The following is a 60,948-nucleotide window of genomic DNA, read 5'->3' on the forward strand; positions in this document are numbered from 1 at the left end:
ACGAGACATAACAAAACGAGAGGTGAAACAAAACAGGGGAGGGGACACGCAGGAGACAGATGTCCCCACAACATTACCTGGTGAAACAAACAGGGGAGGGGACAGACAGGAGACAGATGTCCCCACAACATTACCTGGTGAAACAAACAGGAGAGGGGACAGACAGGAGACAGATGTCCCCACAACATCACCTAGTGAAACAAACAGGGGAGGGGACAGACAGGAGACAGATGTCCCCACAACATTACCTGGTGAAACACACAGGGGAGGACACACAGGAGACAGATGCCCCCACAACATCACCTAGTGAAACAAACAGGAGAGGGGACATGCAGGAGACAGATGTCCCCACAACATCACCTAGTGAAACAAACAGGGGAGGGGACACACAGGAGACAGATGTCCCCACAACATTACCTGGTGAAACAAACAGGGGAGGGGACACACAGGAGACAGATGTCCCCACAACATTACCTGGTGAAACAAACAGGGGAGGACACACAGGAGACAGATGTCCCCACAACATTACCTGGTGAAACAAACAGGGGAGGGGACACGCAGGAGACAGACGCCCCCACACATTACCTGGTGAAACAAACAGGGGGGGACAGACAGGAGACAGACGCCCCCACAACATTACCTGGTGAAACAAACAGGGGAGGGGACAGACAGGAGACAGATGCCCCCACAACATTACCTGGTGAAACAAACAGGGGAGGGGACAGACAGGAGACAGATGCCCCCACAACATTACCTGGTGAAACAAACAGGGGAGGACACACAGGAGACAGATGTCCCCACAACATTACCTGGTGAAACAAACAGGGGAGGACACACAGGAGACAGATGCCCCCACAACATTACCTGGTGAAACAAACAGGGGAGGACACACAGGAGACAGATGCCCCCACAACATTACCTGGTGAAACAAACAGGGGAGGACAGACAGGAGACAGATGCCCCCACAACATTACCTGGTGAAACAAACAGGGGAGGGGACAGACAGGAGACAGACGCCCCCACACATTACCTGGTGAAAGAAACAGGGGAGGGGACAGACAGGAGACAGATGTCCCCACAACATTACCTGGTGAAACAAACAGGGGAGGACACACAGGAGACAGATGTCCCCACAACATTACCTGGTGAAACAAACAGGGGAGGACACACAGGAGACAGACGTCCCCACACATTACCTGGTGAAACAAACAGGGGAGGGGACACGCAGGAGACAGATGTCCCCACAACATTACCTGGTGAAACAAAACAGGGGATGGGACAGACAGGAGACAGACGCCCCCACACATTACCTGGTGAAACAAACAGGGGAGGGGACATGCAGGAGACAGACGCCCCCACACATTACCTGGTGAAACAAACAGGGGAGGGGACAGACAGGAGACAGATGTCCCCACAACATTACCTGGTGTAACAAACAGGAGAGGGGACAGACAGGAGACAGATGTCCCCACAACATTACCTAGTGAAACAAACAGGGGAGGGGACATGGAGGAGACAGATGCCCCCACAACATTACCTGGTGAAACAACCAGGGGAGGGGACAGACAGGAGACAGACGTCCCCACACATTACCTGGTAGTGGTATTTGCACGTTTACAGACAAGACTATAAGTATGATAAGGCCTTCTGGAATGCACTCGCAATACAATAACCATCTCTGTTCTACCTATAAGGAAGAGCTTTGAGAGTACTTTCATAATTATTATGGATCAACATCAGGCCAGTGGTGGAAAAAGTACTAATTTTTTTTACTTATACTGTAAGTAAAAGTATCAATATTGCAATGCAGGAATACTCTGTTACAAGTAAAAGTCCAGAATTCTAAATGTACTTGAGTAAAAGTACAAAAGTATTGGCATCAAAATGTAGGTAAAGTAACAAAAGTAAAGGCACTCATTGTGCAGAATATCCCATTTCAAGTTTTCAAATGTATAAAAAACATTGAAAATAGCCGATCTACAAGCTCACAATGCATCGCATCACGACGCATTGTGAGCTTGTAAATTGTCTATTTTCAAATATCCAAAATGTATGGCTGAAGTGGTTAACGTATGTTTTGTAATAGTAACTAAAGTTTTCAAAGAATTGTAGGGGAGTAAAAGTACAATATAAAGTCTCTGAGATGTAGTGGAGTAGAAGTAAAAGTATTTGGAAATTTGGAAATACTCACAAAGTACAAATACCTCAAAAGTAAAAATGGTAATTTCCACCACTGCATCAGGCAGTAGTTGAGTATACAGTATACAGTGTGTTGCGTCGCTTTGGTTTGACAGGAAATGGAATTACAGCTGAATTATCTTTCGTATTATTACAATCATCGTTATTCTGTCAAAACTTAGGATGTTATCACAGTCCAGAAACAATTGTGCACATTTAAATGAAGAAAGGATAAACCCAAAGGCATCTGTTGCCAGCGGTTCTGATCATTATTGTCAAACTATAGTGTTGTTGGGGAGGGAGAAGAGTTAAAGGAGCGCGGGCAGGGGGCCAGAGGCCTTCGTAGTGTTGTTGGGGAGGGAGAAGAGTTAAAGGAGCCCGGGCAGGGGGCCAGAGGCCTTGTTGGGGAGGGAGAAGAGTTAAAGGAGCCCGGGCAGGGGGCCAGAGGCCAGAGGCTAGTGTTGTTGGGGAGGGAGAAGAGTTAAAGGAGCCCGGGCAGGGGGCCAGAGGCCTTCGTAGTGTTGTTGGGGAGGGAGAAGAGTTAAAGGAGCCCGGGCAGGGGGCCAGAGGCCTTGTTGGGGAGGGAGAAGAGTTAAAGGAGCCCGGGCAGGGGGCCAGAGGCCAGAGGCTAGTGTTGTTGGGGAGGGAGAAGAGTTAAAGGAGCCCGGGCAGGGGGCCAGAGGCCTTCGTAGTGTTGTTGGGGAGGGAGAAGAGTTAAAGGAGCCCGGGCAGGGGGCCAGAGGCCTTGTTGGGGAGGGAGAAGAGTTAAAGGAGCCCGGGCAGGGGGCCAGAGGCCAGAGGCTAGTGTTGTTGGGGAGGGAGAAGAGTTAAAGGAGCCCGGGCAGGGGGCCAGAGGCCTTCGGCTAGTGTTGTTGGGGAGGGAGAAGAGTTAAAGGAGCCCGGGCAGGGGGCCAGAGGCCTTGTTGGGGAGGGAGAAGAGTTAAAGGAGCCCGGGCAGGGGGCCAGAGGCCAGAGGCTAGTGTTGTTGGGGAGGGAGAAGAGTTAAAGGAGCCCGGGCAGGGGGCCAGAGGCCTTCGGCTAGAGAAGAGTTAAAGGAGCCCGGGCAGGGGGCCAGAGGGAGAAGAGTTAAAGGAGCCCGGGCAGGGGGCCAGAGGGAGAAGAGTTAAAGGAGCCCGGGCAGGGGGCCAGAGGGAGAAGAGTTAAAGGAGCCCGGGCAGGGGGCCAGAGGGAGAAGAGTTAAAGGAGCCCGGGCAGGGGGCCAGAGGGAGAAGAGTTAAAGGAGCCCGGGCAGGGGGCCAGAGGGAGAAGAGTTAAAGGAGCCCGGGCAGGGGGCCAGAGGGAGAAGAGTTAAAGGAGCCCGGGCAGGTGGCCAGAGGGAGAAGAGTTAAAGGAGCCCGGGCAGGGGGCCAGAGGGAGAAGAGTTAAAGGAGCCCGGGCAGGGGGCCAGAGGCCTTCGGCTAGAGAAGAGTTAAAGGAGCCCGGGCAGGGGGCCAGAGGCCTTCGGCTAGAGAAGAGTTAAAGGAGCCCGGGCAGGGGGCCAGAGGCCTTCGGCTAGAGAAGAGTTAAAGGAGCCCGGGCAGGGGGCCAGAGGCCTTCGGCTAGAGAAGAGTTAAAGGAGCCCGGGCAGGGGGCCAGAGGCCTTCGGCTAGAGAAGAGTTAAAGGAGCCCGGGCAGGGGGCCAGAGGGAGAAGAGTTAAAGGAGCCCGGGCAGGGGTCCAGAGGCCTTCGGCTATTTTTAGTGCGCTGACTGTGTGAAAGTGCACAGAATACAGAATTCATGACGCGTTGCCAAAATGTGAACCTGCGTGAGATTAGCGTGTGTGTGTGTGTGTGTGTGTGTGTGTGTGTGTGTGTGTGTGTGTGTGTGTGTGTGTGTGTGTGTGTGTGTGTGTGTGTGTGTGTGTGTGTGTGTGTGTGTGTGTGTGTGTGTGTGTGTGTGTGTGCGTGTGTGTGTGCGTGCGTGTGTGTGTGTGTGTGTGTGTGCCTGCGTGCGTGCATTCATGTTGTGTGCACTGTAGCCTACTGTGTGTGCAGGTGTGTGCGTTGGTGTCTTGACTGACTGTGTATGTATGTATGTATGTATGTATGTGTGTGTGTTTGTGTGTGTGTGTGTGTGTGTGTGTGTGTGTGTGTGTGTGTGTGTGTGTGTGTGTGTGTGTGTGTGTGTGTGTGTGTGTGTGTGTGTGTGTGTGTGTGTGTGTGTGTACACATTGTGGTGGAGCGTGTTGATTGGTGGTCAGTGCTGAAAGATGGACATGTCAGGAGGATTTACTACAGAATCAATGGAAAGCCTCTGCCCTCTGCTAGAGCGGTGGTTCCCAAACTAATTTAACCCTGAGAGTGTACAAATGGAGTTACAGACCCATAAGGGTCCATTTGGTTCCAAACTATCATTTAGCTGGGGACCCCCTGGAACTCCCTCAAGGACCCCTGGGGGTCCCCAGACCCCACTTTGGGAACCACTGTGTGAGAGTCCATGCAAGCGCTAAGTGTCTCTTCTTGCACTCACTCTAGTTTCCTGTGTTTAGATATCAGCCTTGAGAGTGGCTCTCGACAGAGCAGGCAGTAATTACTGAATATGGAAAAAGGGCCCGCTGTGCTGCTTTACCTCAGCTCAGACTGCATGGGCTAGACGAGAGAGTAGACCTTCACAGAGTGCCTGTGCAAACTTCTATTCCTATACTTTACCATTCCGTACATATATACGAATACGTGCAATAGTGCCTCAGTGACTCTACAGGAGGATAAAAGCCCACAGTAACAAAGAGCTTTCATTATGCATTTGTGCAATCTTCTATCTATCAAGTCCAATCAGTGCTGTAGTGTAAACAATATTGCAATCATTACACTACCGCACAGAACAAAGCATCTTTATCTGGGATCTTATCAACAGACACTTTCCTTCCGCTTTTGTCTTTTACATAACAAGGAATGGAAAATGTTACTTTTCAATGTTCAACCATCCTCATAATATTAACAGAATGGGTAGGTACCCTCACAAAAACATGCAGTAATCCTGGTCTCTAAACTGCCTCCCCCTGGCCAGCTGGGGCGCCTGATGGAGGGGAAAGGAACTGGTTGGAATAACGTGTTCCTTCCACGCTCTACGTCCAACCAGGGAAACTCCCCCCTGTCAGGTGTAAAGGAGCAACTTGGACACTCATGCATGAAGGAAGCATGAGTTCAAGTCCGTTGCTCTCCCCAGGTTGGCGGAGGGTGTGTAGAACCCAGGATCACATTAGATAATTGACACAGGGGTGAAAAATGGGTTACAAAATCGTGGGATAAAAATTATAAAAAAATAATAATAATATTAACAGAATGCAACTAAATATGCATCCATCTAGCCAGGACATATATTTACAGGGCACACTATCTCACTATGTCTGCAACATATTATTTCACAAATTAAAGTTGGAACAGCATGAAAAAAAGGGGCTGCAGTATAGTTGAAATGTTAATTAGTCGTTATCTGCAAGTTAGGTTTTTTCTTATCATTACTTACCGTATTAAATGTCACCCATTTCTGCTTTTTACGGTAATTGATACTCAAACTGAACACTTGAATTTTGCCATATAGTTGCCACTGGCATCGTTTCAAATTCTTATAACAGATGATGAGTGGCCGTTCATGACTTGCAGTATGCAGTAAGTCCCCTTTTCAATCGGCTACACGTGTTATATATTTATAAATGCATATATTTGTGACTAAGTAATCACACATGAAAAGCAACCAAAGTTTTTTGGTAACCTTAATGTGTGTGTGTGTGTGTGTGTGTGTGTGTGTGTGTGACTGTGTGTGTGTGTGTGTGTGTGTGTGTGTGTGTGTGTGTGTGTGTGTGTGTGTGTGTGTGTGTGTGTGTGTGTGTGTGTGTGTGCGCGCGCGTGTATGTCTGCTGTCTCACATTTCTTTAACGGCTTGATCCAGGCTGTTGCTAGGAGCTGTGACCTCCAAAAGCAACATGCATGTACGCAGAGGGTGAACCCTCAAATGTGTGAGTGTGAGTGTGTGGGTGGGTGGGGGGGATGGGGGTCAGTATTTTATTTCAACACCCGCCAGCACACGCGCACGCACACGCACACGCACACGCACGCGCACGCACGCACACGCACACACACACACACACACACACACACACACACACACACACACACACACACACACACACACACACACACACACACACACATACTCCTTCTGGGACTAACCTGCGGCAAATTTAGTTTACCAATGTAATGTAACATCGCCCAATGATGACCTCATTCTTGTAATTTCTGAGGTTGAATATTTTCCATCCTTTCTTGCTGAGAAATGCATACTGTACATGTCAGACATTCAAGCATGCAGGCCTGAAGCCTATTGGCTCTTCTAGGTTTCTAGAAAGCAACACTCGACGACGACACAAAGTTCAGAGAACACCCCGACGTCACTCATGATAGACGTTTCCGTCTCCTCTTTGGCATTCTTTGGATTCTTTGGATTATCTGCAGAATAAAAGTACTGTACTGTTACTGTACCAATTTCCAATACTTCTACTCCACCACATCTCAGATCGAAATATCCACAACATTTATTTGAAAGCTTTAGTTGGTTACTTTGTAGCTTTTGATTACTATTACAAAACATAGATTAACCACTTCAGCCCTATATACATTTCACATTGTGAGGTTGCAGCTATTTTCAAAAGGTTTGTGTACAATTTATACATTTGAAAACTTGTGAAATGGGACATTCTGCATAATAAAGTAGCCTACTCTCTCCTTTTGGTACTTTAAGTACATTTACTCATTGACTCAAGTAAATTAATTTTGAATTCCGGACTTTTACTTGTCACAAGAGTATTTCTATTATTGCAGTATTGATACCACAGAAGCAACACAATAATGTGAGTACTTTGTGCCACCACCCCCCCACCCATTGATACACACACACAGCTCCCCAGTCATCCCACCTGCAGACTGTGAGTGACTAAGTCAACTCGGGGTCAGCTTTGAGAGGACAGGCCGTTCTGCTGCTCCGCTGCCAAGCATACTTTACTGGAACTCGGCTCCCAGGAACTGATCGAGCTGGAGGGGGAGGGGGGGGGGGGGGGGGGGCAGGCTAGACGACTTCTGAGCCAGACATCCCGGCAGAGTGTGTTCAATATCACATCAAAAGGGGTCAGCAGAAAGTTGTTCTTATGTGTTCGTGGGCCCAATTACAGTCACTCATCAGTTAGAGTGTCCGTCCGCCCTGGGACTGGGAGGTCGGGGTTCGATCCCTGACCGGGTCAGACATACCAAGACTCTGAAAAATGGGACCCAGTGCCTCCCTGCTTGGCACTCAGCATCAAGGGTTGGATTGGGGGTAAGTTCCTGCGACATACTCTAGCCTCACGCTACAGAAACAGGAGATAGGCTCCTCCCCTATGGGCCTCATGGCTCAGGGGTAGAATGGACAGTAGAGCAGCCGGATGGGAACCGCGAGGTTCCCAGTTCGATTCCGACTTTGGGCTCCCCCAGAGTTAGTGTCAAAGTGTCCTTGAGCAAGACGCTCAAAACCCCTAATTGTTCCCGATGTGCAGGTTGGTGCCTTGCATGGTTTCTTCTGCCATCAGTGTATGCATGTGTGTGTGAATGGGTGAATGTAATGAACAATCTATTGTTCGCTATATAAATGCACCATTTATTTACCATTAGATCATTATTTTTCTAGCTTGCCAAATTTGGGTTGTGTGTAAATGAGAGGAAGCTAAAGTTAAAACTCAAAATCCTGTGTTCATTATTTGAACACATGACATGTGTATATATATATATATATATATATATATATATATATATATATATATATATATATATATATTGTCAATTGCTACAGTTAGTGGTTAAACATCAAACAAATGCTGAGGAAGAGAGACAAAAGAGAGAGAGAGGATAGTGAGCAGACAAACTGGTAGACAGACTAAATATCTGTGGCTTGTCTGCCGTGTGAGGGGAAACACTAACTCTCCTGTGTGTGTGTGTGTGTGTGTGTGTGTGTGTGTGTGTGTGTGTGTGTGTGTGTGTGTGTGTGTGTGTGTGTGTGTGTGTGTGTGTGTGTGTGTGTGTGTGTGTGTGTGTGTGTGTGTGTGTGTGTGTGTGCATACACTGCAAAATACTGAGTGTTCATTTGACTCTGACAGTGTAAAATGGTTCCTAATGGGTCAGTTTTTACACTTTCAGTGTGAAATGATCACTCAGGACGTTCACTTGCATGCTTGGATGCACGCGTGCATGACTGCATGTGTGTGTGTGTGTGTGTGTGTGTGTGTGTGTGTGTGTGTGTGTCTCTCTCTGCTGGCAGCAAACACAGGGAACAAAGGCGTTTCATCTGCAGGCCGCTCCAGTGAGCCACAGCTGTTGTTGGTATTTAAACTTAATGCAGGTGTCAGTGCCACCGTCTTTGTGTAGCTGTCGCTGGACGTATATCTCCCGTGTCCCCCCGTGGTGAATGGTGTGTGTGTGTGTGTGTGTGTGTGTGTGTGTGTGTGTGTGTGTGTGTGTGTGTGTGTGTGTGTGTGTGTGTGTGTGTGTGGGGGTGATTCTATAGGATTAAAGCCTTTCCTTTGACACACAGCCCTTGCTGTGTTCCCTCATCAGAGTGTAAAGTGGAGGCTCACAGGGTTTTCTGTTCCACTGATCAGATTGAGGGATTTCCTTTTTTCTTAACCTAATGAATGGAATCAAACGTACTGTAAATGCCACTGGGTGCGGTCAACAAAACAGTACAATTCACTGCTTATCCCTAAGCCACTGGAGTGTGCATACCGTCTCTGAGTTAAGAGCAGTGGTTCGCAAAATTCTCAAAAAAAAGGTCCTCTAAATGGATAATTAGGCCACAAAATATCCTATGTTGTACCAGTGCCCATAATTCCGACCTCCCGTTAGTCTGTGGCCGGTTAAGACTGAGGCTAGGGTTAGCGACCTGTGTGGCCGGTTAAGACTGAGGTTAGGGTTAGCGACCTGTGTGGCCGGTTAAGACTGAGGTTAGCATTAGCGACCTGCGTGGCCGGTTAATAGTAAGACTGCATGAGGTTAGCATTGGCGACCTGCGTGGCCGGTTAAGAGTATGACTGAGGTTAGCGTTAGCGACCTGCGTGGCCGGTTAAGTGGGAAACCTATAGATCTGAATAGTCATTCATACATGACCTCAACTTCTAGTCCAGTGAAATATAACAGTTAGATTAAACTGTTCCTCAAGGACCCCTGGGGGTCCCCGGACTACACATTGAGAACCACTGAGGTCTGGTGATGGTTGTAGCAGCTGTCTGTCCAGGAAGCGGCAGTTGGGGGAGAAGATGTGCAGGTGTGTGAGACCCCTGCTGGGCATATACTTTCAGCTGGGGCTGCATGGGGCAGGCAGCACACTGCCTGTCAGGACTCAGGAGGCCCTGGGAGCATGGTGTTGAGTGGATTTACCTCCACCACGGACGACGATCAGGTCCTTAATAAAGAGCAGGGTGTTGAGTGGATCCACCTCCACCACCACCTCAGGTCCTTACAGAGAGCAGGGGGTTCCCAAACATTTCCATGCCAAATAACCATAGCCTCTGACTGCGGACTTCCTATCATGAAATGACAAAAAAAAAAGCCAGTCCTCAAGCTAACAAAATATTGCAATGCGAAGCATAGAGAGAGAGAGAGAGAGAGAGAGAGAGAGAGAGAGAGAGAGAGAGAGAGAGAGAGAATGAATATGAAGGACCGCAATAGAAACAAGCCATGATAGGATTTACTGGGTTTTAAATGCTCTTAGCAGACCGTGTATGGAACTGTATACTTTCCTGTCCTTTTTTATGCAAACTGTTAATAAAGTATTCAATCAATTTGTACATTTCTATTGATTTATTTATTTCGTTGTCTTTCCAATGGTCCCCCCTGTCTTTCCTCCCTGAGATAGCATGAGTCTCCTGGTGAAACACCAGATTCTTTCCTCCCTGAGATAGCATGAGTCTCCTGGTGAAACACCAGATTCTTTCCTCCCTGAGATAGCATGAGTCTCCTGGTGAAACACCAGATTCGGTTGGAAAAAGCTGCTGATGACTATCAGAGCAAGTATCCGGTTGTCTACTCCCAGTCCCAGAACAACCATGGCCGCAGTCACTCATGACAGTGACTGCAGTACGCATGGGGAATAATTGGGAGAAGATGGGGTGGAGAAACAGCAAGGGCTCGTCTGATCTCACCAATCTCCACAGACTCTTTCATCCATCTTCCTGACAAGTTGCCATGATAGCGGATCAGCGAAACTATCTCTTGGGAACATCTGGGGATGAGTCAGGCGGACTCAATGCCTGTTTGTGTATAGGTGTGTTTGTGTAGCTATGAATGTGGGTGTGATAGGGCATATCTGTGTGTGTGAGAATACGAGTGTGTGGCTGTGTGTATGTTGGTACGTCTTCTACCCTCAGCACGTGTCCTACGCTAAGCAGTGTACAGTGACACGACACCCCTATGGAAAATACACACGCTCCTAATGGGGGTATACCAAAGTACAATCTGATCCACATTTACCTGTGTGAGAAACTATGAGATAGCAGGTCTCCAGCTGGGAGTTTGTTTGCGTACGTGATGAAGACTATTGTATGCATGTACAGTATGTTTGACCTAAACACATAAACACTATCATTTGTTGACCGGGGTCCACCAGGGGTCCATCCTTGGCCCCCCTTCTATTTTGTTCCACATATTCACATTTGATATCTTCCCTGAAAATAGCCAATCTAACAAATTCACAAGAGTGTGTGTGTGTGTGTGTGTGTGTGTGTGTGTGTGTGTGTGTGTGTGTGTGTGTGTGTGACTGTGTGTGTGTGACTGTGTGTGTGTGTGTGTGTGTGTGTGTGTGTGTGTGTGTGTGTGTGTGTGTGTGTGTGTGTGTGTGTGTGTGTGTGTGTGTGTGTGTGTGTGTGTGTGTGTGTGTGTGTGTGTGTGTCTCATTTGACATCCTGTAGTTCATTTGTAGCTTTTAACAGACCCTCCAACAACTCAATGAGTGACATGCTTTACTCACCATATTAACCAACAAGACATAAATTTATCCGAGGTATCTGGGTTTGAGGGTTTCATGCATTTTGTAGAAGAACTGCAAAGGAGAACATCATTGGGGTATAATAAATTCAAAGGAGAACTTCATTGGTGTATAATAAAGTCTGGTGATGAACAAACTAAACTATACATGAGGAATTACAACAGCAGTCAGAGAATCAAAGGCTGCAAGGAATGGGAAATACAAATTTAAGCTTCATCTGACATCTAGTGGTCAGAATGTAAACTACAGTTTTGATTGAAATAGATGGCAGAACCTCCAAATCTGTGTCAAGCAAGCTGTTCTTACATGAAAATCAATGAAAGAAAACCATATCCCTGTCATCTGAGTGGGTAGGATTGATTTAGATGTACCAGTCAGCAAACATTGACAATGCTATTGATGCTTTTTGGCATACCTAGGCAAGACAAGGCAATATTATTTGTATAGCACATTTCTACAAGGCAATTCAATGTGCTTTTCACAGAACATCAAGCAAAGGGAAGACAGTTGTACAATGACATTAGGATGCATAAAACAAAATAAGTACAAATAGCAAATACACTTACTGTGCAGAAGAGAAAGAAAACAAAAACTAACTTAATCAGACGCAGCAGCAAACAGAAAGGTCTTTAGTTGTGTTTATGATAATTAAGAGGTATCGCAGGAGACCTGTCTAGTTTTCTGGGAGTTTGTTCCAGAAATGTGCAGGCACATAATAACGAAATGCTGCTTCCCCACGTTTATTTTTGGTTTTAGGGACAGAAAGCGACCTTTACCTGGATGGTTCATGATATCGCACACAAGATCAGAAATGTTCTTTTGGTCCTAAACCAAAAGAAAATGTTGGTCTATATGCTTTATAGACCAACAGTAGTATTTTGAAATTAATTCATTTCACACACAGAGAGCCAGTGTAAGGATTTAAGCAGTGTTCTGAATCAACTGCAGTCATCTGATAGATTTTTATTTTTATTTTATTTTTACCTCAAGTCTAGTCTACTGAAAAAGACGAATGCACGTTTGTTTTAAGTCCTTTAATCTGTGCTATATGTTTTAGGTGATAGTAGGATGACTTTGTGATTGTGTTCATGTGGCTGTTTAAATTCAGGTCTGAGTCCATGACTGAGTGACCTGAGTCTCGGTCCTGGGGTCTGAGTCAAAATGGTTTTTGACTTGACTTGGCTAGAGGTTTTGGAGCTGGGCGCTGACTTTTCATCTGTTTTTCTTAGCCCCAAAAACTATTACTTCAGTTTTGTCTTTGTTTAATCGAAGACAATTATGGCACATCCAATTGTTGATTTGTTCAATGCATTTACTCAGTGTTTTTGGACCATAGTCCTCTGGTGATACGTTATGTAGATTAGTGTATTGTCTGCATAACTATGGTAGCATATTTACTTGCTTTCCATAATCTGAGCTAGTGGGAGCATGTAAATATTGAACAGTAGAGGTCCTAGAATGGATCCTTGCGGCACTACACATGTGATTTTTCTTTTGTCCACACAGATGTGTAATTAGCGGTAGATACAGTAGTCTATATAGTACTATAATACTATAATAGTCTCTGTTCTCTAAATAAGATTCAAACTAGTTTAGTACTGAACCCAGCTTTTCAGCTTGTCTAGTAATATATTGTGGTCAACCATGTCAACTGCAGCCTCTAGTAATACTAAGACTGAAAATATGCCTATATATAGACATTATTTAGTATTTAAGTGGATGTCATTGGATTTAACAAGCATGCAGTCTCAGTGTGGTAGAAAACCTTACTGGAAGATATTAAGGTCATTGTTTAGTTGTTCAGCTTTTTCCAATTGTTTTACTTAGCCACGTCCCTATTAAACAATCATCAAACCTCCCGTTTCTAAGTTATTCTTTTTGAAGAGTGGTTGATGACGTTTTCAGGGTCTGGGAAGCAACCTACATCAAACAGCCTAATTCTTACAGTCATTTGAATTAGCTGCATCCGATTTTAACCACTTAAAGCCCTATTACCGGTACCAAAAAATTCGACCACATCACACCAGTCCTCATCTCTCTCCATTGGCTCCCAATAAAACAAAGGATCGACTACAAAATTCTTCTCTTCACCTTCAAATCCCTCAACCATCTTGCCCCCCCATATATGTCCGAACTCCTTCATCACCACAACCCACCCAGAGCACTGAGGTCAGCAGATCAGCCACTACTGTCACTTCCATCCGCTATAACTAAGAAAACAAGAGGTGATCGTGCCTTTGCCGTCGCAGCCCCAGTGCTGTGGAACGGCCTTCCTCCCCACATTAGAGCTGCCAACTCTATAGAGAGTTTTAAATCCCTCCTAAAGACCCACCTATTCTCTCTGGCTTTTAATATTATATAACACTGTTCTCAATGTTGCTTTCTCATTTGATTTGTTTGCTTTATTCCCTTTTTGCTTGATTTTAATGTTCACGTATTATTACCTTTACCTTATGTATCTTATGTTTTTCCTTACCATGTTTTTATTCTTGGTTCATTACTGTTTTATACTGTGAAGCACTTTGGTCAATCTCGGTTGTGAAAATGTGCTATATAAATAAAGGTTGATTGATTGATTGATATTTTATACTGAAAATGTTTAACCCACTATTACAATTTGCATTTGGCAGACCTTAAGCAAGAACCATCATAATACATCAAAATAGTCATCATGAATCATACGTAAGCTAAGAACCTAACAGTGGAATATCTATATAATGAAACTATATTATAGAGTGCTATGTCTACATAAAATGCTATTGAATTTACTTACGTTTAGCCCTTGCATACGCCTGTAAGGTCGCTGAGGCTAGGGCAAGTGCTGCGGGCTAAAATCTATTCTGAAGAGGTGGGTTTTCAGACGACGGTGGACGATTGGGAGTGAGTCTGCAGTTCTAATTGCAATGGGACTTTGTGTAAAAAGGTCCACTCACTGCACTTTTAAAATCACTACACCATGACACCTCATAGGCTTGTTTTACACCACCTGTCTCTATATATATGCATGCATCGCTTTTCCATGCACCCTTTGAAAAGCATATACAGTACACTACATCTGCATGGTTGAGGCATTTCTTCTTGACCCTATAGTCAGTATAGTGCAGTGGTTCTCAAACCTTTTAATTTCAAGGACCCCCATAACTCTGAGATACAGTATATACTGTATATAGAAACCTACAGTAGATGAGAAAAAGAAGTTGCGCATCAGCAAAGGTTTTCAGTGTAGTGCTAGACCCAAACTCCAGTATACACCAAAAAGTGGGAATTCAAAAAAAATCCAAAAAGGTACATCCAAAATGTTTAATAAATGGCGAACAAAGTACTCACATTTCCATTTTTTTTATTGGCACACACCATAAGGAACGCTTACGTGTTTCAGCTATGAGCCTGATGAAGGCTCATTCCTACTTTTTGATATACAAACGTGTAAGGGTCCATTTGGAACCCCCTCAAGGAAGGAACCCAGAGGGTCCCTGCTTGTATACCCCACTTTGAGAACCACTGGTATGGACTATATTCACACGGCTTCCATCTTGCCAGCAAGGTGCTACCTAGGTGCAGCTTCCCCCATAGACAGCCCATTCATCAAAACAGAAAAGTCCTATCTAATTATATTAAACAACGTCAGACTCATCAACATTGCAGCTGTAGGGAAAGCTGGAATTATCCTCGTTCAATCTGTAAAGTTTGTGTTTCATAAAAATCTACCGTAGACATGTTATGAGCTACTTCCTGTCAAGACATTCCTTGCAGATGATTTCTTTCTAAGTGCTGGAGTTTGGAAGACTAGATAGATAGATACTTTATTTGTCCTTTCGCAAATTTGTTTTGTGCACAGCAGTCATCAGGATACAGAAAACATAAACATAAAGAAACAATGCCAACAGAAGGCCACCAGTCATAGTTCCAAGAGGCATCACATCACACTTTATGCACGGAACTGAGATGGGGCCTGCTTTCATGACGACGTGAGACCCAGAAGTGAATTCCCCGTTCATTTTCTCCATAGGCTTTTCAAAAAGTATTTATTTAAAGACGTTTACGCCGCGGACAAAGCCAACTCGAGTTGTGACAAATCATGACAACAAAAGCAACATTTTGGGCGAACAAATAATTACAAAGAAGAAAAACAACAAAAAAAGTGTTTTCTTCTTCTTTCTAATTATTTGTTCGGTTCCGAATTTGTACAAAGCCTCGAGTTGGCTTTGTACGAGGCTTAAAGGGTCTTTAAATAAATACTTTTTGAAATGTCTATGAGGAAAATGAACTGGGAATCATTTCCTGGGCCCTGGTAGGGGGGCGGGACTGCAACACTCTATACTTATGGGAACAAACGATCTTGAGGCCCCTAGCCTGCAGAGAAGGTACCATGTACCGTCTACAGTGGAAGCACTCTTTATAGGTGCTGCCACACTATCGAAAGAGCCGCGCACGTTCTCGGCTGCGCGCAGCTTAAATTCTGAGTTTTTAGACAGCTGGTGGATGGAAAAGAAGCTCCACCTCCGCAGACTTTTTGCGCGACGGCCAGATTCCCGGAAACGCTCTCCTCCGCGCAAAAAGTCAGCGGAGGTGGAGCTTCTTTTCCATCCCCCAGCTGTCTAACAACTCGGAATTTAAGCTGCGCAGAGCTTAAGAAGTGCGTGGCTGTCGACCGTTTTGCGCTTAGGTGTGGAAGCACTCTTTATCAGTAAAGCAACCTCCTGCTGCATCCTGCATTATGTGCAAATTCAAAACAGGTGGTATGTATGGGCTGTTGAGTGATAGTCAACGAGCACTTCCAAACTCCAGCACTTAGAAAATAATCATCTGCAAGGAATTTCTTGACAGGAAGTAGCTCATAACATGTCTATGGTGGATTTTTATGAAAACACAAACTTTACAGATTGAAAGTGGATAATTCCAGCTTTCCCTACAGCTGTAATGTTGATGAGTTTGACGTTGTTTAATATAATTAGATAGGACTTTTCTGTTTGGATGAATGGGCTGTCTATGGGAAGCTGCAACTATAGGTAGCACCTTGCTGGCAAGATGGCAGCCGTGTGAATATAGTCCATAGTGCATTCTTTAATACTGTTAATGCAACTATAGGCCAGTGGCAGATATTCACCAGTCCAGTCGCCATGGTTACCGTCCTAGAAACGGATGGCAATACAACTCACCTCTGACCTCAGTCTTATCAATTTCTGTATTACTTTTGTGTGCGTGCATGCGTGCGTGCGTGTGCACAGCTTGTGTATGCTTTCATGATTGTTGTGTGTGTAAAAGACAAAAGACAATAGGCCCAGGCCTATTTCGCTCTTGTGCTGCATTTGGCTTTACTAGCCACACATACAATGCTATGTTTACCGATCTACAAGTTCAGAACGCCTCACAGTGTGTTGTGAGCTTGTATAGTATCTGCTATTTTCACTTCAGTGCACTTTTATTTATCCAAGCAAGACCAATGAAGAACAGAGTCCTATTTACAAGTGTGGCAAGAGCTTTTGAGGGAAAGCGGAAATCAAAAAATAAACCAATCAGGTTAAAAGCAAATAAAACAGAAAGGCCCAGTAAAAGAAAGGGCATAATCAATATAGAAACACAATAAAATGCAAAGTAACGTAACCACACATTACTGCAGAGATAAGACAGATAAACAGGCTAAGTAAAGGTCTAAGGACTGCAGCATTTATCATTAAAACATTTAAACCTGATTCAGTCATTTTAGATATATAGGTAATGGTATATACAAAATATTATTAATATTATTATTATTATTATTGTTGTTTATTTTTTAAATAAATAGTTTTTTTCAGTACAGTTTTAACAGAACGTTAACGCATGGCAGGAATCTCCCTGCAGCCACAGTTAATCTCCAATCAGATTTGATTGAGAAAAAAAAAAGAAAAAAAAGGAAAATCCCACGTTCAATCTCACATCATCACTGACATAATTCCGTCCCATTCTGACCCACTTCTTAATCCCAAAGCTCTTTTTATAGTGGTCAGTGTGCCAACTGTGCCATGCACTCATTGCCACAAATCCCTCTCTAGTCTGACCCAGCCCCTGCGCACACGTGTGTGTGTGTGTGTGTGTGTGTGTGTGTGTGTGTGTGTGTGTGTGTGTGTGTGTGTGTGTGTGTTGTGTTTGTGCGCGTGCGTGCGTGCATGCACATGCCGTGTATGTGCGCACATGTGCGTTTGTGCGTGGATGAGCTTGAACCTACAGGCACACAGTAAAATGCTCAGTATTAATGTGACTCTGAGGATGTGAAATGTGACCTCTGGGTTCATCAACGCTGAGGATTTAACTGTGCAAAGTCGGCATTATGGTCAAGCTGCTCTGCTCTGAATCTGTTCCACTCAGCCAAAGTGCACTCATTCTGTATACCTGCATGCAGTGGTGGCAACTGGCAAGTAACTAAGTACATTTACTTGTACTTAAGTACAATTTTGAGGTATTTGTACTTTACTTGAGTATTTCCAATACTTTTACTCCTACTCCACTACATCTCAGAGACAGTTACTTTGTAGATTTTGATTATTATTACAAATCATACATTAACCACTTCAGCCCTGCATGCGTACATTTTGGCCATGCGAAAATAGACGATCGACGAGCTGGCAGATCTGCCATTTTCTAAAGATTTGTATACATTTGAAAACTTGAAACGGGACATTCTGCATACAATGAATACTTTCCACTTTTGGTACTTTAATTACATTTTGATGATGCCAATACTTTTGTACTTTTACTCAAGTATATTTTGAATTCCGGACTTTTACTTGTAACGGAGTATAGTTCTACATTGCAGTATTGATACTTTTACTTATAAGTGAAACATTTCTCCACCACTGCCTGTATGCATAGTTGTTTTAACCCATTTTGGGCGGGAACCCCTTTTGGTGTTTCAAGCATTCTGTTACGCTTTAGCTATTGAAAAATAGCAGATCTACAAGCTCATAGCGCGCCACCGAGTGGCGCGCTATGAACTTGTAGGTCTGCTATTTTTGAAAAATCGTAAAAATGCGGCACAAATCTTTGCTTAGCTATATATATTCTTTCAGAGCGAATGTTTTTTTTATTTCGACGTCAGGCCTAAATGTTTTAAGTCAAGGTCAGCCTGGTTGGAAGCGAGCAGAATTGTGCAGTGCAGCTTATTGCTGCTGCAACTCTCTCTCTCTCTCTCACACTGTGGTTCTGCCTGACTGATACTGGATATCTCAACCAGGACATTCATGGGATTGTGGATATGCTTTGCTGGGATTTGTTTTCCATGGAGAGAAAGGCTCTGACCATCATCATCATCCCCTCGAGGCTATAGCGCAGTGCACCCCTGACTGACCAGCTGCTGCTCCATGCCAGGGAGCATTCTGAGGCAGTATATATACTTGTTTAATGCAGCAAAAAAAAAGGAATAACTCTGCTATAGGTGACCGTACTAAGCTTATATTTGGAAATGGAGACATTATCGTCTTTGACTGTTTACCGAAGAATTGTTTGAAGGGGAATTCCATATCAAAATACACTTTTTTGGGGGGAATAGCGATCTACAATCTACGTCGGACTCAAAGTTATTTTGTATTTATTTTATTTTTTTGCATCCTCATTCCTCCTGTGAAACTGAATATCCACAGTGCTGCGGAGGAGGAGGAGGAACTGAAATGACACTGCCAGGCTTGCAGCAGCATGCAAGCCACACACACACACACTCTGCAAAAAAGTTGAATAGTATTTTTGGGAAATAATAAGGTTATATTATTAGCCTATACCTTACCCAAAAGGTTGTTTAACAAAAAGATAAAGAATTTAATAAAGCTAAAGTGCGCGCTCTCGCCGAAGCGCAGCATCAGCACCACCAACCAGCAAGTGATGCGCGTTCCCGCCCCGGCAGAGGCTGCCCGAGATCCCGGGAAGAGTACTTGGAACTGCGCGAGTTAAAGTTGGTGAAGGCGAGGGGGTGTGAACTGGAGGATGCTATACCGCACCCGGTGGAGGGAGAACAATCAACGATCCATCTAATTAACATATAGCGGAGAAAACGTCTCCTAAAGTGAAGGATGAATTGCAAAGTATTGAGCATAAGCCTTTTATTTTTGGGGTTTCAACATTGCTCATCACGTAAGTCCTGTGAAACAGCAATTATTCATCTCTTTATCGTTTGATATTGTCATATTGACTGTTGTTGCCTAAGCAGATGTATAGAAATTAAGGCCTGGTCAGCATATGGGCTATATTGTTTTGGATATATATATGTGTGTTTTAATTTTTACCATAAAGTTATTTTGTTAAATGAATTAACAAGGAGGTGAAAATAACCCTGGAGGGCAAAATGCAGGTGCTTGAAGGGCAGCAGGCAGCACATGCTAAACACATTGGTTTTAGAATTACGGTTTAAGTGCCCGTGTTGTCGCGTACACATAATTCCGCTAAAAAAAGCATTGTTTTCTGACACGAAAGTGTATCCGATAACTATAAAGAACAAATGTAGACGGGTTGAGGCTGAGCTCAACGCGCGCACGCAGGGCTGATCATGATCGCATCGCACTGTTCTGGGCTGTCTGCATTGCGGTGCTTTCTAGCGCCAGCAAGCAAGTTTCTGCAGCATAATATGACTCGCATCCGCTGTGCTGTGGCTCAAAGTCTTGTTGCTTTGACATAAAACATGACCATCTGCCGCAGCACGGGGATTGTTGGGAATGTTGGAACGCGCTGTGGATATTTTCAAAGTAGGAACAGAGAGAGGGAGAAGGGCTAACCTGTCCTGCATGCTGTCGCGCGTGTGGGACCACCCCACTGCAGTACTTTTGGCAGACCGAGTGTGCTGTACAGTGCAGCACGCACCTGTCCACAAATAGATTCGTGGTATAGCCTACACATGACGGAGCAGAAAAATACCCGAGTCATCATGATCAATGTAAACGCTGTAGAGAGGTGTGGCAGTGTTTGCATCAAAAAAATGTCAAATGGATTTTTCTTTTAGAACGGCGTTTGCATAGCCCATGTATGCTATTAATATGCTTAATCATATCACTAAGCCCTGTGCCAGACGTCAAAGCCAGGTGGAAGACCTTCCTTATAATTGATTATAGGCAGCCAATACTGTGCCATGCATGACTCATTAGCTTTACAAATTACATCAGCTGGACAAGCATGCGTGACATCACTAAGGCCTATAGTGTTTAAGGTGCATTGATTAGAGCTGATTAGTGATTACTTACAGCCGACAGGGCACCTAATAACAAAGGTGATTTCTCAAGGGCAATAAAGAAGATGAATATTCCCAGTCCTTTTTTTTCCACCCTTACCAAAAACTGAACTTTTACACACCTCTTTCTCTGCTCACATGGAGCTGGGGTTCATCACAGCAGAGCTAAACAGTAATGTGGTTATAGTGACATCATAGCTACCAGACTGTGTATTTGGTTAGTGTGATAACCAAATACCCAGTCTGGTAGCTCAAAGCCTTATCACTGATTTGACACACTGTTTGAGACTAGGTGGTGGTGACAAATTTACTTTAGGCAATGATTTGTAACTTACTTTAGGCCATATGTCACACCCTACATTATGTTTTGTAAATGCTATCTAATTTAGCACTTGAAATGCCCATGAAATGCTCCCTATTATATAATATGGTTCATTATAATGGTGGCGTGTAGCCTACTGTAGGATATGCAGGTCTCTAAGTATCAGTGCCAGTAGCCAGTGCCCCATTAAAGGGCCCAAGGCCAGCCCATTTGTAAATGTGCTGTGTAAACGGGGCACAGTGGAGCTGTGCCAAATTAAAATGGAGCTTTCAGGACAGGTCCCAGAGTGAATGTATGGTGTGCAGTTTTCTCTCTCTCTCTGTGTGTGTGTGTGTGTGTGTGTGTGTGTGTGTGTGTGTGTGTGTGTGTGTGTGTGTGTGTGTGTGTGTGTGTGTGTGTGTGTGTGTGTGCGCGCGTGCGTGCGTGCGTGCGTGCGTGCGTGCGTGCGTGCGTGCGTGCGTGCGTGCGCGCGCGTGCGCAGCGTGCACAAACATGCATATATGGTATGTTCTTAATAATGAATACTGTACAGGCGGAAGTTGCATATGATTTCAACTGTTCTTTCTCTCTCGCCCTCTGTTTATGCAGTCCTCTCACTTCTCTCCTTTATCTGCTCACTTCCTGCCATAACTTGCGTGTGCGTGAGTGTGTGTGTGTGTGTGTGTGTGTGTGTGTGTGTGTGTGTGTGTGTGTGTGTGTGTGTGTGTGTGTGTGTGTGTGTGCACGTGTGCGACTGTGCAGTGTGCACGCATGCGTGCTTGTTTGTCATTGTCACTGTGTGAGACTCTGAGGCAAATAGGCAGGTCTATGTGAGGGGAATTGATATGATGTGAAGGAGGGACGAGATGCTGCACGTGGAAACCTCACTATTCTATTCTGAAATCTGTACTTTGTTGTACGACAGACCATACATTACACATTAGACAGAAGACTGAGCACTGAACCAGGGCTCATCAATGTGTCCGTACACGGACAATTTTGTCCGTGCATGGCAAAGACTAGCTCTGATCCATATCTCTAATGGCGTTGCCGTTGCTATGTTACTGATAACCACTCAACTCTGAGCCCCCCAGGTACTTTTTGGCCAAAAAGGGATTTGTTTTCCACCGGGAAAAAATACTTTGTTACTCCACTGCGCCCTCTACCGATATTGCCAAGAGAAAACCTTTATAGAGAATATTTTTCCTCCAGTGAAAAAAAATCCCTTTCTGGCCAAAAAGTACGTCTGGTGGCCCGGTGGGGGGCTCAGGGTGCTTCCACTAAGGAAAGTAGGCTTTCTAATGACACAACACGCCTTTGTATTGGTGAGTAGCAAAAACATTATTTTGATTTACGCTAAAGACGAGAGGCTGGTCTGCATTTATGCGAGCCCCGGAAGTCATCGGTAACATAGCTCTAAATGCAACGGCATTAGAGCTATGGACCAGAGCTAGGCAAAGACTTGGTCTTATCCGTTTTTGTGGTCCTATCCTTTTTACACACCATTATAATTCTGATGATAAGACCCAATTACTGAATGTCAAGTCTCCATGTTTTCTTCAGAATATGTATGACACTTATTTACTATGACACTACGGCACATTAGTATTATGTGTCAGTGGCGTGCACAGATAGACACTAGGGGGTGCTAGAGCACCCCCTGCCCTTTTGGCAATGTGCCCTTTTGAAAAAAAAAAGAAAAAAAAACTTTTTTCTTTCTTTTTTTTGATTTTTCAAAAATAGCAGACCTACAAGTTCATAGCGCGCCACTCGGTGGCGCGCTATGAGCTTGTAGATCTGCTATTTTTCAATAGCTAAAGCATAACATAATGCTAACACCAAAAGGGGTTCCCGCCCAAAATGGATTAAGGCAACCGGCCGGTTCCACGCACTGCACAAGGTGCCCTTTTTTAACTTGAGCACCTGCCCCTCTAAATGTCTGTGCACGCCACTGTTATGCGTGTCTTAGGTACCAGGTCTTATGACTTAACTTAAGACCTGGAGGCGTGGTCAATGCTCTTTGGCCACTCAGAATAGCCAAATGGCATTGATCACGCCTCCAGGTCCTAAGTTAAGTAATAAGACCTGGTACTTAAGACACGCATAATACTGCCCCTAGGAGTCCAACTAGTACTAGTGGTTCTCAAATGTTTTATTTAACTCTGAGAGTATACAAATGGAACCAAATGGACCCATAGGGTCCATTTGAACACTCTCAGAGTTACATACATCTTATGGCCATTCAGGGCTAGCTCTGTATGTCTGTGGCAATAATGGAATTTTGGAGAAAAATAATTCCACCACAAGCCGGCATTGCAATGACCCCTGACTGAACCTCTAGAGACGTGTGCCCGTGGTAAGATGTTTTGCACACCTTGCTGGTGGCACCCAGACACTCCCTTCTGGAACGCCCGACTTCACATGAATAATTCAAAACAAACCTCGCAGGCTGATTGCCTGTAGGGTGAATTAAATGTGGTTCTGTGTCGTGTAGAGCCGGCTCTGTGCATACAGGGTACACACCAACAAACGTGTTCGCCGGGATGAGACAGCCAACACTACAGTGTTCCCATAATGATGAGTCAGCAAGACTGGCTCTACGGCTATTCACACTTCACAGCCCCACCATTTCCCAGAGCCCCTTAATGATGTATGGAAGATGAGCTAGCACTGTTATGCAGATGGAGAGAGGGAGAGAGAGAGAGAGAGAGAGAGAGAGAGAGAGAGAGAGGGAGAGGGAGAGGGAGAGGGAGAGAGGGAGGGGAGAGGCGGGGGGGGGACATAGAATGTTCTAATGTTTTAAGCTTCAGGTAACTACTGTAGTCTGTGAAGTGTGACATGATAGACAACGCCTACTTGAAATGTCTATTATAGTGTGTTGAGAGAGATACAGTAGCTAGAGGGCGAGTGAGAGAGAGCTTGAGAGCTTGAAAGATTGAGAGAGAGAGAGAGAGAGAGAGAGAGAGAGAGAGAGAGAGAGAGAGAGAAGGCAGATGAGAGCAAGGAAATGAGGAGTGGATGATCAAGACAATGACTGGGAATGAAGGAGGGAGGGGAGAGAGAGAGAGTAGGCAGATGAGAGCAAGGGAATGAGGAGTGGATGATTTGGTGAAGAGACAATGACTGGGAATGGAGGAGAGAGAGAGAGAGAGAGAGAGAGAGAGAGAGAGAGAGAGAGAGAGAGAGAGAGAGAGAGAGAGAGAGAGAGAGAGAGAGATGTTGGATCATTGGATGGGAGGGGAACAGCATGTGACGATGTTAGCATGAGGCAGAACTGCGCAAAGACATGAGTGGCCTCAGTTAACCCGACGCCGTTGGGGTGGGACGAGCTGCAGGATGCTGCCGTTTAAATTCCTCTCAGTCCCGGTCCTGCTCACAAGAAGCACTTTAATAAACCTTGAGCCGATAACTGGAAATGTAATTTCCTTGGCCCATTACTGCAATACTAGGCTTGAAATGGAACTCCCCACTCAGATACATGACGCAGCACACATGTGCCCCCTTCGTGATCCACTGCAGGAAAGCAGGAAATCCCTGCATGGTAAAATGTGGATCGTCAGTGGAAAGCCCATTTTTACATTCGCAGAGTTAAATTGAGCTAGTCTCCGTGCCTTTAGCGTGTACAGGACAGACGTGGACATTTATAGAGGCAACCTTCACATGGATCAAGGCATCCAGAGACACCGAGTGAAGGTGACATTACCCTGGCTCAGCGTGATGCCGATGCGTCCACTTCAGTGCACTGTACATGCCCTTGCACGAAGGGCGACAGAACTCAAGAACTCATCTTATGATGACGAGATTTCATACTAAGCGAGGCGGACATGGCAATGAATTCAGAAATTGTGCTTTTCATGCACAATACAGAGTAGGAATCCCTCGTCGTGTGCAGGGGCGTTATAAATAAAGGATCAGTACAGCTGGCCCGATTCATTCATAAATTCTTCCTGGTATAGCATATCTCCTGTAGTCTAGAAAGCTGCACTGCATCCTCGGCCTCACTTTCAGTCCATCTGCAGCCTGCGTTGCCAACTCGTTTCCTGCCAGCAGGAGGGTAGCAGCTTTCAGTGAGCATTGTGATTGCGGGAACAGAGAAGGATGTGCCACAGCCCCTACTCTGCCATGATAAACAACCACAGATGCACGAGTAGCTAGCTGGGGCAAGTCAAGTAGTGTCAGCTTATTTTAAAGCACATTTTAAAAGAAATATAATGTTGACCAAAGAGCAGTACAATGAAGACAAGTCAAATCGGTAAAAACTTCCAGGGAGTTCCAGACCCACAGGAACGCACCCAGGGTGCCGGCCCGATTCCAGCGATCAGCCCCGTCCGAAACGATTGAGAAATGACAGAGCTCACACATACCCACCCAGCCAGGCAGGGACCGAACACACATACTCACTTAAGGAAGTGGTTTGCACCACTTAAAAAGAAAAGAAAAACGGTGTATGAAGATGAGATGCAAGTGTTGATTGATGTGAAAGACTTTATGCAAGCTGTAAACGGAGCTATTCTCACCTCTCTACCTGGATCTATAACAAAGTTCACACAGAAACATAAGATTTAAAAAATATTACAATTTGCCACCACAAAAATACTCTGGAACACATGTTTTTTCTTCTCTGTCCTGTCTAGTCACTGTAAACCACAGCTTAATGCAGCTCATTGCTTTTATATAATACCATTAGGGTTATTATATATAGACAGTGTTATCCTGCAGCTCTAAATCGAGACATTGGACATTTATGTGTGGCAATGACAAAAAGAAGATTAGGATTAGAATTACAGTCAATTGTAATTGCAGCCGGTGGGAGAATGGGCCCGAGCAGATGGCTGGTGATGGTGTGATGTGATTTATTCTCTTCTCTATCAGTTCAATAAGCATACATAGGATAAGACTGTATACCGTTTTATTTCCCACACATCAGCAGAACAACAACGGCGGCAAACAGACAGAGATAGTATATACACAATTACACAAAAGCTCTGTATGGTCTTGTTCACGTCAAGAAGCTCAACATACAGGCCCATTTTGTGTACTCGTTGTGGTAAGGAAGGAAATGGGCTGTGATGCATTTACTTGATACAGTCATTTATATCCAAGACATCAGTAATGGCGTAAGACCGCTTCCACTGCATTGCAGCTGATCTCTCCCTCCCCACCAAAGTAGAAATGAAGTCATTAAGATAGATTATGTGATATATCTCCTGACTGAGGCGTGGGTTTAAGATTGTTAGTCCTTAGGATTAATAGTCACTGGTCGACCTCCTCAAACTTGTATAAGCATTAGGAACTTATATAAGCATCACTGTGGAAGGTGAATCTCAGAGTGCTCAAGTAGAACATTTAACACACCCCTAGGAGTAATAGATGCTTTTGCCTCTCTTCTAAACTGATTGCCATACTGTTGATAGTTAATACTGTATACACGTTACCTTGGTGGTGGAAAAAAGTACTCACATTACGTTACTTAAGTAAAAGTAATCAATACTGCAATATATAACTACTCCGTTACAAGTAAAAGTTAAGTATTAGCATGACAATGTACTTAAAGTACCAAAAGTAGAAAGTACTCATTATGCAGAATGTCCTTTCAATCATTTGAAAATAGCAGATCTACAAGCTCACAATGCATCACATCGCGATGCATTGTGAGCTTGTAGATTGGCTATTTTCAAATGGCCGGAATGTATATAGGGCTGAAGTGGGTGTCAAAATCAGGCATAATCAAAATCTACAAGTAACTAGTAACTAACATTTGCCTCTGAGATGTAATGGAGTAGAGGTAAAAGTATTGGAAATTGGAAATACTCAAGTAAAGTACAAATGCTCAAAATTGTACCCAAGTACAGTACGTAGTTACTTTCCAGCACTGCTTATCAAATGAGAAAGCTGTACCAGGCATTGTTTCTCAGACATGTATCTCGTCAAAACAGTGAAAAGAAATTGTGTTCTGTATTCTCAGAATTCCTGTGTGTATTGACTCACTCCTCTCTTCTCTCTCTATGGTTGTTGCTAAAAGTTGAAGAAAGATGTGTTGAGCCCCTGGTTTCTGGGCTCTATTCCAACTCCTTCCTGGCATCCTCCAGATATAACTTCCTGTATTCTGCCAACTTTGCCAAACTTTACGGTAAGTCCATTTTCATATTACAAAATGCATAGTGGATGTTCAGCACTCGGACAGCGTTGGTAAAGGAAACACTATAGACACTATTAAGCCGTGAATGTCCCCCTACCCAGATGATCCTTAACCTCACCAAAACAAACTGTGTGTGTGTGTGTGTGTGTGTGTGTGTGTGTGTGTGTGTGTGTGTGTGTGTGTGTGTGTGTGTGTGTGTGTGTGTGTGTGCACGCTCATCTCCAGGGAGCAGTGGTTGGTCGCCATCCCTCAGCGACAGGCAGCCATGGCTCCAGATAGACCTGAAGAGGAAGTACAGGCTGGTGGCCATCGCCACCCAGGGCACCTTCAACTCCTTCGACTGGGTCTCCAAGTACACGCTGCTGTATGGAGACCGGCCCGACGCCTGGACGCCCTACGTCATGAAGGGGGGCAACTCGGTGGGTTCTTCCGCAAAGGGAGAGCAGAGTTTCGGACCGTACAGACGTAAACAAAGATAGGGGGGCGGCCATAGCTGAGTGGTTATAGTGAGCCTGCCTGGGGAACCAGAGCCCCTGGTTGTCCCAGGTACGATTCCAGGCCAGGCCAGCAATGTGTCGATGTGTGTCCCTGAGCAAGACTCTTAACCCCTACTTGCTCCCCGAGCGCCGTAGAATCCAATGGCTGCTCACTGCTCCTTAGTTGTTAAAATTGGTGGGTAAAATTCATTAGGTGTAATAATGTGACAAAAACACCCCAAAGGAGTGGGGACTATTCTATTTCTATTCTAATCGGGGCAGCGGTGGCTCAGGGGTAGAGTTTCCGGATGGTAACCACAAGGTCGCCAGTTCGAACCCGGGCTCCCCCAGAGTTAGTATCGAAGTGTCCTTGAGCAAGACACTGAACCCCTAATTGCTCCTGATGTGCTGGTTGGTACCTTGCATGGTTTCCGCCGCCATCAGTGTATGAATGTGTGTGTGAATGGGTGAATGTAATGCACAATCTATGTAAAGCGCCTTGGATAAAGGTGCTATATAAATGCACCATTTACCAATCTAATGAGACAGGACTTTACAACATTCATTCAGATTTCGATCCACGCCATAAAAGTGATTTTGCATGCCATTTACATTCATTGGCAATAAAGACTGGCACAACATGACAGAACACTCCGTTAGCTCTCAGCAATGCCAAGGCTAATCCCTTCGTCTGCTCATCTCCAGCTTCGTAATAAGTAACACCAAGGGATTGAGTCAGTAACGTTACGCAACCCCACCCCTCTCTCTCTCTCTGTGTGTGCAGACGATGCCTGGAAACTGGAACTACTATCAGGTGAAGAGGAATGTCTTCCACTATGCCTTCACAGCTAAACACGTTCGCCTGCTGCCTTTGGCATGGAACACCGAGAATGGAGGGAAGATTGGCGTGAGGCTTGAGCTGTTTGGCTGTCCCTATGGTAAATATGCGTGGTCACAGTGATGGGGGAATTAAACACCATGGGGACTCAGTTACTGATTCATACCAAGTGACGGTGTACTAATGTTGAATCATCTCTCTTAAGTCATATATATTACCTTCTGTTTTGCCACTGTACTATTACAATACACTTTACTTTATTAGCTTTACTATAAAACAAATGCAATAATAATTCATATTTATTTAGCCATATTTATATGGTATGTATACCTTTCACAGTGCCTATATTGTATATAGCTTTTCTCTCATTTACATATTTTTTTTTGAGAAATTACAATGCACCAACCTCGTGAGACAAATTCCTTGCACGTGCAAAAACTAATAAACAGGGCGCCGTGTGTGTGGCATTTCTGTACCTTATACGTACAAGCTAACTACACTAAAGAATAAAATCACACGAAGTGAGGGGCGCTCTTATCATCGTACATCATCATACATCCTCTTATTCCGGCCAATCACAATTTGCGTCCTCACCTTCGTCATCAATGTTTGTGTAACACTCAAAATTGTCCATTCATTGTGAATGGCATTTAATGTTTGTGAAAAAAATCTGTTATAACTTGAATAATAAAAGGTAGGGTAAATGATGTGTTTTGGATAAAACAAAAAAGTTTTTTGTTAAAAGGTTAAATCACTACATTCTGATAGTAATCATTGCTATAAACAGTAGAGTGTTTGTTATCCTTAGCTGTCTCTCCAGCTCTTTAATAAACAGAAAATACATTTTCAGGTAGGTGACAAAATGTCAGCCAATCAGGAGAAAGTAGACATTTATCAGCTTAATTCTTGTAGTGTTCCGGTTCTAATTTAGTCTGCTCAGTCATTTCTTTGTGTCATCACTTACAATTCCACTTGTTTAATCTGTATCCTGACGGAGTTCTCTATCCTCCTGATTGGATCAAATTGGTATCCTGACCTGAAAATGCATTGAGCTGGAGAGACATGGAGACTCCTGTTACTGAACAAACACTCTATAGCAAAGAGTACCATCACAATATAGAGCTTTTTAACACTTATTATAACCAAAGAAAATCCCTTACCCTATACCGGTCCTTTAAACCATAACCCCTTTTGGTGTTAGCTGTTATGCTTTAGCTATTGAAAAATAGCAGATCTACAAGCTCATAGCGCGCCACCGAGTGGCGCGCTACGAGCTTGTAGGTCTGCTATTTTTGAAAAATCGAAGAACCACTGACATAGAAACATAGCTTTTTCAGAAAACTGTCAGGATGTAGAAGACATTTTTAGAATGTGATCTCAGGTCAAAATGGGTTAATATTGAATATTGACTTTGTTATCGGTGTTCCCAGACTCGTATGTCATGCAGTGCAACGGGGACGACTCGGTGGCCTACATGTTCCCGGGGAAGCGGTCCCGCACCCTGCAGGACCACTACGCCATCAACTTCAAGACCCTGGAGCAGGACGGTCTGCTCCTGCACAGTGAAGGTGTTCAGGGAGACCTGCTTACGTTGGAACTGAAGAAAGGACGTCTCTACCTCCACATCAGCTTAGGTCAGTGAGTCAAACACCTCTTTATGTTGGAACTAAAGAAATGATGTCTCTATATCGGTTTAGGTCAGCGAGTTTCTCAACCTTAAAAAAAAAATCACACTCTTGTGAAGTGCCTGGGGGCACGGTGGGCATATACGTACTTAAAGCGAAAAGTGCATAGACTTGGCTGCCACATAACGTCACGCCACATAACAGGGGGCACACACAAAGCCAGGTGTTGGACTGGCTAGCACCCTGCCAAAACAAAAGAAAAAAAACTGTTTGGTTTGCCAAGGGTTCCCAAACTTTTCAGGCTGTGCCCCCCCCCCCCAGGCCCCACCCTGACAAGCATTTGGAATTGTAGGAGCTGAGACATACATTTTGCTTGGAGTGGCTATTTTCACAATATTTACCTCTTTCTTACGTAATATTTGGCAATGTTGTATTAAAAGGGTCTTAAGTCATTAAATTGTCGCTTTATAGATGTGCAGATACCCTGATTTGGGGAGCCCCCACGGACTCCCATTTGATACTTTTTTTTTGCTGTGGTAACAAAAACAACCCGATTATTGAGCCCCTCCTATATACAGCTTCTGTCCCCACAAAATGTCCGCAACACAAACATTAAATGCCATTGACAATAAAGGGAAAGTTACATCATCTTGTCTCCACATGTCTATTTGCCATAGACGCACGCGCGCGCACATGCACGCGCGTGCACACGCGCGTGCATGTGCAGCTGCCGTTCATTTCAGCTGATTGTCTTTGAAGTGAAAAATGCAGGCAACGAGCCATCATTAATTAACTGTGTGTGTGCCTGGTGTGTGAGAGGGGCAGAGGAGCAGGCCTGAGGCGGCAGAGGCATGAATTAGCTTGGATATCCTTTGTCTGCTGTGCCCCTCGAGGCCACCCTGTTTCTTCAGGAACAGTATTTTCTACTTTATGTTGCTGCTGTTAGTCATGGCTGCCAGTTCCCACCTGATGTTGTGTGGGAATCCTGACTGCTTCAGATTGTGCTGAATAACCGCTAGTTTGCACAACGTCTTATAAGACTAGGATTTAAGTCTAAGACGTGCAGTTCATCAGGTCTGTCCAATGATCCAAAGAGGATGATGCGATCTCCCACCATGCAACAGCACATTTTATGTGTTGAACATGGGCCATTCCCTCTGGGCTCAATTTTCTTCCAGAGGGTCTCTAGAATGAATTTCCACAGATCAGTGAAGTTCTTCCTGTTACCACCAAATATGTACAGCTCCATTGTAGGTAAAGGCAGAATGAGCCCAGTGTTTTTCTGGACGAAGCTGTGCAGAAGGTGTTCTCAGCCAGAGGTTGGTCTCTGTGTCAAACACCCTGATGACGTTGTTGCAGGCGGAGTCTCCTCCCCCAAATACAAACATATTTGTCCCGATGATGGTGGCAGAGTGGTTTGATGAAGCAAGAGGTTTACTGCCTCTGGTGTTAATTAAAGAGCAGACCATTGTGGTGGTGTTCAACTTGTACATGTCATTATAGTATACAGTCCCATAGTTGTATCCTCCATGGATAAAGGATTTCTCCATGGGTTCAGTAGGTGCTGGAGGGCATTTCAAAGGGATAATGTTGAGGGAGCGTGGATGACTTTGAGCCATTCGTTGTAGAGCTCCAGATCAAAAGCGACGCCCTTGTCCCCTCGTAGCACGGTGTACGCTGTGGCCATGATGGTTCCCTTGTTGGACACCATTCCAATCACCTCCACCACCCCGCTCAGCTCCTCTTCCAGAGGTTGGTTGAGTACGACCGCAGCGACCTTCCCTTCTCCATCCGACAGGGTGAAGGTTTTACCGGTTGGATGGACCTTCTCTACTCGTCCTATGAAAGACACAGGCTTGTTGGTGTACTGCTTCAGCATAGAGGAGTTGACCCTGGGCTTAGGAGACACATACACACTGGACATGTTGGAGATATGACGGAATGTCTAATCTCTTCTGTCAGAATTTCTCTTATAAGATGTTCTTCTATATGTCTGTGGCAGAATATGTCTTTATATGTATGTAATATTATGTCTATTGTGTCCCTTTTATGCCCATATATGGAGTTCTTAGTCAGGCATGCCCAAATATGGAGTCTATGCAGACGTCAGAATGATGTCAGAACAGGCCAGCTTCATATGGACCCTGGGCAGGGGCCCTGTCCAGAGCCCGGGCAGAGGCCTTTTTGGGGTGGTTCAGACAGACAGACAGACAGACAGACAGACAGACAGACAGACAGACAGACAGACAGACAGACAGACAGACACTTGGTGTATTTATAGATACAGTAGATAGATTAGATAGATTGATAGATATAGATAAGATGTGTGCAAATCGGCTATTTTTGTCCTACCCAAACATTCAATTCCCATTGACAATGGAGAATTTACGTCATGTGTCTGATCAAATCAGCTTAGTGTCTATTTTCGTCCTACACGAAGATTAAATTCCCATTGACAATGAATGGAGAATTTTACGTCATAGTGTCTGAGCAAATAGACATGTTATGTCATGATGATGTACAATAAGAGCGCCGCTCACTTCACACAGGTGTGATTTTGTATCTCTAGGTCCCCAATCTTTGTAAAAAAGAAAAGTCCACATTGATAATTTAACTCGGACAATGTGTACTAATGGAACTACCATAGGCTGTTTCGTATTTAGAGTGCTTTTTGTCCAGGTTAGGGAAAAACAGTAATTGAATATGGTTCAAGCTTGACTGGTCTCCTGCTGCAAGTATATCAGATTAGCCATTAAAAAGAAAAAAAAAACATGTTCAAAGATATAATACATTTTCTTACATCTGGCAATGAGTTGGCTGTGTTTGTGATTTAGAGACAGTATCTGGTCCATCAGAGGCACAGGAGAAGGACTTTAAACTCCATAATAAGATTTCAGTCTAAAGCCCGACCCTTTGGTGTGGTTTGAAGGCAGATTGAGGGACACAAAGGTTGACACAAAGCAGACTGGCCATTGCTCATCCTTGCTGTGCAGCCAAAATAGAGGAGTGCACTAGGGCCATGATGTGACATACTGTACAAAAATCACACCCGTGTGAACTGAGTGGTGTAAGGTCTTATATAGACTGATCAGCTGTGGTCTGACGTAATGTCTGACGTAATGAAATCACACCCAGGTGAACTGGGTGACCGTAGCAACCATGCTCATTTTTTGGTACGAACAGACAGACAGACAGACAGACACGTAAACTAACAAAGCCAGTCGTAGGAGTAGTTTACACCACTCAAAAACCAATAGTGCTTGGAAAGTATAAGCCTTGCCGTGGGCAGGAACCCATCTCCTGTTTCTGTAGCGTGTGGCAGCTTGACGTACAAACCCTCCAGGTTTATGGAGGGTCTCACAGCTTCCACGATAATGTTGAGAGAGTGAGATATCACACCTTAGGGGTGCATCCATCTAAACAGGGACACAATTAGACCCGGGACACTTAGTGAAAGCAATGACATATCTGGCAAAATAGGAAACTGCAGTAGCTGCTGCAGTGGTGGGGTTCTCCAGAATCGAAAATGTCCTGCAAATGGAAGTCATCCATCTCTGGTACTCTGCGAGAAGCTAAGCTGGTTTGTCTGAATATGTGAATGGATGGAGTCGTTAAGTCACGGTTTTCTGTGGGAGGCGTTCTCAGCAACACCAAATTGACTGATGATGGCTGAATCTCTGCCTACTATGGGTTCAATTTTTCCCTCGAGTACTTTTTAGTTTCCTTCTCGATTAGGATAAGTATGTTTGCTTATTTTATATTTCAGGAAACAGCACAGTGCACAGGGTAGCATGTTTGTTTGTGTTGTATTGTAGGAAGCAGTGGTCAAGAGGTGCACGCACATCCACACATTTTAACGGGTGCAGGATCCAAAATAATAACTAAGAAAGGAAAGAGGAGATCCGCACACCGTTTTAAAAGCTCCCAAAACAGAGCGGAAAACAATACAACGTTTCGGCCTCAGGGGCCTTCGTCAGGTATGACGCTCTGTTCTCAATACATGTTTTTAGGAACTTTTAAAAACGGTGTGCGGATCTCCGCTTTCCTTTCATTGTAGGAAGCAGCACAGTGCACAAGATAGACGGGCGCACCACGCTGACAGCTGGGAACATCCTGGATGATCAGCACTGGCACTACGTGACCGTCAAGCGCCACGGCCGGCAGGTCAACCTCACGGTCGACAGCCAGACAGTGATGGGCATCACCAACGGAGAGTTCACCTATCTGGACCTGGACAAACAGGTAGAGTCAGGGCCGGATCTACCATATGGGCACTTTGGGCACGTGCCCAGGGGCCCTTGGGCACCAGGGGCCCCTTTTTTCTTTTTTCTTTTAGCTCCACAGAAAATGTCCCTGCTAATCCGAATGAAATAAATGGTGTCTAAAAAGATTAGTGTTTTATTGTTGGTGAGAAGGGCAGCTGAAAAGTGCAATTGTGTGTAAAGCAGCAACAATGATAGGCTGTCACTCTGGGGAGGGTAGGCGACCGGAAATAGGCCAATATAACGGCATAAAACTGCCCCAAAACGGCTCTGAAACAGCAAAAATGTTGCACGCGCGTGAAGGGGGGCCCTTCGAGCTTCAGTGCCCAGGGGCCCTCAGAGGTGTTAATCCGGCCCTGGGTAGAGTTCACCTATCGACCTAGACTCAGGTAGCCATGTAAACACATGTACTCTGCCTGGACACATGGAGCCCTTGGAAAATCGTCCTCTATTCTTGAAAGCAAGCGAAGACATGACCTACACATCCGACACGATAGTGAGGGGTTTATAAAAAAGTGTTGAACCTGATGCTATCAGGCGTTTGTTAACACTCTTATCGTTCGCGCGGGTTGTTTACTTTCCTGCTGCCGCAGCTAATATTATGTCATGCAGTCCAATGTCAAATCACACGGTGAAATCCTGAAAAGAGAGTGTACAAATGAACCCTTTGTGTCTATTTGTACACTCTCATAATGAAACGAACACCCAGGATTCTACCATGCAGGGCTGCAGAAATGTTATTTTTGAAGCTGCTGTTTTCATTGGGCTCGGGATGCCACTTTGAGGATTTGAGAAAGCCCTTAGTTGAACTGTAAATAAGCTAAGAGAGAGACCCTACGGTAAAAGCGCACAAACGTTCTTCTTTCCTGCCTTGATCTCCTTACACACCAGAACCCAATCACTGGGGGAGTGGTTGGGAACCCTCCCTTTCTTCCCTTTCTTTGTTTTCTTGGAAAAATTCACGATGGGAACTAACTATATGCACAAAAACAAATTTCATCCACTATTTTACTTGTAAAACTGTGATAACAAACACAGATGATTCTGATTCTGTAGGTTTGGTTCAAGGTATTGGCACGCACGAGGATAATTTGATAGCGTGATCAAATATTTGCCTTTCTTTCACGTTTACATACTTAATACTTAATTATATCGGTTTAACGGAAAACAAAACAAAAACTATTTGTCCTATTTGTGGTGAAGAACTCTGTGATAATTGTCTTAACCCATTGAGACCTGGAACGCATCCATGTCACGTTAGCGTTTAACCACATTAACCATTAATTTGGATGTCTGTCTTGTCTGACCACTCGGCCGCCCGTCTTGCAGTTATCTGTGGGTGGCTGGATGGAGAACAACGTGCCCCACCTCCCCACCATGCCAAACTTCCAGGGCTGCTTGGAGAATGTCTTCATCAACGGGAACAACATCATCGACATGGCTGAAAATGAAGAGCCTGAGATCCGCATCCCGCGAAAGGTACAACATTTCATTTTATAAATTTGAAAACTTGTGAACTTAGGCCTCACTCACACCTTTCGATCATACAACATTGATGCATGCTTGTTGTATGAATGTTGTGAGTGTCATGGCCGCCCCCAATGCATTTCCAATGGAAGTCACATGGTTTGTAGTCCACATTTTGGACTGCTGTTGTAAGGCTTTCGGCTGTGTTTCGACTGCCCCCCTCCTCCTCATACAACACAAATGTTGTGTCAAACCATGTGACTCCCATTGGAAATGCATTGGGGCAAGATGTGTCACACCCTTTGTATACAACAAGCATACATCTATCTGTTGCGACCGTGTGAGTCGCCCCTCAGTCATTCTGCACAATGAGTACTTTCTACTTTTGGTATTTTAATACACATACTTTTTGCTCAAGTAATTTTTTTATTCCGGACTTTTACTAGTTGTAACGGGAGTATTTATTCATTGCAGTATTGATACTAATTCAACTTAAGTAAAACATTTGAGTACTTTCCAGTTTAAGAAAGAAAGCAAAGATTTCACCGTCATTTTTGTCTCCACCAGGCCGAAGGCATGGGGAGAGAGTATGTTTTGCACTCCGTCCGTGTGTGTGTGTGTCCTTCCGTCCGTCCTTCTGTCCGTCCGTTATCAGCTAATCTCCGGCACCGTTGGCCCGATCAATGCCAAACTTTGCACACACACTCCCTGGATGCCAACGATGAACCTCTGCCCCACATTTTCCAGAACGGCCTGTTATAGCGCCACCATGAGGCAGCTTTTCACATTGTTTACCTAAAACTGCACCGATCTGCGTGATACGTTGCATGCACACTCCCTAGAGGCCAAGGACAAACCTTTGACCTGCATTTTCCGCATCTGCCTTTTATAGCGCCACCAGGAGGCCGACTTTTGTAAAACACATTTTTTGATATTACTCCTCCAGATTCTGTCCAAAAATCTCACAAATCGTTACACAGTATCTCTATGGTCATGTGCTCAAGTCGGATCTGTCCGATATTTCATATTCCATCCTAATTGGCTATAATTGGCTTTCACAGTTTGCAAGATTGCCCCGTTTTGAACAAAAGCCTCAAATCATGAACGCAGCATGCAATTTACGTGAAATCTTTCACACATTTTCTTACTAGGCTGAGGAATATATCCCACCCTTTTCACATTGGCCTGTTATAGCGCCACCAACAGGTTGATTTTTGCAAAACACATTTTTGGAACAAAATGCTTAAAAAACATGTTTATATTAATCCTAAACATTTTGCCAAACATCTCACACAGTCCTATCCTCCTGGTGGAGACCTGTGCCCAGAAGGGCACTTTTTCTAGTTTTAATTTATTTTTCTATTTTCTCCTTCTCCTCAGAAAAAGATGCATTACGCCTGCCGCGACCTTCTACGCAAACCCATGACCTTTGCCGGGCCCAACAACTTCCTGCAGGTTCCGGGCTACTTCAGGAAGCCCAATCTGTTCGTCAAGTTCAAGTTCCGCTCCTGGGACTACACAGGGCTGCTGATGTTCACACGCTTCGCTGACGACCTGGGCGCTCTGGAGCTGGGTCTGAGCGAGGGACAGGTCAACGTCACCATATTTCAGCCTGGCAAGAAGAAACTGCAGTTTGCTGCAGGTGGGACGTCTGCACTTTGCCTTGGTGTAAAAATCAGATTTTTGAGCTAAAATGTGTACTATTGAATGCTACCACTTCAGCAACACGGTCCAAACACACGACCCAAACACGGTGAAATAACACGGATTGGCAATTCCGTACATAAACTACTAGAAAATCCAAACATATCCCAAATCCGTACATATTACACTGAAACGTGAGCCACAAGAGCCACCACCGAGCGAGCTAAAACGAGCGAGTTGCCTTGGCAAACGTTGCGAAGTTCGATTGAGCCGACTCATCCCTGTCCGAGTTGTAACACAATAGCACAGAATCGTAAATAATGTCCGATCTCACCCAAACACGGTGAAATAGCACAGCTTGGCAATTCCGTCGACTGAATGACGGCTACTGTCTTGATCTTGTTTTTAGGATACAGACTGAATGACGGCTACGGTCTTGTTTTTAGGATACAGACTGAATGACGGCTACTGTCTTGTTTTTAGGATACAGACTGAATGACGGCTACTGTCTTGTTTTTAGGATACAGATTGAATGACGGCTACCGTCTTGTTTTTAGGATACAGACTGAATGACGGCAACTGTCTTGTTTTTAGGATACAGACTGAATGACGGCTACTGTCTTGTTTTTAGGATACAGACTGAATGACGGCTACTGTCTTGTTTTTAGGATACAGACTGAATGACGGCTACTGTCTTGTTTTTAGGATACAGACTGAATGACGGCTACTGTCTTGTTTTTAGGATACAGACTGAATGACGGCTACTGTCTTGTTTTTAGGATACAGACTGAATGACGGCTACTGTCTTGTTTTTAGGATACAGACTGAATGACGGCTACTGTACAGACTGAATGACGGCTACTGTCTTGTTTTTAGGATACAGACTGAATGACAGCTACCGTCTTGTTTTTAGGATACAGACTGAATGACTGCTACTGTCTTGTTTTTAGGATACAGACTGAATGACGGCTACCGTCTTGTTTTTAGGATACAGACTGAATGACGGCTACTGTCTTGTTTTTAGGATACAGACTGAATGACGGCTACTGTCTTGTTTTTAGGATACAGACTGAATGACGGCTACTGTCTTGTTTTTAGGATACAGATTGAATGACGGCTACTGTCTTGTTTTTAGGATACAGACTGAATGACGGCTACTGTCTTGTTTTTAGGATACAGACTGAATGACGGCAACTGTCTTGTTTTTAGGATACAGACTGAATGACGGCTACTGTCTTGTTTTTAGGATACAGACTGAATGACGGCTACTGTCTTGTTTTTAGGATACAGACTGAATGACGGCTACTGTCTTGTTTTTAGGATACAGACTGAATGACGGCTACTGTCTTGTTTTTAGGATACAGATTGAATGACGGCTACTGTCTTGTTTTTAGGATACAGACTGAATGACGGCTACTGTCTTGTTTTTAGGATACAGACTGAATGACGGCTACTGTCTTGTTTTTAGGATACAGATTGAATGACGGCTACTGTTTTGTTTTTAGGATACAGACTGAATGACGGCTACTGTCTTGTTTTTAGGATACAGACTGAATGACGGCTACTGTCTTGTTTTTAGGATACAGACTGAATGACGGCTACTGTCTTGTTTTTAGGATACAGACTGAATGACGGCTACTGTCTTGTTTTTAGGATACAGACTGAATGACGGCTACTGTCTTGTTTTTAGGATACAGACTGAATGACGGCTACTGTATTAAGGCTGTACCCTAGCCCTTTTTTTAGGACTCGAACTTCGGCAGGAATTTTCGAGCGAACATCCGGACCATTTGTTTCTAATTAATTTAAAAAATAACCATTGAGATATCCGTCTCGATCAGAGCGCAGGGTTCTCCCCCGCTCTTTATCAATCTCTCGTCTCTCCCAACACACACACACACACACACACACACACACACACACACACACACACAGCGTCAAGTGGCTGCGCGAAAACAGCTGATCTGCAAGCTCATGTGGCAGGCAGCTAAAACGACAGTGTAGCTCGTTAGCTGTCACTCGTTAATTTGTTCCACCTGCAGTGTATTCTCAGAAGCGCAGTGAATAAGTGGGCACAGGGCAAAAGCAGAACCGTCTCCGTGAGCGTTTTGCTTAACAATGATCAGAGTTCACTGCTTTTTGGCAATAGGCTGTGATGCTAGAGAGCATATGCATTGCTAATATATCATGGCTGTTAAGAACGGTGTGTGTGTGTTTGTGTGTGTGTGAGAGAGAGAGAGAGACGCATCAGACATTCCATTCAATGGAACTCTTTTGTTCTCACAGAACAAGGTGAGAAAGGTCAATCACCTCAGCTGCAGGCCAATCACCAGATTTTGGAGAGGGACAGGGGATTAAAAAAATCTTCTGACAGGAATGCACAAGAAACTTACTTTTTTTTTACATGCTCATATCGCATTCTCGCCGAGATATATTTTCGAGTTAATAAAAAAGGGGGAAAAAAATAATATTTTTTATTTAATAAAAAAAAATAAAAAAAAATAAACGAATGGTTCAAGCCCATTAATTAAGATTCGAGTGCCAACCCTAACGAGCGAACATTCGAACCTTGAATGTTTGGGGACAGCCTTATACTGTATACAGACTGAATGACGGCTACTGTCTTGTTTTTAGGATACAGACTGAATGACGGCTACTGTCTTGTTTTTAGGATACAGACTGAATGACGGCTACTGTCTTGTTTTTAGGATACAGACTGAATGACGGCTACTGTCTTGTTTTTAGGATACAGACTGAATGACGGCTACTGTCTTGTTTTTAGGATACAGACTGAATGACGGCTACTGTCTTGTTTTTAGGATACAGACTGAATGATGGCTACTGTCTTGTTTTTAGGATACAGACTGAATGACGGCTACTGTCTTGTTTTTAGGATACAGACTGAATGACGGCTACTGTCTTGTTTTTAGGATACAGACTGAATGACGGCTACTGTCTTGTTTTTAGGATACAGACTGAATGACGGCTACTGTCTTGTTTTTAGGATACAGACTGAATGACGGCTACTGTCTTGTTTTAGGATACAGACTGAATGACGGCTACTGTCTTGTTTTTAGGATACAGACTGAATGACGGCTACTGTCTTGTTTTAGGATACAGACTGAATGACGGCTACTGTCTTGTTTTTAGGATACAGACTGAATGACGGCTACCGTCTTGTTTTTAGGATACAGACTGAATGACGGCTACTGTCTTGTTTTTAGGATACAGACTGAATGACGGCTACTGTCTTGTTTTAGGATACAGACTGAATGACGGCTACTGTCTTGTTTTTAGGATACAGACTGAATGACGGCTACTGTCTTGTTTTTAGGATACAGACTGAATGACGGCTACTGTCTTGTTTTTAGGATACAGACTGAATGACGGCTACTGTCTTGTTTTTAGGATACAGACTGAATGACGGCTACTGTCTTGTTTTTAGGATACAGACTGAATGACGGCTACCGTCTTGTTTTTAGGATACAGACTGAATGACGGCTACTGTCTTGATCTTGTTTTTAGGATACAGACTGAATGACGGCTACTGGCACACGGTGGACCTGGCAGCCAGAGACAACCTGATGACACTGACCATCGACGAGGAGGAGGGCTCCCCGCTGAGGATCACCAACCCCTTCACAGTGCGCACAGGAGACCGATACTTCTTTGGAGGTTGACCAGTGTTCATTTTGACAGCAAATTTGTTTTAGTCATAGTCTTTTGAATACAATGTCATTTAGTTTGTCATATTTTAGTTATCTGAAAAGTTTTAGTTTTAGTCTAGTTTTATTCGACTAAATATAAGATTTTAATAATTGACATAATCTACAGTTGATTAAGTCGACAAAATATTTTGGCGGGCTTTGATGATGTCGTAATGGTTCATTTTACACTTGGTTGCATGCTATAAATAGCCGATCACAAGCTCACAACGTCACAGCGCAACATGTTGTGAGCTTGTAGATCTGCTATTTTCAGAGTGCAACACCCGAGCGCAACCAAACGTAAAATCACTACTGGATCTCTTCTCCACTAGTCCCTCCCTGAAATTTTAGTCACGTTTTTATTTGTTGACGAAATTGTCAATATATTTAGTTTTAGTCATCACACAGTAGCTTAGTTTTTATTTAGTTTTCGTCAGTGGAAAACGGACACAAACAGTTGGTCGACGGACATTCTTCGTCATAGTTTAGTCGACACAATCAAACAGTGGTTTGTCGCCCTTTGTCAAAAAACAGAATTACTTGTTAACACTTGACTCGACCACCCGGTTTCTGCAGGCTGTCCGAAGACCAACAACACGGTGCGGAGATGTGAGACCAAGCTGAACCACTTCCACGGCTGCATGCAGCAGATCTACATCGACAACGAGCAGCTGGACATCGACTTCATCCTGTACCGCGAGTGGGGGCGCTACGCCGAGCTGCTGCTGGGCACCTGTGGCATCGTGGATAGGTAGGAGAGGAGTATGGGATCCATGGAGCAGAGAGTATCATCCTGGGTAGGGAAGAGGGCTGTATCCTATAGCCCATCGATGTCAGGGTCCAGGGATGTATTAAGCGTCACCTTCTTAACCCATTTCCGGGGCGGGAACCCCTGTTAGTGTTTTAAGCATTATGTCATAAATGGTAAATGGTGCATTTACAGTATATAGCACCTTTATCCAAGGCGCTTTACATAGATTGTGCATTACATTCACCCATTCACACACACATTCATACACCGATTGCGGCGGAAGCCATGGTACCAACGAGCACATCGGGAGCAATTTGGGGTTCAGCGTCTTGCCCAAGGACACTTCGACATGTAGACAGGAGGAGCCGGGATTCGAACCACCGACCCATGGATCATTGGACGACCTGCTCTACCTCCTGAGCCACAGCCGCCCCTTTACTTTAGCTATTGAAAAATAGCAGATATACAAGCTCATAGGGCGGCACCGAGTGCCGCGCTACGAGTTTGTAGATCTGCTATTTTAGAAAAACAGTGAAAATATGCCTCAAATCTTTATATTGTTACAGATTCTAATACGATTTTAACTCAAATCTTTGCTTCTGGGGAGGTCCCTGGAACAACATATTTTCAGTTGGGGGTCGACGGCCTATTACATACAAGTTTTTGGGGTCCTTGACATGAAATATTGAGCACCACAGAAAACTGTCATGATTTAGAAAACATTATTTAAATTTTGATGTCAGGTCTAAATGGGTTAAGATAATGGCCTAAGTCCTTTTTTGTGGAAAATTATATTTCAAGTCAGCTCTTCATGACACTGGCCACTTCTGGTAAAACGGCCTAATTGTCCTAATTGAAAAGGATCATGCTGTTCCCTGGCTCCCTTTTTAGTTAAATGGCCTATCTCAAGAGTGTGACTTAGGCCATTGTTTGGGCCTAAATCACATTGGGCGTTCACACGGGCAGACGCAAAGATACAGTCCACCATTCATTGTCAATGGAAGCCAGGGACATGACGATGCAAAGACGCAATGATGCATGTAGCTGACAACGGTGCACATTATGCGATCTTTGCGTCTGCCTGTGTGAAGTGTGAACGCAACATTAGGCCAAACAATGTGCCCAAGTCAAAATAGAAATTGGCCCAAGCCATTTCATCCTCTTATGTTACATAACTGACGGTGATATTTTTATGTCAATAGTCATAGATTAGGCCATTATAAACTTTGGGTGAAATGATTAAGAAATACTGTACCATACTGATCATTTTTGTATAATCCTTTTCTGATTTCTGAAAAACCTAGGCTATCATTTTAAGAAGGTGATGAAATAATGTAATAAGACAGATTTATGACCCGCAGTGCTTATGAGCTCATGTAACATTCATTCATTCATGGTGGGCCTGGCACAGATGTGTGAATTATGTCTGTTTGTTACATTCGGGGTCGATGACACTCGTCATCAGCGTTTAGCGAGTTAAGACCACAGCCCTTAAATCCCACATCCCAACGCATAAACCCTGCCCGAGGTCTGGTGCAGACTGCAGAGACACAAAGATCAAAGAGAAAATGGACGACATAACATGTGTGGATGCGGGGATCTTTGACTCGTCAGATAGGAAAATTACATCACTATCTCCAGGCTTACAAACAAACCTGAAGGCAATTTGTACGTTTTGTTTCCAGATGCACGCCGAACCCATGTGAACACGAAGGCAGATGCATCCAGTCTTGGGACGACTTCATATGCCTGTGTGAGAACACAGGCTACAAAGGAGAAGTGTGTCACATGTGTGAGTGCCGTCTAATTACTGTACCAGTGGAGAAAGAAGTACTCACAAGAAGTACTCACATTTAAGTAAAAGTAATACCACACTGTACAGTAAAAATCCTACATTAAAAGTTTCACATGAGTGAAAGTAAAAGTACACTACTCGGTATGAATGCCCCATTTCACAAATGTTTTCAAAAGGATTCAAAAACAGCAAATCTATGGGCTTAGAGGTTGGCCATTTCTGAGAAGATGAAGAGCATAAAATAGGCTGCTAATGTAGGTTTTGTATAATCTAACTCTACAAAGGAACTTGAAAGAACTAAAGTTGTCAAATAATTGCAGTGGAGTAAGAACTACAATATTTGCATCTAAGATGTAATTGTAATGGACTAGCAGAAGTATAAAATATAGAAAAATGGAAATACTCAACTAAAGTAAAAGCACAGCACTTGAGTAGGTGTACTACTCACCTACACCTACTAGTAGTTATACATTCCACCGATAACCAACATGAGTTAAGAACCTGTACTGTGACTTGTTAAATATCAACATTCACGTCATGGTCTCCTTCAACAGCGGTGTACAAAGAGTCGTGTGAAGCATACAGACTCCACGGCAAGTACTGGTCAGGAAACTACACCATCGACCCTGACCTCAGCGGACCCCTCAAGCCGTTTGAAGTGTATTGCTCAATGGGATGTAAGTAAGCAACACCTCTCTGCAATCTGCGGCGGGAATTAATGCCAGTTATCAATGTTGTGTGGTTCAACAATAAGGATTGTCTGCGGAAATTACAGGGGGTCGAAATTTAAAGGGTGTATACGAGATTGGCCCATCTGTTTCCGTGTCCAGTGTGTGTGTGTGTGTGTGTGTGTGTGTGTGTGTGTGTGTGTGTGTGTGTGTGTGTGTGTGTGTGTCTGTCTGTAGGTGTGTGCATGCGCGTGTGCGTGCGTATGTGTTAGCACTATTGGGTGCTTGTGTGTAATGGATGGTACATCAATGAATGACTCATTAGGTGTAACTATGATGTAACCGAGATGTAATCTTGTTTTTCAAACCCATTAACCCATTAAGGGTCCGGTTAGTATGCTGCCATCAAAATATCACATCAACTCAAACTTAAGATTCTTAAGAAGCTGTGAGCTTGTACATCTGCCATTTACTGAGCCAGACAGTGGCACGCAACCACGTATAAATGAGGCGTTAAGCCCAAACCACACCAATCTGTCAAGACGCAACAAACCGGTTTTAGCGTTCGTCGCAGCGGTGTGATATGTCCACGTCGGTGCATGGTGGCGCATGTCGACGCAAGTCAACGCAAGTGATTCAGTTGGTTTCATTCAATTGCAACCATTTGTTGCAAGGAGTTGCATGGCAACCCATTGGTGTGGTTTGTGCTTTTTAACGGGTTTACTGTGGATGTTACTATGTATTTGATATGAGTGTTTTTTTTATTTTTTTATAATTTTTATCCCACGATTTTGTAACCCAGTTTTTTCACCCAGTGCCAATTATTTAATGTAATCCTGGGCGCTACACTTCCTCTGCCAACCTGGGGGGGGCAGCGGACTGACCTCATGCCTCCTTCTATGCATGAGGAGTCTAAGCTGCTTCTTTTCACCTGACAGGGGGGAATTTCCCTGGCCGGACGTAGCGCGTGGAAGGAACACGTTATTCCGACCAGTTCCTTTCCCCTCCATCAGGCGCCCCGGCTGGCCAGGGGGAGGCAGTTTAGAGACCAGGATTACTGCATGTTTTTGTGAGGGTACCTACCCTAGGGGACACGGGGAGAACATGCAAACTCCACACAGAAAGGCCCTGATATGAGTGTTTTAACCCTGTGTGTGCAGTGTACAAGGCCTGGACGGTCATAATGCACGACCGCGTGGAATACACCAGGGTCACCGGGAGCACGGTGGACCGGCCGTACATCGGAGACGTCAACTACTGGAACGCGTCCTGGGCTGAGGTCACCGCTCTGGCCAACACCTCCATGTACTGCGAGCAGTGGATCGACTACTCCTGCTACAAGTCGCGACTTCTCAACACACCCAGTGAGTTGGATCTAATCGGCCAGGATGGGATCGTATAGTAGGGCTGGGCAACTAACCTATTAAAACCGGGAAGACATACGTGTCATTTTAGACTATAAAAAAAGAATAGTCCTCTAATTATATTCGAAGCAAGGTTTAAAAAAAAAAATTGTGATTTTGATTGGAAGTCATATCGTCTAGCCCTAGATCATACATGGGAAACTGGCGGCCCCCACCTTCACTTAATGTGGCCCTCAGGTTAGTATCAGAATACTGATATATGATTGATGTCAGCTGTTACAATTCCAAACATGCAAACATGACCTGCTTTATATGTCCAATGTGTTTGGATTTAGTTCATAAAGTTAACATAACTATAACTAAATTAATTTGAAATTAAATAAAAAAGGTTATTTTTCAGGATTCCAATAAAAAAAAGAAAAAGCCACATTTTTTCAGGATTTCAATTCAAATAATAGAAAAAATAGCTGATCTACAAGCTCAAAACGCGTCGCGGTGCGACGCGTTTTGAGCTTGTAGATCGGCTATTCTTTTGCTACGACAGTAATATGCAACGTGGCCCCTCTGGAGTGAGTGTGGAAATATAGTGGCCCTCTCCATCTTCAAAGTTGCCCATCCCTGCCCTAGATGAAAGCCAACAGGAAAGTGTGTGAAAAGCTGTGTGAAAGCCTCCCCCCCATACTGAGCTGTCCAGCACTCGTCTCTTGTTAGATGGAAGACCGTTTGGATGGTGGATCGGTCGGCACAACGAGAGCCATCATTACTGGGGGGGGACGTTCCGCGAGGTCCAGAAATGCGGCTGCTCAATCAACCAGACCTGCACGGATCCCAAGTTCCAGTGCAACTGTGACGCAGACTATCGATCATGGTGAGACAAGCACAGCAGACCTCCTCAGAGGGTTCTCAGAACTGCAGCATCACTCCCAATCTTCCGCCGTAGTCTGAAAACCCACCTTTTCAGACTCCATCATGGCCCATAGCACTTACCCTACCCCCCTTAGATAGCATTTCTGTAGACTTAGATATCATTTGATACAGACTTATAGCATGTTATGTAGACAGCACTATAATTGCATTGTATGTAGTCATAGCACATCATAATACATATGTATAGCATAGTATAGTATGTATAGTTTCATTATATAGATATTCCACTGTTACGTTCTTAGCTTACGGTACGCATGTTTCATGATAAATGCTTTTTTATGTGATGTATTTCCATGCTTTTTTGTTCTTGCTTAATGTAAATCGCTCTGGATTAAGAGCGTCTGCTAAATGCCTAAATTGTAAATTGTTCTCCGTCTCAGACCTCGATAGATAAGTCTAATGGTGTCTTTCTTTTCCAGGTACTCAGACAAAGGCTACTTGGACTTCAGAGACCATCTGCCTATGAGGAGGATAGTGATAGGGGACACCAACAGGACCAACTCGGAGGCAAAGTGGAGCGTCGGGCCCCTGCGTTGTCACGGAGACCGTAAGTCAGTGGTTTTCACTTTGCGCTGCATTTATGTCAAGAAAGATGCTATATAAACAAAGTGTATTATTAGTTTATTCTAACTCCATAGCATACAACTAACATACAAATGGAAACTGTAACCCCCTTTTTGAAACTAGCTCCTTGCCAGTCGCCCTACACACTTCCACTTGGTTTGAGCATAGATATAAATCATAGTGACGGCACTGGATGGGAGGGGAATCCCAGGGCCATCTCTATTATTTATATATCTATGCTCAAACCGAGTGGAAGTGTGTAGGGCGAGTGGCGAGGAGCTAGTTTCAAAAAGGGCCTAGGGGTCCATTTGGTGTAAGAGTGTTATTTTAGAGAGGTTTTAAAGGAGAGTAGGGATTTACACTCCTTGAATAGTTGGTTGGTTGGTATAGGACATTAGAGGGGCAGGTGCTCAAGTGAAAAAGGGCACCTTGTGCAGCGTGTGGAACCGGCCGGTTGCCTTAATGGTGTGAGATTCATAGATTTTGGGTCATAAATAATATATTAGAAGCTTTTAATCAATAATTGATCAATGTCACCATGGTCCACACATACTGTACAGCAGGGGTGCCCACACATTTATGACGTGAGATCTACTTTCAAAATGACCAGCTCAACAAGATCTACCCACTGAAAAAATAAGTGTACCATTGCTGAAAATAGTTTAAATATATAATGTACCTGGGGGGGCTTTGGAATAGGGAGGGAGAAATTATGACAGGCAGTTTCTGCTGTCAAAATATGTCCCCCCCGTATTTAACTTAAACGCCCAATGCATTCTCAATGGCAATAGCACAAACTTTGGCATGCTACTAGTCCTACATACTTACACCTAGAAACCCCATTCAAACCTATTTAGGTTCATCTTACGGTGGACATGTTTGCCTGAAAATAAATCTTTGAAATGTTTCATAGTTTTAGAAATATAGTGCTTTCAAATTTGAGAAATTCACAATGGGGCTCAATGGCAGATATTGGCACGTCAAAAAAGCACTTTCACCTAGAAACTCCATTCACACATTTTATAATTCAGCTTACTGTGGAGACACATGCTGGAACTTTTTACCCATCCTACACACCCTACAGCAGGGTTCCCCAATTAATTTTCCTCGAGGGCCATATTTTGACTAGGGTACCAGGCTGGGGGCCGAGTCCGCACGCGTGAGGTCGAGGTCTTGCCCTGAAAATTCATTTTCAGGGCAGGACCCCATTTGAAAAGGATGCCCAGTTTGACATGCATAGGCTACTGACCCCCATTTAATGCCATTTATATCTGGGACCCCCCCCAATTCTTCCGCGGGCCGCAAGGGGGCGCTCCGCGGGCCGCAAATGGCCCGCGGGCCGCCTATTGGGGAACCCTGCCCTACAGTGTACACTGTACATTTATTTTTCTCAAAAGGGCACATTGCTGTCCAGAGGGCGAAAGGCAGGTGCTCTAGCACCACCTAGTGTCTATCTGTGCACGCCACTGATTGTTTTGAGTGAGTTGATGAAGGTTTGTGTCATTCTCTCCTCCAGGAAGCATCTGGAACACCATAGCGTTCACCAAGCCCACCTACATAACCTTCCCTCCCTTCAAGCCCGGGCCCAGCGCTGACATCTCCTTCCACTTCAAAACCTACCGCGCCAACAGCGTCTTCCTGGAGAACTCTGACGACCACCTCCGTAACTTCATACGACTAGAGCTCAACAGTGAGTCGCTCTGCGCACCTGCTCCATAAACAAGCAGTAGTGGAAGCAGTGCTTCCTTAGGCCCGGCGCCATGGGGGGCTAGAGGCCCCTCAACCCGACCTCCTTGCCCCCTCATATGAAAAGTGTATTATATTTTTTATTTTACTTTAATAATTCCTTTTTTTTTTAGGTATTCAGTTGATTGGTAAATGTATTCCTTCTTGTAATGTGAGTGATGGGGACTGAGCTTGACTTTACATAACCAAAACACCTATTGTTTTATGAAGTACCAGGAATGTGCCACACCTCCATGACTAGACCAATGCATAGCTATTTGTTCTGTCTGAATATACCTGCTGTAATCTATACAGATCCTTTCGAATTGCTAAATGCTTAGTGATGTCTTCTGAAAATGCCATGACAAGGCAAATTGAAGAGGCCCCCTGTAGTTATCACCCTAGCCGTTTGATTTAACAATGCAATAGCTGTATGAAATAAAAAATAACAACATTAGTGTGGTGCCCCCTCAAATTGTTCGACTGCCCCTTTGTCATTTCATTCTATAGATGTAGTGGAGACAAAATGTGTCTCATGTAGTGGAGTGAAAGTATAAAAAAATACAATACTCAAGTAAATGTAGTTACAGTCCACCAATGTGCATATAAGAATCCCTCCTTAAACCTGTTTAACCTGTATATGCACCTGTATTATACTTATGTATTATGAATGTTCATCGATAGAGAAGAGAGGCAGACATCTCCCCTTGTGTGTATTGTACGTATATTGTCTTGTTTTGTTTTCGGTTGTATGTATTGTCTATTGTCAGTCGTTCATGTATGTTTGATTAAAATTCAATAAAACGTAAATTGAAAAAAAAAAAAAAAAAAAAAAAAAGAATCCCTCCTTAATCAAGTTTGGAATAATGTTTCTCTTCTTTTTCCCAGCCACCCACAACCTCGTGTTTCTATTCATGGTCGGCGACGGCATCGTTAACGTCACACTGAATTCACCTGTGCCCCTCAACGATAACGAGTGGCACTTTGTCCAAGCTGAGCTCAACGTGAAGGTGGCCCGGATCAAAGTCGACTGGCAGCCGTGGACTGTCAAGCGCTTCCCCGGAGAGACCTTTGTCACCATGGCTTTTACACAGCCTCTAATCATAGGTAAGCACTAAGCAGTATGTATTGATTGATTCACAACCTGTTGAATTTCAAGGACCAAGGATCACTTGTGCCCGTGATTGCGCACAGAGGTAGGCAATACAATGCATGTGGAGCCCCCAGCCAAGACCCACGCCGCAACAGCCCTGCCAATCAGGCTCAACCCTATTGGCATTACAGGTTGTGCGTTGGTCTGGCGAGTGGGAGGCCCGGGTTAAATCCCTGCTTCCACGCTATGCTACACATGCAACAGGGTCACGTGGACACTACTGCGCATCATGCGCATGTGATGGGGCCCTTCATCTTCATCTTCACCAAACACCGAAGAAGCAGCATAAAGAAATTAATGGGTGGGGATTTCCGGTTAGCCTCGCAGTGGCCAGACGTGAATCTGCCGGTGATAAATCTGTATGGCCAAGCCAGGCTAATTTCCGGTTACCACTCTAGGGATATTATAACTAACTCTATGGTTTCTTAACCCATTTTGGGCAGGAACCCCTTTTGGTGTTAACATTATGTTATGCTTTAGCTATTGAAAAATAGCAGATCTACAAGCTCATAGCGCGCCACCGAGTGGCACGCTACGAGCTTGTAGGTCTGCTATTTTTGAAAAATCAAAGAACGACTGACATAGAAACATAGCTTTTTCAGAAAACTGTCAGGATGTAGAAGACATTTTTAGAATCTGATAAACTGACACCACATAAGACAGGAACGCCCAAAAACGTCACATCCGGTTTTAGCCTGGGGTAAGAATTTGATATGGCTGCCAATGCAACTTGGTCCAATCCTTAATCACATACGGACAAACATCTATGCCGATGCTATCTAACTTGCGGAGGTAGCGTGCCTTGTCCACGGGCAACAGAACGTATGACATTGCAAATACGTTTGATAATCGCTACTCCTCTCAATATTGTTTTGAAAATGCCGCAAATTGCATTGCAGTGAACGAGTGCAAATCACAACTTCCCCCGGTGGTGGGCGGAGTCACAGTTTGAGGCGCTGTTTACGCGCAGTGGTGTCAGTGTATCTCAGGTCAAAATGGGTTAACTTTCTCCCCTGCAGGTGCGGCCAACAAGACTAACTAACTCTATGGTTTCTTAACCCATTTTGGGCAGCTTTTGGGCACCTTTTGGTGTTAGCATTATGTTATGCTTTAGCTATTGAAAAATAGCAGATCTACAAGCTCATAGCGCGCCACCGAGTGGCGCGCTACGAGCTTGTAGGTCTGCTATTTTTGAAAAATCGAAGAACGACTGACATAGAAACATAGCTTTTTCAGAAAACTGTCAGGATGTAGAAGACGTTTTTAGAATCTGATCTCAGGTCAAAATGGGTTAACTTTCTACCCTACAGGTGCGGCCAACAAGACTAACTAACTCTATGGTTTCTTAACCCATTTTGGGCAGCTTTTGGGCACCTTTTGGTGTTAGCATTATGTTATGCTTTAGCTATTGAAAAATAGCAGATCTACAAGCTCATAGCGCGCCACCGAGTGGCGCGCTACGAGCTTGTAGGTCTGCTATTTTTGAAAAATCGAAGAACGACTGACATAGAAACATAGCTTTTTCAGAAAACTGTCAGGATGTAGAAGACGTTTTTAGAATCTGATCTCAGGTCAAAATGGGTTAACTTTCTACCCTACAGGTGCGGCCAACAAGACGCACCGGCCGTTCCTGGGCTGCATGCGTGGCCTGCGGATGAACGGCGTCCCTCTGGACCTGGAGGGGAAGGTGAACGAGGAACAGGGCATACGGAGGAACTGCACCGGACAGTGTCTCAACGCCAGCATACCCTGTCGGAACGACGGGCAGTGCATCGACGGCTACGCCTCCTACTGGTGCGACTGCAACAACACAGCCTTCGACGGATACTACTGTCACAGAGGTCAGTTTGCATGTTATGAAAAATCAGTGGTGGAAAAAGTACTCACATGTTCTCCATACTGCAATGTAGAAATACTCCGTAACAAGTAAAAGTCCGGAATTACAAAAGTATTGGCATCAAAATTTACTTAAAGTGCCAAAACGTACTCATTGTGCATGTAATGTATGTGCAGTCTCATTTCAAGTTTTCAAATGTAAAACAATCTTTTGAAAATAGCGGAGGCCTATGTTCAGGTGGGTGGTGCCAAGGTGAAAACCACATACTTAATGAACTGGTTCGTTTTGCCACATAAAAACCATTTTAAAGGACCACTTCACCACTTTTCAACATCTCTTCATATAATTGGTCCTCACTATTGTTCATGATAAAACAAAACCATTTTTTCCTACTCAGTCTGTGTCTCATAGGAGGGCTTTGGGCAGTTTGGACACCCGTCCACCAGTGACATCATCATTAGGCAGATTTTTTTTAAACAAGATTTGTTTAAAAATATATTTAGATTTGTATTATCGTGAGAACGATGGCTTCAACTTTTGCATTGCAACTTTTCAGGAAAAGAAAGCCTGCCGTTTCTATTAGCTTGGATTCACCATCGATGATGTCACTGGTGGACGGGTTTCTGAACTGCCCACAGCCCTCCTATGAGACACAGACTGAGTAGGAAAAAATGGTGGTATTTTATCATGAACATTAGTTAGGACCAATTATAGGAAGAGAAGTTGAAAAGTGGTGAAGTGGTCCTTTAACACAGTTTTTTGAAAAAACAAAAAAACAACAATAAATCTTCCTCCTAGTGTATAGTATAATACCTGATGATCATGTTTTGGGAGGGGGGAAATTACGGCACTCCGTCTTTAACAACAACAACAACGCTCTTCCAATCCTCCCACATCCAGACATCGGAGCCTACTTTGAGATCGGCTCGTGGCTGCGCTACGACATCCGCAAGAAGCCGACGACGGAGGAGGCGGCGTGGGCCATCTGGATCGACCCGCACTACGACAACTTCAGCCTGGGCTACAACGAGACGGCCGACATGATCGAGTTCAGCTTCAGCACGGTGCACACCCCCGCCGTGCTGCTCTACATCAGCTCCTTCGTTCAGGACTTCATCGCCGTCCTCCTCAACACCGACGGTACGTACGAGAGATCAGGGGGTGTGTGTTTGAGCAGTCTGACAGGCATTAAGGCCTATTCATAGTCTGGATTTTCGGTGGTGAGGTGACCACCGCTCCGGTGGTGAGGTGACCACCGGAGAGTGGTGGTGAGTAAAAACAGAGAGAAGGGCTGGGGAGAGCGGTGGTTTGCTCTTCACCGCGGCTCAGTCATGTTGTAGTTCGGTGGTCACCTCACCACCGAAAATATTAGACTATGAATAGCGCTTTAGTCCGACACCCTACCCAAAACCTAACCTCACAGGAAGCCACGGCTTAGTTTGAACCTGCCACGGGGTAGTTTTAACCTGCCACGCATGTCGGGGGCCACGGGTTGGTTTTAACATGCCACGGGTTAGTTGCAACCATGCGGAAGGTTTACCCCAGTAATGTCATTCTACAATCCGAGAATATGAATAATACAACCATTATACTTCCTGGTTTTTAGCCGCTACTTCGGTGTCACCGTTTTGTTCACTGTGTCTATGGCAAATAGTGATCTTGACTTTAGAAGATGTATGAAATCAGTCTAATGTAATGGGGCCATAGATGGCATGCCAGGCCGGTGCTCATATTTATATGCAACTGGGACGTTGCATATTGGAATGTAACACCTGCAAACTGCAGGAACACAGACAATGGCACTGCCTGCCTGCCTCCTGTAAAGCGTTTAATTTATTTCTATGTACAGCATGAATATTGTTGTTTTCTATATTATAGACAATAATAACAGTCAACAACGAACTGCAACGCAAACGCCCATCAACAGTGTGTGTGTGTGTGTGTGTGTGTGTGTGTGTGTGTGCATATGCGAACAAAGTTAGGACATTTGAAGTTTGTGGGTCAGCTTCATTGAGCACTAGAGTGGCACAGTGAAGCCACAGTCACCACCACCATAGCCTCGGTACCAGGCTTTCATTTTCGTCGGCGCAAAAAATGAAAGCCTGGAGGGACGCATTAGCCCCCTCTGGGCTAGAAGTGGGAGTCAACCCTTCCGGGTGGGCGTCGCTCCAAGTGATGTGACGTAGCGCTGCACTGGGGGGGGGGGGCTTGAGGGGCCGGGGGTGACTGACAGATCGGTGAGATCCAATCAGGGTGTGCGCAAATCTCTGCCACGACCCGCCCCTCTAGAAACCTAGCACATTCGCTCAGGCTACCACCACCGCAACGTGGAATGTACTAATTCATAATGACTGTACGCTGATGATGATGATGATGATGATGATGTCTTTGTCACCTGTTATTTCCCCTCACAGGTCAGGTAGACCTGATGTATAAACTGGGGATGATGAGCCACACGTACAAGCTGACTACGAGGAACCTGGCAGACGGATACCCACACTACATCAACATCACCAGACACAACCGAACCATTAAGACACAGGTGACTGCTCACGCTTGCACATTAGCATTCTAGCCTCTGTACTAGGGATGCACCGAAATGGAAATTCTTGGCCGATACTGATACCAATACTTAAAATAACAATTTGGCCAATAGTCGATACTTTGTTACAAATACATCTTCAATACAAGAAATACATGCTCAGAATCTACAGCTTGGTAGGCTGCAAATAATCGACACACCAACATAGTGCAAAATGTATGCTTATCAACAACAGATAAATATCGGCTGCTGCCATCGGTTAATGTCAGTTTTATTTGCCGCTACTGGCCGATAACATCGGTGCATCCCTACTCAGTACACAGGTTTTAATTTACGTTCGCATTCGGCTCAAAAAGAAAAGCCTGGGGAAACCCATTGGAAAATCTGGCATAGGAAGTGGGAGTCAACTTGTATTTCGCTAACCAATAACAGTGCAGACTAGGCGTGTTGTTCCAAATCTGGTGATGTCAGTGTTCTCTGCCGTTTTCTACCGTGGAGGGGAGGAGGGGGGCATGGAGGGGAGGAGAGGGGCGGGCGCTCAGATCGCTGAACCAATAGGATCCACCGCCTGGCACCCAAGCGTAAAATGACTTGTCTTTTTGACATTGATCTAAAGATGATTTATAACATTTTTTAACCCTTACCTGTAGGTGGATTACATGGAGCCCATAGTGGAAAAGATCACGATGGTGGAGGATTCCAACTTTGATTCTCCTAAATCCATGTTCCTGGGCAGAGTGATGGGTAAACGGTTTGACTTTTCACTTAAAACGGACAATCCACAAGTTTTACTTTCATTGTATCAGACATACTGTAAACTAAATGGTGTATAATATGATATGCCCCAAATCTGCTTCAAATAACTTTACTGACACTGTCAATAAGTTGGTGTCCTACACCATGGGTTCCCAACCTTTTTATACTGAAGTACCACCTCAGAAAATATTTGTCTCTCCAAGAACCACCATAACTGATGTTAAAATACAGGAGCGTAGACCTGCCCTTTTTGTTCCATTCCTAAGCCAATAATGTTGCTGCTCTGACAAAACTCTGTCTAATCACTAAGCAGCACAACTGATGATATTTCAAATGTGATTAATCCGTTCTCAAATCTTCTATTCTTCTGTCCGTGACCGTGTCATGCTAATTTCAGCACGGCTGGAGAGCTTATTACAACCAATTGCTTGGTCAGAACTACTACCTGTAGTAATATAAATATTTCATTCCACTTTTGTCCTTTTTTCTCCTTTTTTGGGCGACTCCTCTGAGTACCACCAGAGGGGGGCTCAAGTACTAGCCTGGCTAATAAGCCAGACTAATATCACACAACACTGTCGCGGTATATCAGTCTGGGCTGGCTCCATTTGGATTTCATTTCCCGGGGAACATTTTCTCTTCGACGCAATTGGTCAGAGCTACTGTCAGTCAAAGGTCTCAAGCATTGAACGTCACTGTACCAAAGCCCGCCTATATTGCATACCGTGTCCCGATTGGTCCGACCTGTTCTCTGCTGTAGGAAAGAGGCGTGCTACTGAGCCTCGCCAGACCGTAATCCGCTGGTAGGCAACTTTTTTTTGCCAACGGCTGATTCGGTCTGGTTTATTAACCAGGCTACTCAAGTACCACCAGTGGTACTGGTACCAGTGGTTGGGAACCTCTGTCCTACACCACTGGTCTTCCTACTCTTCCCTTGAGAAATGTGGACCTGGTGTTACACCAGGTCCACATTTCTCAAGGTAAGAGTAGGAAGACCACCTCGAACTACTGCAGATGTATATTGCATTGACATACTCTACAGATTGGTTAAAATCACTTTTTTAAATCATTCAAATGAGACCAGTATTGTAGCTTTTAATAGCATCACATTTTAATAAACAAATCCTACAAATCCTACTGTCTGGCAGACAATCCGTTTAATCCCCTCATTTATCTCCCTCCCCCATCCGTCCATCAGAGGTGGGTGACATTGAGTACGTCATCCAGAAACACAACGCTCCAGGCTTCATCGGCTGCATATCGGGGGTGAGGTACAACGTGTACGCCCCTCTGAAGGCCCATTTCCGGCCCAACGAGACCAACCCTCCTGTGACAGTACAGGGCATCGTCACTGAGTCCATCTGCGGGGCCTACAGTCCCCTCCTGGGCTACATCCCCTGGGAGGTGGACCCCTGGTTCACTGGCATAGGTGAGACTACACCTTCTGTATAGTGTTGATTTTTACAGCAAATCTTGATTTAGGTTTAGTCATAGTCTTTTGAATATTATAATTTTTTTAGTCGACTAAATGTACAGTTGATTTAGTGGACACGTTTTTTGGGAGGGTGGACCTTGATGGCATCGCAATGACTGATTTTACACTTGGTTGCATGCTGAAAATAGCTGATCTACAAGCATCGGCTATATGATACAAAAATAAGACTAAATAATTTAGTCTCATTTTTGCATCATATAGCTTCGTTTTTATATAGCTTTTGTCAGTGAAAAAACGAAATCAAAAATCAATACAGCTGCAGTGCTTCTCAAACTTTTTGAAGTCAAGGACCCCCAAAATGATATGCATTTGACCGCGGACCCCCCCGTCTGAAAAGAGTTTGTGCCAGAGCTTCCCAGAATAGAATATTAATTTTACAAAATGCAAGATTATTCAAAATCTTCCATGCATATTTTATATTGTTCAGAAATGTTAAAAAATAGCAGATGTACAAGCTTGCCGCATGGCACAAAGTGACGTGCTGTGAGCTTGTAGATCTGCTATTTTTGAATAGCCAACATATAAAATGGATTGAAGTGGTTAAAATGATTGTGATGCTATTATTAAGTGCTTTTTCAGGGGAAGCCCTGACAAAGCAGAAACCCCCCTGGACCTGCTGCACCGTTCTGCTATATATTATGATTCTAATTTCAAGCAAACTTATGTATGTACTGTATGTATGCTTCCATTCCAGAATATATCTATATCCATGATGACCTGGGCTTGTTTTGGATAACTAGTAAGTCTGTACCATCAATTTATAGAGTGTGGTAAAGTATTGTCTGGAAAAAATATTTAGACAACCAAGCTCACTGTTGGCCAGCCAGAAACAGTAAGTAAACCTTCCATTTGTTTTGCGTAGCAAATTACACACGCACGCACACACGCACGCACGCACGCACGTCGCACGCACGCACGCGCGTCTTTCCTATTATTCTCATTAGTGTATGATAAATCCCCCTGACTGAAAACCTTAAAATATACAGAACCGAGAAAGGAGTATGCTCTGTAGAAATAGATAGGAAGACATGCTATAATTTCACACTGAATAACTACTCGTCAAATATTGAAGAACAGTACATCCACTTCCCCTTCCGTCCGTCGCCTGAATTAGGCTGTCTGATCCAGTTATGAATTATGGAATATGCCTTAATTAATCTCCCTGGGTGTATTCCTAGAGAACGTATAAGTGTGTGATATTTAACCAATTAAATCTAATAATTATACTTTAATGACCCCTCGAGGTCTATACTTGACTTGGTATGCTCACTCAAATGTTTTATTTAAGTAAAAGTATCAATACTGCAATGTAAATGTCTAAAAGTTTGGAATTCTAAATTTACTTGAGTAAAAATATCTGAAATATACCAAGAAATTCCTGGTATTTTAATAGATTTTATACTTTAAAAAAAAGGTAAAACTAGCAGAAATGGCGGGTCTACGAGCTTACAGCAACGCGTCGCGTACAAACATACCAGATTGCAGCTTTAATTTACACTCCCGTCATGAAGTCTTGCTTGTCAGTAAGCTTCACTCACTGCTGCACGATGGGAGTATGGATCACCCCACCTATTATTACCCCACCGCGATGGGAGTATGTATTACCCCAGCTATTATCACCCCAACGCCATTTAGTATTCAGCTCTGCTCTGATAAATGCTTACTGAAGAGGTATTATTATTATGCTGATGCAGAACAGCAGCATGTCATTAACGATAACAGTGCAAGACAATGACCTCTCTCTGGTTATCACACATCAGCCATGGTTCATAAGCTGCTCACAACAATAATGATGCTGCTGCCACCCGAGAAACATCTCTTATCGTATTGAGGGGAGGCCTAGGAGGTGAAATGTTATGCTGTACACCAGGGGTTCACAACGTTTTTGGCTGGGGACCCCTGGAAATGCTTGGCCATGTCACGCCCACCGCAACGCCCCGGTACACCACCAATAAATCTCGACCACCACCCCACGCCCCCCTCAAAAAATGACTGCAAAATAACCTTAATAATAGAGAAAAATTCCATTACTGAAACCAGATATAATCATTAAGGAAAGTTTATGCATGCACAACGTACTATGTAAACTCTTAATTTCCATTTTCCAGCCATTCAGTTGCAAAAACAAAAAAAATTGTTTTTTTGGAAAATATTTGGGGACCCCCCAAAATCATTTCACGACCCCCCGAGGGGTCGCGACCCACGGGTTGAGAACCCCTGCTGTACACCAATGGTTCTCAACCAGTGGACCGGGCACCACCTGTGGTCCTTGAGGGGGTTCCAGGTGGTCCTCATGCAGTCCCCACTGGAGACCACCAACACTCCATTTCTCCCCAGCTAAATGATGGGAGAGTTGGTAACCAAATGGACCCTTTATACAGTAGACCTTTAACTCTTGAGAGTGTAAAATGAAACCAAGTGGACCCGATAGCGTCCATTTGGTTTCAGTCAGTGCACACTGCATTGATTTCCAATTCACTAAAAACTAATATCAGAAAACTAGCCAACCCAGATCTTTTGTCCCTTCTTCAGTTCAAAAAGTGTATGTTCCTTTAAAGTTCCAAAGGTATATTCCAAAACACAAGATGATTATCTTCTGTCTGCCCAAAGTATAATCCCCAAAGTCTCAGTAAGATAAATAGCAGCAAAGCATGAAAAGAAAAATATATATTCCTCTCAACCAACCTCTATGTCAGTCAGGCTCCAGGAGATGTCTTTGTTCCTTTCTTCATAATATCCACCACCATGAATATCCTCTTGATTTCGACAAAGCTTCCCTTATTTAGATCTTAGCATTATCGAACGCAAACAAAGGTTTAAACTTCTGGATTACAATGTATGTTCAAAGAGTCTCTTTATCAAACCACAACAAACACTCTTTCACAGCTAACATGGAATCCCCCACTCCAGCCTCACTTCCTGGAACTTTTTAAGGAAGTTATCACTTCCTTCCTGGAACTTTTACCACATAATGATAGGCCTGCATGTGCTACTTTTCCCCCCACAGCTCCCCCTATATGAAATGAACCCTGACAACAGAATTAGTGAATGTGTTCATCTAAAAAAACAACAACAACAACAACAACAACAACAACATATTCAGTTTCTTATCACCAAGTATGTTATGTGTCTTTCAATACCCATACATGGAGGACAGGAAATCACACATTTATGTGGCAGTGTCACAAAGTCAGTCCGGTGGTGCATGCACCTCATCCTCCTGGCTTCGCTCTTCTCTCTTTGTGCTCAGTAAAAGCTTCAATGTTCATTTATCCATTTGTAAATGAAATGAGCAATGGAGCACTGGGGATAAGAAATGATTGTCCCCATAGGGAGCTTTGCATTGAAAAATAATATATAGTATGTTGATACACATACATACATGTGGCAGCGGTGGCCGAACAGATTGCGGAGCGGTCTTGATACCGGAAGGTCGCCAGTTCGAATCAGCGATCCGACACGTTAAAATTACCACCGCTGAAGTGCCCTTGAACAAGGCATTGAACCACTACGATGAAATGTTCTATGAGCAGGGCCTGGCTGGAAACAAGTTCTTGAGCTTAGCCCAGATACCCTGGGTAAATATAGTAATCATTTCATTTACATAGTATACTGTACACACACTGACAGTGATATATTGCAGTACAGTACATCCTCATGGCCCACATATTGCAGAAGTGGCGACACATTGCACCTCCTTTATGGCTGTTAACAACAGTGTGTTGTTTTGTGTCTCCAGTCATCGTGATCCTGGCAGCGCTGCTGCTGTTCGGAGGCATGTACAGCGTCTACATCTACATCTACCAACAGAAGGGCAGCTACCACACCAACGAGCCCAAGCACCTGGAGTCCCCCAGCAGCGCCCGGCCGCTCACCGACACCCTGAGGAAAGAGAAGCGCAACCTTCCCGAAATCGAGGACGACTTCAGGAGCGAATAGCACCATCACAGGACCCATGGGAAACGGTAGCCTGGATTCCAGCCTGATCCGCTGCCTTCCGTGATTTGTTTGGTCACAATAGCTGATCTACAAGCTCTCAACGCGTCACAGCGTGAGCTTGTAGATCTGCTATTTTGACCAAACAAATCACGGAACGTAGCGAATCAGGCTGGAAACCAGGCTAGGGAAATGGGGCAGGGTTTTGAGTATAGGGGACAGGTGCTTTCAACTACCATGATTACCTGTTTTATTGTTTTATAATTCCTTCAAACCTTTTTGTCCTCTTTTTTTTATTTACCGGTGTTTCTTTTTTTGGTTTCTTTTCATTTCCCCCACCCACGTCAATAGGACACGATGCCTGGTGCTCTACATAGTGTTATGATGCTAGGTTCTGGTTTAGCTAGGTTCAACGTTCAAATCGAGCCCCCCTATAATGTGAGTATAGGTTTAACACGTCTCACACTGTACAGCAGGGTGACATACTGAAGTGCCTCGGAGCAAGCTTGATCAGAATTTACCACATTACCACTGTGTGGTTCTCAAACGCTTTAATTTCAAGGACCCCCATAACTCTGAGAGTGTACGAATAATGTAATATATGAAA

At 44.3% G+C, this 60,948-nt stretch overlaps 2 protein-coding genes across 2 annotated transcripts; one reads left to right on the plus strand and one right to left on the minus strand.

Annotated features, from left to right (window-relative positions):
• Window positions 1-19,221: 19,221 nt before the first annotated feature.
• Window positions 19,222-60,344, plus strand: cntnap1 (contactin associated protein 1; the record flags this gene model as incomplete). Its single annotated transcript, XM_079520852.1, has 24 exons — window positions 19,222-19,282; window positions 26,699-26,800; window positions 27,035-27,228; window positions 28,070-28,223; window positions 29,554-29,761; window positions 33,810-33,990; window positions 35,340-35,489; window positions 36,858-37,119; window positions 40,647-40,796; window positions 41,405-41,579; window positions 43,265-43,371; window positions 43,929-44,051; window positions 45,203-45,406; window positions 46,118-46,274; window positions 46,753-46,880; window positions 48,414-48,587; window positions 49,511-49,729; window positions 51,377-51,616; window positions 52,513-52,752; window positions 54,027-54,154; window positions 54,805-54,898; window positions 56,109-56,339; window positions 57,100-57,144; window positions 60,145-60,344. The coding sequence occupies 24 exons, from the start codon at window positions 19,222-19,224 to the stop codon at window positions 60,342-60,344; spliced, it is 3,927 nt and encodes a 1,308-aa protein (XP_079376978.1).
• Window positions 31,323-31,672, minus strand: LOC306936979 (replication protein A 14 kDa subunit-like; the record flags this gene model as incomplete). Its single annotated transcript, XM_079520646.1, has 1 exon — window positions 31,323-31,672. One exon carries the CDS (start codon window positions 31,670-31,672, stop codon window positions 31,325-31,327), a length of 348 nt encoding a protein of 115 aa, XP_079376772.1. The 3' UTR covers window positions 31,323-31,324.
• Window positions 60,345-60,948: the final 604 nt, after the last annotated feature.

This window comes from Electrona antarctica (genome assembly GCF_951216825.1).
Source record: "Electrona antarctica genome assembly, chromosome: 14".
Classification (NCBI taxonomy): domain Eukaryota; kingdom Metazoa; phylum Chordata; class Actinopteri; order Myctophiformes; family Myctophidae; genus Electrona; species Electrona antarctica.